General features: G+C 39.2%; 1 protein-coding gene, 4 non-coding genes and 2 pseudogenes across 5 annotated transcripts; 1 reads left to right on the top strand and 6 right to left on the bottom strand.

Moving 5' to 3' along the window:
- Positions 1 to 500: 500 nt before the first annotated feature.
- On the bottom strand, positions 501 to 614 carry LOC145682448 (U5 spliceosomal RNA). Its single transcript, XR_014130912.1, has one exon. It is a non-coding gene; the product is annotated as a U5 spliceosomal RNA (small nuclear RNA).
- A 5,751-nt stretch (positions 615 to 6,365) lies between these two features.
- On the bottom strand, positions 6,366 to 6,479 carry LOC145682449 (U5 spliceosomal RNA). The gene has a single exon (XR_014130913.1). It is a non-coding gene; the product is annotated as a U5 spliceosomal RNA (small nuclear RNA).
- A 5,280-nt stretch (positions 6,480 to 11,759) lies between these two features.
- Positions 11,760 to 14,600, bottom strand: LOC145681806 (uncharacterized). The gene is made up of 2 exons (XM_081753416.1): positions 13,238 to 14,600; positions 11,760 to 12,664 (listed from the first exon to the last, which is right to left on the bottom strand). The coding sequence occupies exons 1-2, from the start codon at positions 14,598 to 14,600 to the stop codon at positions 11,760 to 11,762; spliced, it is 2,268 nt and encodes a 755-aa protein (XP_081609542.1).
- A 2,544-nt stretch (positions 14,601 to 17,144) lies between these two features.
- LOC145682450 (U5 spliceosomal RNA) lies at positions 17,145 to 17,258 on the bottom strand. Its single transcript, XR_014130914.1, has one exon. It is a non-coding gene; the product is annotated as a U5 spliceosomal RNA (small nuclear RNA).
- Positions 17,259 to 20,017: 2,759 nt separating this feature from the next.
- On the bottom strand, positions 20,018 to 20,131 carry LOC145682431 (U5 spliceosomal RNA). Its single transcript, XR_014130896.1, has one exon. It is a non-coding gene; the product is annotated as a U5 spliceosomal RNA (small nuclear RNA).
- A 3,426-nt stretch (positions 20,132 to 23,557) lies between these two features.
- On the top strand, positions 23,558 to 28,490 carry LOC145681807 (NADH-ubiquinone oxidoreductase chain 2 pseudogene; annotated as a pseudogene).
- A 2,623-nt stretch (positions 28,491 to 31,113) lies between these two features.
- Positions 31,114 to 32,464, bottom strand: LOC145681808 (NADH-ubiquinone oxidoreductase chain 4 pseudogene; annotated as a pseudogene).
- Positions 32,465 to 59,562: the final 27,098 nt, after the last annotated feature.

Below are 59,562 nucleotides of genomic sequence, written 5' to 3' on the forward strand. Positions count from 1 at the left end.
AAAATCATTTCGTTATTTCAGAGTTCCCACATTGTCATCTTTGAGAGAGAACAAAGTGAGCTAATATATTCCTCGTAGAAATTGTACACAATGAAGAAATATGCTAAAGAGGAAACTTAAAACAAATACATCCCACAGATCTATTAGCATAAAACAAATGGGTTTTTAGGACATTTCAACAGACATTTTAAGATTGACCACTATATAACAAGAAACAATCCTGTAGACAAACTTGGTACTTCAAACTGAAGAACAGATCCTTTCCGCACTCAACTGAAGTCTCAATATTCTTGTCTCGGAAGCGCTAGAAGTATACAAGCATGACCCTCACTCTACAAAAACATTCCTCAACATTAGTTTCACAGTTTGCAGTTCATGACGTATTAGCGACAAATCTTACTTAACACAAATATAAGAACTATATTAAAGAATTCGAAAATATTCATCTTCGAATTGTTTCTAAAATCTTACACTTTTAATAATTTTGGATTTCACCATTAGGCCCGTAGTTAACAGGCTCGAAAAATACATTAATATCTCTTTATTGTTCCCCTCCACGGAAATCTTTAGTAAAAGGCGAAAGATTTATACGAACTGAAGGGAAACTAGAGTGAAACACCATTTTTATTTTTTTTTATTTTTTTTTTTAAGTTAGCTAGCTATGGTGTAGCTAGCACCCATTGCGAGGGCTACACACTCTATTAGGGAAAGAGATTTAACATATTTGTGTCGGAAAAAGAAATATTTTCAGTTGGGCAAAGAGACATTTATGAACTGTATTAAACCGCCATAAGTTTTATTTAATTATTTAGTTATTTTATTATACGTGAGGTCGTCCTGTTAGTGACAAGCGGGTTTACTGTGCATGATATGAAGGTGAGATATGGGCCGGTACGTGTGATGTGCTGAGGATACTGATGATGTTATAGTCCGGATGATTTGGAGGTACGGTATATTTATATAATGCGAAAAGCAGTGAGAGAGGTGTAGACGTGTGGTGATGGCTGTGAGTGTAGGGAGCGTCGCTGTAAACGGTTTCAAAAAAATAAAGCGTGTTCGTTGTCATACCGTTGAGTTATATATTTAATACGAAGAGCTTCAATATGATAAAGTAGGTGAGGAAATGTGATGCGGTCGTACAATTCACGGGTTGGACTTGGTAATTTAATGCGGTAGGCTAGGCGGAGAGCATGTCGTTCCATTATTAACTGCTTTTCGTAATGTTTTGCGCTTGCTGATATCCAGGAGGTAAAACCATATGTAAGTACGGGACGGAGGAAGACCTTGTAGGTGTTGATAAGCGTAGAAGAATGGAGACCCCACGTTGTACCTATGAGACGTTTAAGTAAATTTAATCTATTTTTGGCTTTGCTTACAACGGTAGCGAGGTGTGGACGCCATGTAAGATGATGATCAAATGTTATACCCAAGTATTTCACTGTCTTTGAGTGCTGTATGGCAGCATCATTGACGGTAAGGGCAAGACGAGCTGGGTTTCGATGAACTCGTGATCGACGTTTTGGTGGAATAAAGACTATGGCCTGAGTTTTGGTAGCGTTTATTGTTAAGCGCCACGTCCGACACCAATCGCTAAAGCGACGGATAGCTTCATTCATCGCAGTGTTTATTTGAGAGATAGTCTTTGTTAACGCCAGGAAAGCCGTGTCATCGGCGTACTGAAATGTATGAATATTTTGCGGTAAGGACGGCATGTCAGCGACATAAAGCAGATACAGCAGTGGGGACAAGGCAGAGCCTTGCGGAACGCCGCTATGAAGAAAAACAGGATAAGAGACACTGTCATTGATGTAAATGTAAGCCAGGCGGTTTGAGAGAAAATTAAAAATGAAGCGGATGTACGTGATTGGAAGACGGAAAGACAGAAGCTTGAATAAAAGTCCCAGGTGCCATACTTTATCAAATGCCTTTTCGAGATCGAATAAAACTAAACAGGCAGGCTTGGAAGAATTGTAATGATTAGTGATCATGTTGGTGAGGCGAAGTAACTGATCGTTAATACTATATCCTGGTCGGAAACCAGCTTGATGTAAAGGTAGCAAATTTTTCGCTGTTAAGTGAGTGTGAAGTCTTTTGACAAGGATGTGTTCCAATATTTTACTGAAAGTCGGAGTTAATTGTATGGGCCTGTAAGATGATACGGAATTTAGTGGTTTGTGTGGCTTAGCAAACATGAGTGTTTTGGAAGTCTTCCACTGAGGGGGAAGATAACCTGTGCGGAGAATAAACGTAAATATAGTTGCTAAAAGGTGTAGTAAGGCGAGAGGCGCTTCTTTGACATGACGATAAGTAATTGAGTCCAGACCAGGGGCAGTATTGCGCTTGCGAGCCGTGACGGAGTTGATATCTGTTACAGTGATAGGCGTAGTAAGAGGATGTGCGGGTAAAACATGAGACGTGCTGGGTTGAAGTTCTGGTGAATTTATGTTAAAGGTATGTGTGGGATGCCTGCGAGGAATGGCTGCTTCAGACGGAGTGAAAATAGATTGTAGATAGGTTGCGAAGGCGTCTGCTTTTTCTTTATCTGTGTGAAGAGGATTTTCATTCTCTAGAAGAGGATAGGTAGTGTGGGTCTTGCGACCAGTGAGCATGTTGAAACGGTTCCAGTATCTGGATGGGTGTGCATCGTCTGCCAAATTATTGCAAGCTTTTATCCATTGACGGAGTTTATATGCTTTAATATAATTGTGAACTGTGCGTTGAAATTGACGATGTAAGTGCAATGACTCTAGATTTCCTGTACGTTTGTAATCTTTGTAGAGCGCTCGTGAACGTCTGATAAGTGGTAAATAATGGGGTGGGAGCGTTGGGCGATAACTATGGGATGTACTAGTCGGAATAAAACGGCTGGTAGCGTCATGGAGTGCTGTAGTTATTCTATCCAAAGAATTATGAAGATCTTCCTCCGTTTCTGATAAAGTTGAGTTTGCAAAAATGCTACTGAGGTAATTTCGATATCCTGGCCAGTCGGCTTTGTCGAAGCGCAATGTGGTACGAGTGACAGGAGGTAAGTGGGGTGCTGGACGGTGTGAAGAAGTGAGTGATAATTTAACGGGAACATGATCACTACCAAGCGGGTCGAGTACTGTGAGAGTACACCGTGCAGAGATACTGGCTGAAGTAATGACAACGTCTGGAGTGGTATCCGAGATCGGTCGGGTAGAATGAGGCAGGGTATGGAATGTGCCGGATGTTTCGGTTGCAATGAAATCTAGAAATTCTTCCTTTTGGCGGGCTGTTCGACTGTGAAAATTTATGTCTGCCATAATGATGTAGGTGCGGAAAGTGTCTGAGATATACTGAAAAAAATTTAGAGGTATGGCATGACCAGGGCGGATGTAAATGGTAGCCAAAGTGACATATATATCTTTGTAGTATAGAGTGGTAATGATGTATTCCGGGATGTTTGGTATTGACAGTAAATGTTGGCGATAGGCGATTGATGGAGAAAACCCAAGGGCGACTCCGCCATTTGCACGGCACATGGGTATGGTTGTGTCATGTCTGAGCAGTGTGTATCGTGAAAATTTGCAGCTTTGTTTAGGCTTCAGATGAGTTTCGTTAAGGAGAAATGCATTGACTTGTTGTTCTAGTAGCAGTTGTTCAAACAGTGGTTTATGTGATTGAAGAGACCGGATATTAAGAAACAGAAATATTAAAGCAATAATGATCGATATACAGTAAGTGAGGTTTTTAAGAGCTAGGTGGAACCGCAGTAACATGGAAATAAGCATACGGACCTGAATATGTAGCATTTAATGTGACGTTTAGAGTTGCCTGAGCTGCAAGTTGGATTTGTTGGAGTACATATTGTCTTTGAAATGGATGAATGTTTTGCAGAGCTACGGTGAAAAATGCAAGAAGTTGTTCGATTGTGATAGGTTGATATACTGAAGTGATAGGCGGAGATTCAGATTTAGTTTCGGGCGTTCTGATAGGCACCACAAGTTCAGGTTTAGTCTCGTCCACTGGTGGCCTGGCTTTGCATTTGTAACTGAACGTAGGGTGTTGTTCAGGACATGTGGTACATTTAGGCGGTTGGTGGGTATTTGGACAGACCTTAGTGAAGTGAGACCCGGAGCAAAAGCCACACGTTGGTTGATTTGGACATTTTGATGTTGGATGCGAATTATATTTTTGACACTTTTCGCATCGGAGCGGGAGAGGTTGTGGAGTGCGAGATGCCTCGACCCGGTGTCGACGTTTGAAGATAAATGCCCCTGAAGTTAGAAGTTCATCGATAGTTTCTTGGTGCGAAGTAAGAACACGCATCATATATGTCGGGCCCATATTATTCTTAATGCGGATGCATTTCGTAATGACATGGCCTTCCTGTTTGAGCTCGTCGGCAACTTCTTCGTCTGTGATCGACGGGTCCACACCACGTATAACTACAGACAAGGTAGGCGATTTTCGTGGTGGTGGTGGCTGTTTGGCTCTTTTGTCGGCTAATCGTGCCATAGTGGCTGTTTTGCCAAAGACTTCATAGCTGCAGCGGTTCAGAATTTTATAGGCCAGATTCTCATCTGTGGATTTTATGATGATGCCATTGCGAGTAGGTATTAGTTCAGAAATTGACGTACGAGGTACGTACTTACAGAATTGCTGGAGCAGAATTTTGAGATTGGCGAATTTAGGATCAAACTGTTGAAGGATAAAGTTGTATAACGGTGGACGTTGCGGTGCTTGTAATGGGGGAAATTGCCGGTCGTCTCCTAGATCTATCTGAAGTTCAGATTCAGAATCGCTAATTGTGTGTGCTTTCTTTGATGGCTGGGACAGAGGTTGTCGTGAAAGAGCTGGTGAACGTGAGCGAGATCGAGATCCAGATGGAGATCGACTAGTGCCTTGAGCACGTTTGTGGCTTTCCCTGCGTTGTCTGTCAAGAGCAGCAGCGTCAGCCGGACCTGGGATGATCTGTGGTAATCCGCAATGCTGATATGAGGGTTGTGTAGGAGAATCCATGGTACTGTGTTACGAAAACTGAAAACGAAGTCGTTTGCCGATACATATGCCAAGGTCGTCAACTGTTTACAGGTATCTCTGCCTCCAAAGAGGAGGGTATCAAAAAATATAGAAGCCAAAAACAATAGCAAGGGTCGTCAACTATTAGGATCAATTTAGTATTTTTGCCTCCGTGGAGGCTTATAATCAATTCAACGGTTGTTTCCTTGGACCTCGAGGAGGCAAGTAATCCAACCGTATACAGAAGATCGCGAGTAAAATCAAACAATGGGGATAGAAACACCAGAGGACTAGTTTATTTTTCTCCGCCAGCAACGGATACCCTATTTTTTTACCTGGTTAGAGATTCCAGGTGGCCAGTTCCGTGAAACACCAAACGGTATATACAGCCTTATCTACCAAAGGAACACCTCTACACTGCGAGTATTTCAATTTATACTTTCCCACCGATATAGAATAGTTTCTTTTAAGCATCCTCTTTACTTTATCAAACATCAAAAGGTTATACAATTGGTTATGTTTAAAGGTATCAACCTCGACACATACATAAAATAACAATCACATCTGAACTTCCTACACTAGCACCATCGCTCCATCTACTGGCTACCAATTCAACTACTTTACTTGAACAAATACACAATGACATCTTTGATAACTTTATAATACTTCCCAATCGAATACAATCTACATGTTTTTCACTACATCATCAAACTCAATTCTAAACATTGAATTGTCATCGACTATTTTATCGTGAATACACAGAGTTGTCTCCGATTATGTCTGAGGAAGGCAGCACATCTATTTTCTTGAATAGTGAATAATATGTCCTGGTTTATGATGTCGGTATACATTTTAATGTAAAATACACATATAGAAGACCAAAAAATCATTTCGTTATTTCAGAGTTCCCACATTGTCATCTTTGAGAGAGAACAAAGTGAGCTAATATATTCCTCGTAGAAATTGTACACAATGAAGAAATATGCTAAAGAGGAAACTTAAAACAAATACATCCCACAGATCTATTAGCATAAAACAAATGGGTTTTTAGGACATTTCAACATACCTTTTAAGATTGACCACTACATAAGAAGAAACAATCCTGTAGACAAACTTGGTACTTCAAACTGAAGAACAGATCCTTTCCGCACTCAACTGAAGTCTCAATATTCTTGTCTCGGAAGCGCTAGAAGTATACAAGCATGACCCTTACTCTACAAAAACATTCCTCAACATTAGTTTCACAGTTTGCAGTTCATGACGTATTAGCGACAAATCTTACTTAACACAAATATAAGAACTATATTAAAGAATTCGAAAATATTCATCTTCGAATTGTTTCTAAAATCTTACACTTTTAATAATTTTGGATTTCACTATTAGGCCCGTAGTTAACAGGCTCGAAAAATACATTAATATCTCTTTATTGTTCCCCTCCACGGAAATCTTTAGTAAAAGGCGAAAGATTTATACGAACTGAAGGGAAACTAGAGTGAAACACCAACCTTTTTTTTTTTTAATGCTAGCCCGCAGGCTAGCTACCCTGTAGAGGGCTACACCCTCTTTAAGGGAAGGGTTGCATAGGAAGTATATGGATGTGGAATGACGGGCGTTGGGCTATGAGACTTTCTTTATTTAACAATTACTACAGATCAGGTCATTATGGTCTTTGCGACCATAATCATCAGTGAGGCAAAGGGTACACAAGACATAGGAAAATACATACCATGCATACATTATAGATTACAGAACAAGTTGATTAAAAATATTTTATTTGCAGAGATGATCATGAGGGATGAAATGAGTGCAGATGACGCCACAACACATAGGAAATGTTAGCAGAACAAATGCGGGTTATCTTCTGCCTAGGGGCGACGCTAGGCCAATGAGGACGAGGGAGGCCCTGTTAGATACAGAGGGTAATCACTGTGCTTGATGCGAGGGAAAAATATGAGGAAGATGGACATGCAAGCGATGATCCTGTAATAGTTCTAGGTCGGGATGGTTTGGCGGCAAGGTATAACAGTATAATGTAAACAGCAAATTTAGAGGGAGATGGTAATATCGAGGGCGAGCAGATGAATTGGCAAGGTAGTGCATAGTGGCGAGTAGAAGTGGTTGCTGCTGCATATATCGGACAGTGATGAACTTGAGGCGAAGAGATTCGAGGTGGTAAAGTAATGCAGGGAAAGTAATGAGTGAATATAGGTATCTAGTCGGACTGGGAAGAGAAATGCGGTAGGCAATGCGGAAGGCATGACGTTCAAATGTTGCAAGTTTGTAGTAGTACGAGGTAGGAGCTGAGAGCCAAGCGGTGAAACCGTATGTAAGGACAGGGCGGAGAAATGCTTTATATGTGTTGAGAACCATGGTTGAGGTGGGGCCCCAGGTAGTGCCAGTGAGACGTTTAAGGAGATTCAGACGGTTATATACTTTGGTTTTGATGTAATTAAGATGAGGAAGCCAGGTGAGATGATGGTCAAAAACAATACCAAGGTAAGTAACAGTTTTTGATGGATGGATCGCTGTATCTTGAATTTTTAGAGAAAGAAGTGATGGATTTCTGTGGGTCTTGGAGCGTTTGCGTGGCGGCAGAAATACTATGGCCTGTGTTTTCGAAGCATTTATGGTGAGGTGCCATTTATGACACCAGTGCGAAAAACGATTCATGGATTCTTGTAAGATGAGGTTGATATGATTGATGGTGCGACCAAGGGCAAGGAAGGCTGTATCATCTGCATACTGGAAAGTATACACGTCGTCTGGAAGAGAAGGAAAATCTGAAACAAACAGTAAATACAGCAAAGGGGACAGAGCTGAGCCTTGTGGTACACCAGAATTTAGGAAGATAGGATGTGATAGATGGTTGTTGATATTAACATAGGTGATACGGCATGCCAAGAAGTGAAAAATGAAGCGAATGTAAGACATGGGTAATTTGAGCTTGATGAGTTTGAAAATAAGTGCAAGGTGCCAGACTTTATCGAATGCTTTTTCTAGGTCGAACAGAACAAGGCAGGATGGACGAACGGAATTATAGTGATTTGTAATGAGAGTGGTTAGACGTTGAAGCTGATCGTTAATGGAATAAGATGGGCGGAATCCGGCTTGAAAAGAAGGAATGAGATTACGTGCGTGGAGGTATGGATGAAGTCTGTTGACAAGGATGCGCTCAAGAATTTTGCTGAAAGTGGAAGTAAGTTGTATAGGTCGGTAGGAAGAGACTGCGCTAGGAGGTTTGTTTGGCTTCGGAAACATGAGGGTTTTGGACAGCTTCCATTCAGCGGGGAAAAAGCCAGTTCTGAGAATAAAAGTGTAAATAGAGGCTAGAAGAAGAAGTAGAGAAATAGGACTTTCTTTGATATGACGATATGTGATGGAATCAAAACCAGGAGCAGAGTTTCGTTTATGCTGCACGACTGTTGTGATGTCTGTAACAGTGATTGGAGCTGTGAGTTCATGCTGCGGCAAAATATGATTAAGATTTGGTTGAAGGATAGGATGTGCGGTGTTGACATGATCGACTGGATGAGCAAAAATGTGGTCATGACGGGATGGTGTGAAGATGTCTTGTAGATAGTCAGCAAAGGCGTTTGCTTTATCTTGATCAGATGGTGCGTGACTGTTGTCGATGATGAGAGGGTATGGGGTTTTGCTGTACTTGCCACAGAGTGCGTTGAGACGTTTCCAATAACGTGAAGGGTGTGCATTGTCAGTAAGGTTATTACAGGCTTTGATCCATTGACGGCGTTTGTATGCTTGAATGTAGTTTTTGACTGAACGTTGCAGTTGATGGTGAAGTTGAAGAGCTTCGGGGTTTCGTGTTCTTATGTATTTTCGATAAGCTTGCCGGGAACGTTTGATGTGAGTGAGGTAATGCGGGGGTAATTTAGGGTGATAAGGGGTGGAGCTGGTGGTGGGAATGAACAGTTCTGATGCATGGGTGATTTCTGAAGTGATCGTTTCAATATGTGTGTAAAGCTCATCTGATGAAGTGGGAGGGTGCAAATGAGCTACGGCAGTGGTAAGATAGCTGCGATAATGATCCCAATCAGCTTTGTCGAAACGTGGAGTTCGAATTGGCGGAGGTGCATCGTGAGGTCGAGCATTGCCCATATGATATGAGAGCTTGATCGGGGCATGATCACTACCGAGTAGGTCCAGGACTGTAAGGGTGATCTTAGCAGCAAGTGTATTTGAAGTGATAGCAATGTCAGGTGTGGTATTTGATACAGGTCTAGTAGGAGTCGGAGGAATGTGGAGAATGCCAGTGGTGTGGGTGGTTATATGATCGGAGAATTGTATGCGTTCAACAGGAGTGCGACTATGATAGTTGATGTCAGCGAGGATGATATAATTTTTATAGGTGTGAGACATGTGACTAAAAAATGCGAGTGGAATAGGATGACCTGGGCGAACGTAAATAGTAGCGAAGGTGATCATGATAGACTTGAAATATAAGGTAGTAATTATATGTTCTGGGAGGTGAGGTATGGAACAAATGTGATTGCGATGAGGTATGTGATTTCGAAAACCTATTGCTACGCCTCCATTTGACCGTAATGCTGGTGCTGTGTTGTCGTGACGTACAAGCGTATAACGAGGAATGTTACAGGAGGTGGTTTTCGTAAGAAATGTCTCGTTCAACAAGAAGGCTGAGACGTTTTCTTCAAGTAAAAGTGCTTCAAATAGAGTTTTATTCTTGGGTAGCGAGCGGATATTAAGGAAGAGAAAGACTAAATCCATGATGTACAGAGTTAAACGGCTGTTTCTTGTGGAGATGTATGGAAATGGACGTAGTTGTTCGTATATGTGGCGTAGAAGTTAACGTTGAAAACAGATTTAGCGGCCTTTGTGAGTTGCTGTAGAATGTGATTGCGCTGAAAGGGATGGATGTTCTGTAAAGCGAGAGTTAAAAATTGAAGGAGTTGTTGAATGGTAACTGCATCGGTAGTTTGTTGGCTGGGAGGAGGTGAAGAGTCTGGGATACGGAGTGGAACTACTAAATGTGGGCGTTGTTGGTCAGGCTGTGGTTTATTCTTACATTTATAGCTGTAGGCCGGGTGTTGGTCGTGGCAGGTTGGACATTCGGGTGGTCGTTCGAGATTCCGACAAGTGCGTGTTTGATGAGGGCCTGCACAATAACCACAAACTGGTGGATTCTTGCAACTATCTGTGCTATGATCACTGTAAGTTTGGCAATTTTCGCAACGCACAGGAAGAGGAGCAGGCGATCGAGAGGGTTCGACCCTGTGCCGACGATAATAGATGTAAGCGCCAGTAGTGAGCAATGAATCTATGGTATTTTGTGAGGCAGTGAGTACACGTACCATATATGTGGGACCAGCATTGTTACGTATACGCATGACTTTATGGATGGTGTGACCTGCGAGTTGGAGTTCTTCTTGAATCTCACTGTCAGAATAGGATGGGTCGACCCCGCGGATGACGACAGAGAGGAAAGGTGGACGTCTAGGTGGCGGTGATTGCTTCTGACGTGCAGAAGAAAGAGTGGTAATGGTAGCATTCTTGCCAAAGATTTCGAACGAAGCCTTATTCCTAACTGTGATGGCAAACTGTGGATCTGAGGATTTTAGGATATAACCATTTCTAGTTTTGATTACTTCTGTGAGTGGTATACTTGGAAGATATTTCCGAAGTTGTAGGGTAATGAACTTTTCGTTACTGTATTTAGTGTCGAAATGCTGAAGTAGGAAGGAGTGAAGAGTAGGTTTAGTAGGTTGGCTTAAGTTCGATTGTTGAAATTGAGGAATAACAGAAGTGCTAATGTTTCCGGTTTCCATGTCAGAAGGTTCTGAAGTATTGTCTCGGTGCGGTTTCTTGGCCTGATGGTGAGGTTGTTTTATAGTTTCGGAGTAGAGTTGCTGCTGCCTTGGAGACCTGGATCTAGTGGACACATTTGAAGCAGTGGATGCAGTTGAACTGCCCGACTGCGATCGTTGTCTAGTGCCCTTATCCTTTCTTTTGACCACCTTCGTGGTCGAAGCAGACGGAGTGACGAAAACAGGGGGTAAGCCAGAGTGGCGTCCTTCCCCTAAGGATCCAGGAGGAGCATCTGAATCTCCCATCGCAAGAAACCGGTGTGTGCTGGAATGTCGTAATGCAGTACAATGAATATATGAGAGATGAAGTGGAGCTGATGAAGATAATGAAGGTGGGACAACCCGTTTGGATAGTTGTCCAGGGGGGGACAGGTCCCCTGACTCGATCTGTAAAACCAGCTGCCCTTGGCTTGATGAGTCTGACAGACGGTTTTCGAGAAAGAGGCAGTGAGAGAAGCCCAGGATATGGAAAAGGAAGGTTATAGCAAAACTCGTCACCATGCAAGTGGTGGCGCTTCAGAGCAGAACTCTGGAAAAGTCTGAAACACCAAACTTTTTTTTTTTTTTTTTTTTTTTTTACAATGCTAGCATGCTGAAGGCATGCCAGCCCCTTACAAGGGTTACGCCCTTTTCTCGGGAAGAGAAGGAATATTAATATGGAAAGGAGGCAGCAGGGATGGTCTAAGTGATATAATAATTTCTATTAACTTTATTGATCATAAATTATATACTATTAAAGTACCATAGTAGGCATTATGGCCTTTAGCCATAATCATTAGGATGGGTGATGAGATGGAGATGAGAGTGAGGTGCACTGAACGCCACAACACAGTAAAGGGAAGGGTTAGTTAGACGAATGCATGTTATCTTCCGATCCTGGGGCTGCTCAGGATCATGATGAGAGACACAATGAGCCCTGTTAGAAGAGATGGATTACTGTGCGTATGATGGGAAGATGTAGTGCGAATCTGAATGAATGGCAAAGGCAGCTGCGATGTCTTGATCTGGATGATTTGGTGGGAGTGAATAGCGGTATAAAGTAAAGAGGAGGGAGAGTGGCGGGTGCCGAACAGGATGTTGTGGAGCATAATCGATATCACTATGTAGAATATCAAGGAAAAGAGGATGTTTCTGAGCCAGTCTATTGGTGATGTAGGAAAGTCGAAGCTTTTCAATGTGGTACAGGATGTGAGGAAAGGAGATGCGATCATACAGATCTTGTGTAGGGCTGGGTAGCTTTATACGATAAGCAATACGCAGGGCGTGTCGTTCTAGGATCTTGAGCTTGTTGTAAAAGGTTGAGTGTGCAGCGACCCAAGCTGTGAACCCATAGGTGAGGACGGGTCGTAGGAACACCTTATATGTTGTGAGAATGGTATCTGCTCGTAGGCCCCAGGTTGTGCCAGAAAGTCGGCGAAGAAGATTTAGTCTATTGTAGGCTTTGGTGATAATCTGAGCTAAGTGAGGACGCCATGTGAGGTGAGTGTCGAATGTAACGCCGAGGTACTTAACGTGTTTGGTAGGTTTGATGGGAGTATCAAGAACAGTAAGGTTCAAGCGTGTTGGGTTTCTATGGACGCGGGACCGTCTCTTAGGGTCAAGAAAAACTATTCCTTGAGTCTTCTCAGAATTTAAACGTAATCGCCATTTCGAGCACCAACTAACAAACATATCAATGGCAGATTGGAGTGCTATGTTCAATTGATGGATCGTTTTGCCTAGAGCAAGAAAAGCCGTGTCGTCTGCAAACTGGAAGAGATGTACATTTGAAGGAAGTGGAGGAAGATCGGCAACGAAGAGCAGATACAAAAGTGGAGATAATGCTGAGCCCTGTGGAACTCCGGAATGAATAAAGACAGGGTGTGATAAGGAGTTGTTTACAGATATGTATGTTATGCGACATGATAGAAAGTTGAAAATGAATCGGATGTAGCAAATTGGTAGTTTACAGGACAGAAGCTTAAAGAAAAGCGCAAGATGCCATACCTTATCGAAAGCTTTCTCAAGGTCGAATAGAAGTAAACATGATGGCTGTGAGCGGTTAAAATGATTCGTAATGAGATTGGTAAGGCGTAAGAGTTGGTCATGAACACCAATGCGAGGACGGAAACCAGCTTGATGGAGTGGAATGATGCGATGGCGAGAGAAATGTGGATGAAGTCTGTTAACAAGAATGCGTTCGAGAATTTTGCAGAAAACAGTGGTTAATTGGATTGGACGGTAAGATGATACTGAGGTAGCTGGCTTGTTAGGTTTTAGAAACATTAAAGTCTTAGAGGTTTTCCAATTGACGGGAATGAAACCGGTACGTAAAATGAAAGTGAAAATATGGGCTAACAGGAGCAGTAAACAGAAAGGACTCTCTTTAATGTGACGGTAGGTGATAAGGTCCATGCCTGGAGCAGTGTTACGTTTGCGAGCTGTGACTTCACGAATTTCAGGAACTGTGATAGGTGTGGTAAGTTCGTGATGAGCTGGAAAGGTATGCTCTGTACTGGGTTGAAGATGACGAGATTCAACATTAAACGTATATGCAGGATGGCGTCGTTCAGATCTTTCAGGAGGAAATGGCGTGAAGATGGTTTGTAGGTGATTCGCAAAGGCATCAGCTTTGGCACTATCTGACGTGAGTGGATGATCACCGTCAATGAGAGGATAAGGTGTTCGAGTGAGTTTGCCAGTCAATGCATTAAATCTCTTCCAGTATTTGGTAGGATGTGAAGTTGCGTCCAGTGTATTGCACGTTTTGACCCAGTTTCTAAGTTTATAGGCTATAACGTAGTTACGAACCGTACGTTGGAGTTGTCGGTGATGGCGTAGAGCCTCTTCGTTCTTTGTACGTACGTAATCTCGGTAAAATTGTCGAGAACGTTTGATCATGTGAAGGTATTGAGGTGGTAATCGAGGACGCCATGGATGTACTTGCGAGGTAGGTATATTCTCGGCAGATGCTGTATGGATAGAAGAGGTGATAGTATCCAGCGCCGAGTATAGTTCATCCTCAGTATTTGGTGGCTCGAGATGTTCAAGCTTAGAAGTGAGATGAAGTCTGTAGTTATCCCAATTAGCCTTGTCAAATCTAGGGACCTCCCTCGGTGGAATGTTTACAGAACAGTGGTGACGAAAAGAACGTTTGATAGTTAACTTGACTGGAAGGTGGTCGCTGCCAAGAGGGTCTAAGACTTCGATATGGCATTTGCCGCCAAGGGTAGTTGAGGTGATGACAACATCCGGTGTGGTATCTGAGAGAGGGCGTGTTGATTTTGGAAGTTTATGCAGAATGCAAGGTATGCGTGTTGTAACGAAGTCCTGGAATTGAGCCTTCTGGCAAGCGGGTCTACTATGGATGTTAATATCGGCCATGATAATGAAGTGGCGAAAATTGTTTGCGATATACTGAAGAAAAGAGTATGGTATTGCATGGCCGGGGCGAACGTAGATGGTCGCCAAGGTTATGTATAAAGCTTTGAAATAGACGGTTGTGATAAGATATTCTGGAAGGTTGGAAATAGGAGCTTGGAAAGTACGATAAGGTAACTGAGAAGCAAATCCAATGAGTACGCCGCCATTGGCGCGCAGGGCTGGTGTTTGATTGTCGGCTCGAAAGATCTGGTATCCTGAGAACTTACAAGACATGCGAGGTGTGAGATGCGTTTCGTTTAGTAGAAACGCTGATGCATGTTCTTCCAGAAGAAGTTGTTCGAAGAGAGGTTTATGTTGATTGAGGGAACTGATGTTGAGAAAGATAATAACGATATCCATAAAGAAATTCATAATCTCAAACAGATGTTTCCAAGCGGGTGGTGTGAAAGTGAACTCGTTGGCCTGTATAGGTGGCATTGAAGGTAACGTGGAATATGCAGCGGGCAGCATACTGTACTTGTTGTAGTACATGCGGCCGTAGAAAAGGATGCACGTTTTGTAGCGTTAATGTGATGAACTGAAGAAGTTGAGATACTGTAACTGGCTGCGAATCAGGTGGTATATTGGAGGAAGGAGTGGGTTCGGTCATTGGTTCACTTTGAGTGCGAAGTGGTGCCACTAAGTGAGGTTTATCCGGTGAAGGTGCGGGTCGAGCTTGACACTTAAAACTGTAAGTCGGGTGTTGTTCAGGACAAGCTGAGCACTGCGGTGGGCGCTGCAGGTTCGGACAGGTACGTGTGGAATGGAGTCCAGCACAGTATCCGCATTTCAAGTTATTCCTGCAGTTGGCGCTGGTGTGCGTGTTATATTCTTGACAACGCTCGCAGCGGATTGGTACTGGTCGTGCAGTGCGTGAGGGCTCGACACGATGCCGTTTGCGATATATATAAGCTCCGTTATCAAGAAGCTGGTTGATGGTGTCCTGCGATTGAGATAACACTCGGACCATGTAAGTGGGACCTCGGTCGTTTCTAATGCGGATGCACTTGGAAACTTTGTGCCCTTCCTCTGTGAGTTCGTGTAGAATCTCATCGTCCGTAAACTCAAGATTTACACCTCGTATGACCACGGAAAAAGCAGGCGTGCGAGGTGGCGGAGGCGGCTGTTTGATTCTCCGGTCAGTCAATTTAGAGAGTTGTGCATTCTTGCCAAAAATTTCATAACTGAACTTGTTACGAATAGTGGTAGCAAGATTCTGATCAGGAGATTTGATGATCATCCCATTTCTGGTGGCAACAATTTGAGAAATCTGAGCTCGCCGATAATATTTAGTGAGTTGAAGATATATTTGCTTTTCGTTCTGATATTTTGCGTCGAAATTTGTAAGTAAGAACGAATATATTGGTTGCTTTGTGCTGTCAGATAGCGATGGGAACTCCGTGTCGTCGATTCTAAGTCGCTCACTATCAGAGTCTGAGATGCTATCCCGGCGATGACGTTTCGGAGATGGTGCGTGATGGTGACCTATAACTGGAGATCGTGATCTTTCCGGGCTATTGTCGGTACGGTGTGAATCTCGGTGCCTACGTCTGATATCCGAATCTGCAGAGGACACGGTAGGACCAGCTATTACCGTAGGAAGTCCGACATGTTGTCCTCCAGTCGCCATATCGGGTCAACCAGTGCTGGGCCCCAGGCCCACTGGCCGAAATGAGAGATGAGCAACAATGAGATGTGAGATGAGAAAGAAAATAAGATGAGTGTAATGAGTTTCAAAAGACAAGAACCCTTCGAAAGCGATAACTTTCGTCTATCCTGTAAGTGCCGTATATGTGTTATGCTCTCAGGTACGTATTTCAATACCTGGTCCTCGCTGACACACTAACAAACACAAGACAGGCTAGGTTTCTTGATGAGGTAAGTATGAAACACCAAACGGTATATACAGCCTTATCTACCAAAGGAACACCTCTGCACTGCGAGTATTTCAATTTATACTTTCCCACCGATATAGAATAGTTTCTTTTAAGCATCCTCTTTACTTTATCAAACATCAAAAGGTTATACAATTGGTTATGTTTAAAGGTATCAACCTCGACACATACATAAAATAACAATCACATCTGAACTTCCTACACTAGCACCATCGCTCCATCTACTGGCTACCAATTCAACTACTTTACTTGAACAAATACACAATGACATCTTTGATAACTTTATAATACTTCCCAATCGAATACAATCTACATGTTTATCACTACATCATCAAAATCAATTAAATTTTCAATTCTAAATATTGAATTGTCATCGACTATTTTATCGTGAATACACAAAGTTGTTTCCGATCATGCCTCTGGGGAAGGCGGCACATCTATTTTCTTGAATAGTGAATAATATGTCCTGGTTTATGATGTCGGTATACATTTTAATGTAAAATACACATATAGAAGACCAAAAAATCATTTCGTTATTTCAGAGTTCCCACATTGTCATCTTTGAGAGAGAACAAAGTGAGCTAATATATTCCTCGTAGAAATTGTACACAATGAAGAAATATGCTAAAGAGGAAACTTAAAACAAATACATCCCACAGATCTATTAGCATAAAACAAATGGGTTTTTAGGACATTTCAACATACCTTTTAAGATTGACCACTACATAAGAAGAAACAATCCTGTAGACAAACTTGGTACTTTAAACTGAAGAACAGATCCTTTCCGCACTCAACTGAAGTCTCAATATTCTTGTCTCGGAAGCGCTAGAAGTATACAAGCATGACCCTCACTCTACAAAAACATTTCTCAACATTAGTTTCACAGTTTGCAGTTCATGACGTATTAGCGACAAATCTTACTTAACACAAATATAAGAACTATATTAAAGAATTCGAAAATATTCATCTTCGAATTGTTTCTAAAATCTTACACTTTTAATAATTTTGGATTTCACCATTAGGCCCGTAGTTAACAGGCTCGAAAAATACATTAATATCTCTTTATTGTTCCCCTCCACGGAAATCTTTAGTAAAAGGCGAAAGATTTATACGAACTGAAGGGAAACTAGAGTGAAACACCTCAGACTTCAGACTTATTCATGGCAGGCTTGATTGCCTCTGTTTGAAGTTACGGGCCGAAGCCCTTGCCTTCCTTCTTCTAGTGTGATTGGCTTATGGTTTGTTTCCTCTTCTTACGTCTCTATTGTGAGGAGCCGCAACTGTCGCGCCCTCCTTGTTTCATCTCTGTTCTCCGTTCATTGTGGTGGTTGTGGCATTCTGTAGCAGTTGCGTCGTGGGTCTGCGGTGCCGATGCGTCTGACATGCTGGTGTGGTGATGCTGTTATCTTACGCCAGAAGGTGGCAGATCGTCTTCTTCTTTCTGCGTCCAGAAATGTGAGCTCGAGGTCTTCGTGGATCTGCTCGAACCTCGTGTCCATTGAATGGCCCGTGATGGCCCTGGCTGCTCTGTTTTGTATGACTTGCATCTTACGTAGTCTGGTTGTTGAGGAGTGTTGCCACGCAGGGTGTGCGTACAGTAGGATGGGTCGGATGCTCATCTCATAGACATGGCGACGTGTCTTATGAGAGAGGGACGGGGAGAGGAGGATGGGAAGGAGAGCCATGAATCGTTGGAACGCTTTCTTCGTGACTGCATTGATGTGCTCTTCGAAAGTGAGCTTCCGGTCGAGCTGGACCCCCAGGTATTTTGCTTGGTCTTCTTCGGGTAGTTGGCCTCCTGCAAGGTGGAACTGCGCAGGGGTTCTGTTTCTTCTCTTTGTGAAGTTTACCACAGCTGTTTTCCTGGCGTTGACCTGGATCTTCCAAGTTTGGGTCCATCTGTCAATGAGGTGCAGGTGGCGTCTCAGATAGGTTGTTGCGTATCTTTCGTTGCCATGGCTCGCGAAGATAGCGGTGTCATCCGCAAAGGTTGCAAGGGTGGTATTTGGGGTTGTTGGGATGTCGCTCGTGTACATAGCGTATAGGATTGGGGAGATGCAGGAGCCTTGTGGGACCCCTGCGTGGATGGTTCGTGGGTGTGTACGTTGGCCTGCGTGGGAGACGAAGAACGTTCTATTGTAGAGGTAAGATGCGATGATCCTGATCTGGTAGTGCGGAAAGTCCTGTAGGTGTAGTTTGTGGATCAGCCCTTCATGCCACACCTTGTCGAATGCCTTCTCTATGTCCAGGAAGACGCCCAAGGTGTGACCTCTTTCGTTAAATCTCGCCGTAATGAGTTCCACTACTCGGACGAGCTGTAGTTCTGCGCTGTGTCCGGCTCGGAAACCGAATTGATGTTCTGGAAGGAGCTCTCGGTCGTCGATGAACTCTTGCATTCTTCTTTTGAAGATCCTCTCGAACACCTTGCTTGTGTGCGAGAGGAGGCTGATCGGTCTGTAGTTGACGGGGTTCTTCCGGGCTGTTCCTTGTTTCGGGATCATCACCATCCTGGCTTCTTTCCACGCTTGCGGGAAGTGTCCTGTTAGCATGATAGCGTTGAAAATTTTACAGAGCAGAACCAGGGCCTTGCGTGGGATGTTGCGCAGGGCTTCTGGGGTGATTTTGTCCTGACCTGGCGCTCTATGTAGGCTGATGTGTTTGAGGACTTGCTGGATCTCTCTGGGGGTGGTGAGTGCATTAGCTGGCGTTGGGTGTTCGAAGTTACTTTCTTCGATGGTCCGTCGTACTGCTTCTCGGGTGGTCGCTGGAACAGGGGTGTTGTTGGGTTGCAGGATGTTCGAAAGGGTGTCTGCAAACAGCTCGGCCTGCTCTGCTGGTTCATGGAGAAGACCCTGGGGGCCTTCGAGTGGATAGGTCTTCGGTCCTCAGCGGTATATACAGCCTTATCTACCAAAGGAACACCTCTACACTGCGAGTATTTCAATTTATACTTTCCCACCGATATAGAATAGTTTCTTTTAAGCATCCTCTTTACTTTATTAAACATCAAAAGGTTATACAATTGGTTATGTTTAAAGGTATCAACCTCGACACATACATAAAATAACAATCACGTCTGAACTTCCTACACTAGCACCATCGCTCCATCTACTGGCTACCAATTCAACTACTTTACTTGAACAAATACACAATGACATCTTTGATAACTTTATAATACTTCCCAATCAAATACAATCTACATGTTTTTCACTACATCGTCAAATTCAATTCTAAACATTGAATTGTCATCGACTATTTTATCGTGAATACACAGAGTTGTCTCCGATTATGTCTGAGGAAGGCAGCACATCTATTTTCTTGAATAGTGAATAATATGTCCTGGTTTATGATGTCGGTATAAGTTTTAAAGTAAAATACACATATAGAAGACCAAAAAATCATTTCGTTATTTCAGAGTTCCCACATTGTCATCTTTGAGAGAGAACAAAGTGAGCTAATATATTCCTCGTAGAAATTGTACACAATGAAGAAATATGCTAAAGAGGAAACTTAAAACAAATACATCCCACAGATCTATTAGCATAAAACAAATGGGTTTTTAGGACATTTCAACAGACATTTTAAGATTGACCACTACATAAGAAGAAACAATCCTGTAGACAAACTTGGTACTTCAAACTGAAGAACAGATCCTTTCCGCATTCAACTGAAGTTTCAGTATTCTTGTCTGGGAACCGTTAGAAGTATACAAGCATGACCCTCACTCTACAAAAACATTTCTCAACATTAGTTTCACAGTTTGCAGTTCATGACGTATTAGCGACAAATCTTACTTAACACAAATATAAGAACTATATTAAAGAATTCGAAAATATTCATCTTCGAATTGTTTCTAAAATCTTACACTTTTAATAATTTTGGATTTCACTATTCGGCCCGTAGTTAATAGGCTCGAAAAATACATTAATATCTCTTTATTGTTCCCCTCCACGGAAATCTTTAGTAAAAGGCGAAAGATTTATACGAACTGAAGGGAAACTAGGGTGAAACACCAATTTTTTTTTTTTTTTTTTTTAACTGTTAAACCGCAGACGATAACGTCGTCTCTTCGGGAGGGATAAATATGGTAAACATTGGTTATGATTGATACATATATATGGTCTATGAGATTCGGCTACAACAATAATAAAGAAAGTCACTTTATTCATACAGAGGTGAATTATTATTGTTGTTGTGAACCATGTGATACAAAACAAACAGATATGGATGGGGAAGGTTGAGATGTAAGTGCTGAAGACAGACAGTGGTCAATGTATGGTTAGACATAAGGAGTATTGAAATAATGAAAGATATGCTTATTGGAAGGGCTGAGCGAATGATGAGATGAAGTGCATGGACGCCACAGTACACAGGGAAGTGTTAGTATTCACAAATGAGCTTATCTTCTGTGTTGGGGCTACTCAACACTGATGGCAGACATGGGGGAAGCCCTTGTTAGAAGGAAACTCACTGTGCAAACGATGGGTATATGTGCGGATTGAATTCTGATGGATGATAGGTAGCGAAGAAATGATGGTCAGGGTGTTCCGGATGCTTCTGGCCATAGATGGAGAGTAGATGTCGCAGTGGAGGATAGTAACACTTAGGCGAGGTGGAAAAGTTACTATCAAGATATATAGTGTCCATAAGCGTATGGTGCTGAGTTCTCCATTTCTTGTCTACGTAGCGGGAGCGAAGATCTTCCAGATGGCGTGTGATGTGCGGAAATGTGATTCTTTCGTATAAGAGACGTGTGGGACTAGGCAAGCTTATTCGAAATGCGAGTCTCAAAGCGTGGCGTTCTATAATACGTAGGCGCTCGTAGAAATCGTCATTCGCACTAACCCAGGCGGTGTGACCATGAGTGAGACATGGGCGAAGGAAGACCTTGTAAGTGTTTAGGACGGTATCCGTGTGCAGGCCCCAGGTAGTACCAACCAGGCGTTTTAATAGATTTAAACGGTTTTGTGCTTTCTCCTTAATAGATAGAAGGTGAGGTTTCCAAGATAATTTGGCATCAAAGACTACCCCCAGGTATTTAACAGTAGAGCTGGGATTGATGGGTACACCTTCTACGTTAATAGCGAGTAAGGATGGATTGCGGCGTACTCGACTGCGTCTCTTGTTTGGAAGTATCACTAGGGCTTGTGTTTTGGTACAATTCAATTTTAACTTCCATCGATTGCACCAGTTGCTAAAAGCATCTATAGCTTTTTGCAGAGAAATGTTGATTTGGTGCATAGTTTTGCAACAAGCCAGCAGTGCAGTATCATCTGCAAATGTGAAAGTGTAGATAGGCTCAGGCATCACGGGCAGGTCACTAACATACAATATATATAATAATGGTGATAAGGCTGAACCTTGTGGGACACCAGTACAAGGAAAAATTGGAAAAGATAAACTATTATTAATGGAGATATATGCGAGACGATTCGTAAGAAAGTGGTACACCATACGTATATATGCGGCCGGAAGATCGAAGAAGTGTAACTTATATATAAGACCATTGTGCCACACGCGATCAAATGCCTTTTCAAGATCGAAGAGAAGAAGGCATGAGGGTGCAGTTCTATTATAATGGTTCGTGATGATGGTGCTAAGACGTAACAAGTTATCGAGGAGGCTATGTTCAGGTCGGAAACCTGCTTGGTGTTTAGGCAACAGATCATGAACTAACAGATGGCTATGGAGTCTCCGGACTATGATGCGCTCAAAGATTTTCCCAAGTGTGGAAGTGAGCTGAATGGGCCGATAAGAAGCTGGATCTGTTTTATCTTTTTTAGGTTTCAAAAACATAAGTACTTTAGATACTTTCCAATCAGATGGATAGTAGCCAGTTCTGAGGACAAAATTGTACAGCGTTGCCAAGATATGAAGTAAAATAGCAGGACCTTCTTTAATATGGCGGTAGGTAATGCCATCAAACCCTGGTGCCGTGTTTTTCTTGTGACGTATCACGTCTGTAATATCCATTGGCGTTATTGGGGCCGTTAAAGGATGCTGATCATCCAGAGTATGGTCCATGTTAATTCCAAGGTACCCATTATGAGGGTTTGTATATCTGGCAATGCGCCTGTAAAGAGTTGATCCATCTCGGAAAGAGGGTTCTGGCGTGAAGGTGTTTTGAAGAACTTGGGCAAAGGCATCAGCTTTCGCAGAGTCCGTGGTAAGTGCAGAATTCTTGTCGAGTAGAGGGTAGTGAGGAGTGCTGGTTTTCCCAATTAGCCGGTTGAAATGTTTCCAATATTTAGTTGGATGGCTCTCCTCAGCTAAAGCATTAACTGTCTTTATCCAGTTGCGCTTTTTAAATGCTCGGATGTAATTTTGAACCATGCGAAGATACTGACGATGAAGTCGCAGTGTGGCTTCATTACGGCTGTGTAGGTAATCCTTGTACGCTGTTCGAGCTAGAGAGATGAGAGAGAGATAGTGAGGTGGTAGTTTAGGCCGGTAAAGATTACCTGTGGTTTCTGGAATGTGATTTGCACCGCTGGTTTGAATGCTTTGCGTAATGCGATCTAAAGTCATGTCGAACGTAGAAATGTCAGATGGAAGTTGAATATCTGCTAGTGCGTCGTGGATATCCTGCCGGTACTTTATCCAATTGGCACGGTCAAAATTTGGCCGAGAACGGAGAGTTTCTTGAGGTGGTTTCGATCCATTAGGAGAAACTATGTCGACCTTTACAGGATCATGATCGCTACCAATAGAATCAAGAACACTGACATCAAGATATGGGACTATACTAGATGAGGCAATTACCACATCGGGAGTTGTATTAGAGGATGGGCGAGTTGCTCTAGGCAGTGGGCAAATTTCGCCGTTCGTGTGAGAAGTAATGAAATCAGAAAATAACCGTTTTTCAGTAGCATTTCTGCTATGGTAGTTAATGTCAGCCATGACAATATAGGAGCGAAAATTAGTATCCAGGTACGTGAAAAACGAAGTAGGTATGCGAACATGCGGTCGAACGTATATGGTTGCTACAGTGATAGGCCTTGATTTAAAATAAATGGTGACAATATTATGCTCCGGTAGAGGTTCAGGGAATTTGTGATTAATGGTTTTGATAGGTAACTTATGTTTAGTGCCAATAGCTGTTCCGCCATTTGCTCTCTGCCCCGGTGGTCCATCGTGGCGTGTGAATTGATAACCAGGAAAATAAACGGATTGTTTTGGAGTTAGGAAAGTTTCATTTAAGAGAAAACTATGGACCTTATGTTCATGTAATAAAGCAGTAAGTAGGTCTTTCCTGGTACAGAGTGACTGGATATTGAGGTAAAGAAACGTTATAATAAAGCCTGTATCCATGATTATGACAGTTAAACTTGGGTTGTAAGAGGATGAATTTGAAAATGCACTGTCTGTCCAGAATAGGTTGCTTTGACATCTAGGTTATAGAGTATTTTAGTTGCATATACAACTTGATGGATTATGTGGGTCCGCAAGAAAGGATGGATGTTCTGGAGAGCAAGACTAAAGAAGCGGATCATGTCTTCGACTGTAACAGGTTCTCGAAGAGAATTGTGCGGAGGCACTGGCGTATCTGGTGTACGTAAAGGCACTACTAGTTCGGGTTTAGTAGGCTCTGCTTGAGGTTTGGCCTTACATTTGTAGCTATAGGTAGGATGCGCATCATGGCAAGTGTTGCAATTTGGTGGCGCTGCTCCGTTAGGGCAGTCTTTAGTAAGATGGTTTTGACCACAGTAACCACATTTAGAGGTGTTTGGACAGTTATGTGTCAGGTGCTGGTTATAAACCTGGCACTTTTCACACCGAATCGGAAGAGGTGGGGGTGTACGAGACGGTTCTACTTTATGACGGCGTTTAAATATGTAGGCACCATATTGTAATAAATGGTCAATAGCTTGCTGTTCGTTTGTCAGAACTCTAACTAGATAGGTCGGGCCAGTATTGTTGCGTATACGGATACATTTTTGAATGTTCACGCCTTCAGCAGTAAGTTCTTCTTCCACTTCCGAGTCAGTTATCTCGGGATCGACACCCTTGATGACGACGGATAACAACGGTGGTTTCCTTGGTGGTGGACCTTGCGTCTGGCGTTTCGGTTGTAGAAACACCAAACGGTATATACAGAGTTATCTACCAAAGGAACACCTCTACACTGCGAGTATTTCAATTTATACTTTCCCACCGATATAGAATAGTTTCTTTTAAGCATCCTCTTTACTTTATCAAACATCAAAAGGTTATACAATTGGTTATGTTTAAAGGTATCAACCTCGACACATACATAAAATAACAATCACATCTGAACTTCCTACACTAGCACCATCGCTCCATCTACTGGCTACCAATTCAACTACTTTACTTGAACTAATACATTACTAGAATGCTCACTACAATACATGATGCTCACTAATCCTAAGACTCTTTTATTTTCTACAACACTTGTGTTAGGAACTCTTATTTCCCTAACTTCTTCATCATGATTTGGTACTTGAATTGGTCTTGAAATTAATCTCCTATCATTCATCCACCTGATTTCAAAGACCAACAATCAACGTCACACCGAATCTGCCTTAAAATACTTTTTAGTACAAGCCATTGCAAGATCCTTACCCACCCAACCAGGTACATTCTAGGAACGTGCCATTTAAGTTCCATATGTACCGTTTACGTACCTGGTACTTGAAAAATGTACATTTCATATGCATAGCACGTGTCGCTAGGTACGTGCCTTTCGAGGAATTTCTGACACTTGAAAGGTACTTTTACATGCTTCACTGGAATGTGAGGAATGTGAATGGCACATACCCCATGTACCATGGCATGGTTGTGCGTAAGTTGCTTCGTATTGCGACTAGGGTTGCTAATTTAGCCACTTTGTGACGAGATCTGGCCATTTTGAGAACGTCGTTAGTCACATAATTTCCAAAGAGCCAATAGTGGCTTTTTAGCCATATGCTTTTCACTTCTATAGCCACTTTCTGAGTTTAGCCACATTGTAATATATTGTGTGTGTCATTTTGCAATTTTCTGACGTTTGATGCGTTCTCTAGGTTGTAACATTCTAAACCCCACTGGCAGAATTGTCCTCATAAAATTAGCATTGATGGTTATATTGTGACGTTACACAGCAGAGAATTAGTTCAAAACCTGTACGTTAAAACTAGACGTTAAATAAAATTTTCGGGAAGACGTAATTTTAAGTATAAACTAACTCCTTAAAGAAATTCAGCCTGATAATATAGACATCCTTCAGGAAATGGTTATCCTTCCTTTTCCATTATTATTTGGCTATGAAACAAATGCCGGAGACATATACAACCGCTATATACAACAGTGTGGTGTTGGAATGTGTAATGATTAGGATGTGATGTTTTATTTTATTTTTTTGAAAGTTCAACACTTCCAATGTACCCGTAAAAATGTACTAAAGAAATAGTGCCCATGTTTTTTAAATATTCAATTAGAACTGGACAATCTACATGAAATTTGCAATCGATCAGTGAAAACGTCATCTTTCTAGAGCCTGTAGTTTCTGAGATCTCATTGTCGAGAAACATATATGTGTATTTTAAAAGAGCTCCAAAGATGGCAGCACAATTCATTTGCATGTATTTCGGAGAAGGCTTACTAAAGGCAAAGGCCTTTGAACAATAATTTAAAAGCATAAACTTTGTGAAAAATATTTATTTCAGTAATTTATTTAAACTACACTCTTTTAAAAATATTTGTCTTTGTTATAAACGTGAAATCACAAATAACCGTAAATCAAAGTTTTGAATGCTAAGATTATAGGTTAGAGCTCGGTAGCGCTTATCTATAAATTAATACGGCACCGTTTTCCACTCACATATATCCGTCTGATTTACAACTTTTTAGTGGGTCGCCTTTCCTATGTTTCTATTAACAACTGCCTATCACACCCTATTTTTCTGCTATCCGGAGTTCCTCAAGGATCGGCTTTATCGCCACTTCTGTACATTCTCTACGTTGCTGATATGCGTCCACTACCAGATAAAGTCCATCTTTTTCAGTACGCCGATGACACTGCATTCCTTGCTTTGGGATCGACTATCCAATCAATAAACAAATCTTTGCAAACAGCTATTAACGATTTCCTCCGCTGGTGTGATAGATGGCAACTTACAATTAATGCCACGAAAACTCAGGCGATTGTATTCATTCCCTCTAAGAAAACCTCACGAGTCCGTCGAAATCCCAACCGCCTCACACTTCATGTCAACCATACACCTATACAGGCACGCTCAACAGTGACCTATCTGGGCATTACATTCGATAGACATCTAACATGGAAACCACATCTTCAAACAGTCACCGCCAAGGCTTACAATAGACTAAATCTTCTAAAGAGGTTAACCGGAACAACATGGGGCTTGAAACCTACTACAGTATTAAATACCTACAAAGCTTTCCTACGACCGACTCTAACATACGGTCACACTGCTTGGATAGCTGCTGCACGCTCTTTCTACGAAAAGCTCTTAATCTTAGAAAGACATGCACTACGTATTGCATTTCGTATTAAGTTACCTAGCCCAACAGCAGAATTATACAACCGCATTGAGTTTCCATCTCTACAGTTTCATCTTGAAAAGTTACGTCTCACCTACATACACAATCGTTATGAAGCACACCATCCTCTACTTCTGACTACTATGCATCATATGGCACTCCACCCAACAGCATTTCGATATTTCCATCCACCGCTCTCACTCCTGTATACTCTGTACTGCTACACACTACCTCCTGATGCACTAGACCTAGAGTTACTTGCTGAATATCAAGTTCATGACCATCTGCCGCTCATCTTTCCATCCTATGCTGCACAATAAATCCATCCACAACTAACATGGGCTCCCTCTGTCTTCTTCAATGCCTAGAGTAGCCCCTAGGCGAGAAGATAACTTCATCCGTCAACTAACTTTTCCCCGTATTGTGATGTGACCATGCACCTCGCCTCATCTACCATCTTCATCTCCACAGCATATAACCTATATAATGACAACTACGTTGCATCTTATACATCATGTAATTGCTCTGCCACCCTTTCCCTGCCTGATGTTAAGGCCCGCACAGGTCCTTAAGTCTTGATCGCTATAACAAGCTTTAATAAAGAACTCTGAGACCATCTCAAAATCAGGCACATCTACTGTTACCCATACTTCAGTTCCCTAAGAGAGGGCATAACCCTCTAACAGGGTTCTAGCCGGAACGGCTAGTCACTTACAAAAAAAAAAATCGCTCGTAAATGTTACTGTAGTATTTTAATAGATAGTTAAATTGCCACACAGATGCCGGAGGAGGGCATATATTTTCAGAGTTAGTTGCTTGGCTTTTTTTAAAAGTACAAGCTTCTAAATTCGAACGTAAAAATGAAGCGTTAAGGTTTTAGTATTTAAGTACTCGCACCCCCAGTTGCATAGCACTGCCCTAAGGAACATTACTGACATGCCTAGTACATTCCTGGCACATGCCAAGTAAATGTGTCAAGTACATACACGGTACGTGATATACACATAATAGATACATTCCTCGGTATGTGTCATGCACGTACTTTTGGGCGGAAGTAACCTTATTCCTTACATGTGTATTTCACATGATTGCTCTATTCACGTACCTATCATGTACATTCCAATGTACCTCGAGGAACATTCTTTACACATGATCAGTATGTACTTGTGTTGGGTGGGTACTTCTAATAGCAATTATTCTACTTTACATAGGACTGCAAACTGCATATTATTTAATTACTATTTCCTTACTTTTTAAAATAGGTGCAGCTCCTCTTCACTTCTGAATACCTGAAGTGATAGAGGCCATACTTTGAATAGACTGCATTATCCTAATAACATGACAAAAATTAGCACCCCTTGGCCTACTTTCTTATAGTTTAAAACCTACAAATCTAATCTACCTAACCTTAATTTTATCTTTAGTAGTAGGCTCAATCGGGGGCTTAAATCAAACATCACTACGCAAAATTATGGCATTCTCTTCTATTAATCACACTGGTTGAATACTCATAGCCCTACTATTAAGTGATATGGCATGGTCCCTCTATTTTCTATTTTATGCCTTGCTTTCAGCAATGGCAGTTACTCTCTTCGCAATAAACAAAATATTTCATATCAATCAAACTTTTTCCAATAAAATTGTTGCTACAACAAAATTAGCTATTTTTACTAGTCTCTTATCTTTAGGGGGCTTGCCGCCATTCTTAGGATTTTTACCTAAGTGAATCATTATCATAAAGACTGCCGAACAAATATCATTTATTATTCTCACCCTAATAGTGATAACAGCGCTTATTACCCTTTTCTATTATATACGAATTGCTTATGCTGCATTTATTATTAATCATCATAACCAAGCATGAACATCCTTAATGAAAAAAGGCCAAGAAACCTCAATCAGATCAATATTCATTATTATTTCACTAAGAGGCATAATTATTTTACCCCTAACTGTTAACATTCTTTAAACAAAGACTTTAAGTTTAAAAAACTAATGGCCTTCAAAGCTATAAATAAAAGGCAATCTTTTAGGTCTTAGTATATTAACTACTACTTCGGAATTGCAGTCCGATATCATAAATATTGACTATAAAACCTAATAGGAGGTCTTATTAACCATATCTAGATTTACAATCTATCGCCTATACTTCGGCCACCCTATTTAATTTCATTTGCAACGATGATTATTTTCTACAAACCATAAAGACATTGGTACAATATACTTAATCTTTGGGGCTTGAGCAGGGATGGTAGGAACATCATTAAGTCTCCTCATTCGAGCAGAACTTGGTCGACCGGGTAGCTTAATTGGTGATGACCAAATTTATAATGTGATTGTTACTGCCCATGCTTTCATTATAATTTTCTTCATAGTTATACCAATTATAATTGGAGGCTTTGGTAATTGATTAGTGCCCTTAATACTAGGAGCTCCTGATATAGCATTCCCTCGTCTAAACAACATAAGATTCTGATTACTACCCCCTTCACTCACTCTACTATTAACAGGAAGAATTGTAGAAAGTGGTGCGGGAACCGGGTGAACTGTATATCCTCCTCTATCCAGAGCCATTGCTCACGCTGGGGCCTCTGTTGATCTTTCTATTTTCTCCCTTCACCTAGCTGGTGTATCCTCAATTCTTGGGGCAGTAAATTTCATTACAACTGTAATTAATATACGAACTCCTGGAATAACATTAGAACGAATGCCATTATTTGTTTGATCTGTAGTAATTACTGCTGTACTACTTCTTCTATCCCTCCCTGTATTAGCAGGTGCTATTACAATACTTTTAACTGACCGAAATTTCAATACCTCCTTCTTTGATCCCTCAGGAGGAGGAGATCCAATTCTATATCAACATTTATTCTGATTCTTTGGTCACCCTGAAGTTTACATTTTAATTCTTCCCGGATTTGGTATAATTTCACATATTGTAACTCAAGAAAGTGGTAAAAAGGAAACTTTCGGTGTTTTAGGAATAATTTATGCAATACTAGCAATTGGATTTTTAGGATTCATTGTCTGAGCCCATCACATATTCACTGTTGGTATAGACGTTGATACCCGCGCCTATTTTACTGCAGCCACAATAATTATTGCTGTTCCCACAGGAATTAAGGTATTCAGATGAATCGCCACACTTCACGGGGCACAAATAACTTATTCACCCTCAATCCTGTGAACTTTAGGCTTCATTTTTTTATTTACCGTAGGAGGTCTTACAGGAGTTGTACTAGCAAATTCATCTTTAGATATTGTTCTTCATAACACTTATTAAGTAGTAGCACATTTTCATTATGTACTATCCATAGGTGCTGTATTTGCTATCATAGCAGGACTTATTCATTGATTCCCTTTATTTAGAGGAACAACAATAAATCCTACATGACTAAAAATCCAATTCTTAGTGATATTTATAGGAGTAAATATCACATTCTTCCCTCAACATGAATAATCGCTCCCGCACATAAAAAAAGTAATGCCTTAAATAAAGCATGTGTCAGTAAGTGGAAAAAAGCTAATACAGGGAATCCTATAGACAAAATTATCATCATAAGACCAAGTTGACTTAAAGTAGATAAAGCAATAATCTTCTTTAAATCATATTCATAATTAGCACCAATACCGGCCATAAATATTGTTAATCCTGATAATAAAAGTAACACATCTCCCGCATACACATTCAATAAAACATCTCTAAAACGAATTAGTAAATAAACCCCAGCGGTTACAAGTGTAGAAGAATGAACTAATGCTGATACTGGTGTAGGAGCAGCCATTGCCGCTGGCAGCCACGCAGAAAAAGGAATCTGTGCACTTTTTGTTATAGCCGCCAAAATAATCAAACTGGAAATAACTACTATTTCATTATTACTTAAGACTCTATGTAAGTAAAAGACATAATTTCAGCTTCCATAATTCAATATTCAAGCAATAGCTAATAAAATTGCTACATCTCCAATACGATTAGAAAGAGCAGTTAATATGCCGGCATTATAAGACCGTACATTTTCATAATAAATAACTAAACAATATGATACTAACCCTAGCCCGTCCCATCCAAGGAGGATTCTAATTAAGTTAGGAGAAACAATTAATAAGACTATTGAAAGAACAAATATTAGTACAAGTATAATAAATCGATTAAGATATCGTTCAGATCCTATGTATTGGCCACTGTAATAAATCACTATTCTAGAAATATAAAGTACAAATCTTATAAATATAAATGATATTCAATCAAATAAAAAAGTTATAATAATTTTGTTTCTATTAAAAGAAATAACTTCTCACTCAACAAATACTCTATATCTATTAATTAAAAAATTCAAGCCTATTATAAATAAAAAATACTTATTCTATTTAAAAAGACAAATCTAGTTACACAAATTGAAAAAGGTCAAACCATGGCTTAAGGGTTAATAAACCTTCCTTAGTTCCACAAACTAAAATTTTATCCTAAACTACTTAAGCAACTACAGTCATAAAAATCTTGGCCCTGCAAAAAAGATCAATAAATTTAAGGGAAATCAATGTAACATCAATAATAAGTACTCTCGTACACTACCTCCTCAACAAGAATATAAATTTGAATAAGGTATTCCATGTTGAGTATATGAATATAGGTATAATCTATAGGCAGCTCTAAAAAAAGAAAGTAAAGCTAACCCTAACATGCTCAATCAAGATCAGCCAACAATTCTATTCAATAGACTAATTTCTCCTAATAAATTTAACGTAGGTGGGGCAGCTATATTAGCAATTCTTAATAAAAACCACCATAGTCCCAAACTCGGCATAAAAGACAGTATTCCTCGATTAATTAACAGTCTTCGACTTCCTAATCGTTCATAGGAAATATTTGCAAGACAAAATAATCCCGAAGAACATAGACCGTGGGCAATTATCAATGTAAGAGCACCTCTAAATCCTCATAATCCTATTGTCAATAGGCCCATCAATACTAAGCCTATATGGGCGACAGAAGAATAAGCAATTAAGGACTTTACATCAACTTGTCGTAAACACACTAATCTGACTGATCAAATACCCACAACTCTAATACCAAATCAAATTAAATTCATATTCACAGCTACATTTTCTATAAAATATATAATACGTAATAATCCATAACCTCCTAATTTTAATAAAACTCCCGCCAAAATTATTGAGCCACTTACAGGCGCCTCAACATGTGCCTTAGGTAATCAAAGATGAACTAAAAATATAGGCATTTTAATTAAAAAAGCAACAACTAAAGCAAAATATCACATATAATATGTAACTCCTAAATCTATTACACTTCTTATATTAATCATCAATAATCTACCCTTAACATATTCCAAATAAAAAATGCCAATCAAAAGTGGTAGTGAAGCAAATAGTGTATAAAACAACAAGTATATACCTGCCTGCACCCGCTCAGGTTGATAACCTCAACCCAAAATTAAAAATAATGTAGGAATTAATGACCCTTCAAAAAAAAAAAAAAAAATAAAATATAAACAATCTAGAAGAAGAAAATCTCAAGTAGAGTAATACAAGTAATCATAAAACTAAACTAATAAAACTCGTACTATAAAATGAACTTCTCAACACACCTTCTCTAGCCATAATTATAAGAATAACAATTCAAATACTTAATAAAATCAAGGAATAGCTCAAGCCATCTCTCCACAGGTAGTAGCCCACCTCCCAAGGGACTAATCCTATACTATTTCTTAATATAAATAAAAAACAAACCCCAATAAGACAAAACTGAACAACTCATCATAATTTAAAATTAAAACCCAAAGGTATTAAAAACAGTATAAACATTAAATATTTTAGCATCGTAATACAACTAAAGAATTCAAATAATCACCTCCATGAGTTCGGACAATTGATACTAAAATCGACAAACCTAAACTACCTTCACAAACACTAAAAGTTAAAAATAATAAACAAAAATAGTTTTCAACATACAAACTACCTAAAGAATAAGATAGAAGTAAAAAACTTATCAACACAATAAATTCAAGTCTTAATAAAACCATTAATAAGTGCTTACGCTGAATAACAAAACAAGCTATCCCCAAAATAACTAGAAAACAAGAAAACAAAATAAATAATATTTTCATAAGCTTTTATAGTTTAACTAAAACGTTGGTCTTGTAAACCATTAATGAATAGAATTCTAAAAGCATCAAGAGAAAGTACAAACCTATCTTTAGTCCCCAAAACTAATATTTTAATAAACTACCTCTTGAAATTAAAATAACCTGAATATTACTTATAATCTTAGTAGTCTTAAGATTTATTCTAATTCAAATATCTCACCCCTTATCAATAGGCCTAATACTTGTTGTCAACACCATTACTACTTGTTTAACTATCTCAACCATAAGAGAATCTCCCTGATTTTCCTATATTCTATTCTTAGTCTTTCTAGGAGGTATATTAGTTTTATTCATTTATGTTACAAGACTGGCCTCAAATGAAATATTTACCTTAACACCTAACCTTTTCCTACTAACTTTCATAGTTCCATTCCTATTAATTCTTATAATAATTATCGACCCTCTTCTACTTCCAAACATAATTTCACTACCAGATCCCCAACTTTATACAACTAATTATCAAGAAATTCCAGGTATAAAATTTTACATAACATCGATCTTAATAAATACTATCATATTAGCAACATATCTATTCATCACATTAATTGCAGTAGTAAAAATCACTTCATTATATCAAGGACCTCTTCGGCCCTCTAAGTCATATGTCAACACCAATTCGCTTACACCACCCCCTCTTTAAAATTGCTAATAACGCCTTAGTTGATCTTCCAGCACCTATTAATATTTCATACTGATGAGATTTTGGTTCTCTCCTCGGACTATGTTTAATTATTCAAATTGCTACAGGCCTATTTCTAGCAATACATTATGTATCAAGTATTGAATTAGCCTTCAACAGAGTAATTCACATTTGCCGAGATGTAAACTTTGGTTGACTTTTACGCACTTTGCACGCTAATGGAGCGTCATTTTTCTTCATTTGTCTTTATTTACATGTTGGTCGAGGTATATACTACGGCTCTTACCTATATCTCCATACCTGAAGAGTAGGAGTTGCTATTCTACTCCTAGTAATAGCGACTGCCTTTGTGGGCTATGTCCTACCTTGAGGTCAAATATCCTTCTGAGGTGCTACAGTCATTACAAATTTATTATCAGCTATTCCTTATTTAGGAACAATATTAGTACAATGAATTTGAGGAGGATTTGCTGTGGATAATGCTACTTTAAACCGATTCTTTGCCTTCCATTTTCTCTTACCTTTCATTGTAGCTGCTATATCAATGGTGCACCTTCTTTTTCTTCACCAAACAGGATCCAACAACCCCCTTGGTCTTAACAGAAATCAAGACAAAATCCCTTTTCACCCTTATTTCTCGACTAAGGATACTATTGGGTTTCTGACAATAATAATAGCCTTAATATTACTTACCCTTTGAAATCCATATATACTAGGAGATCCTGAAAACTTCACTCCTGCTAACCCTCTTGTTACCCCAGTACACATTCAACCAGAATGATACTTCCTATTTGCTTACGCCATTCTTCGTTCTATTCCTAATAAGCTTGGAGGAGTTATTGCTTTAGTTATATCTATCCTCATTTTAATAATTATACCATTTTTTCACACTAGAAAAATACGAGGCCTACAATTCTATCCTATTAACCAAATTATATTCTGGATTATAGTTAGTACAGTAATCCTTTTAACTTGAATCGGAGCTCGGCCAGTCGAAGATCCTTACATCCTAACCGGCCAAATTCTTACAGTTATCTACTTCGCCTACTTCCTGTTTGTGCCTTATCTTTCCTCCTTATGAGATTACTTATTAAATAAAATCTAGTTCTTTGGCTGAGAATAAGCATATGTTTTGAAAACATACAACAGAGCAAAGCTCTAAGAACTTATTCTCAATTTAATACACTTAAATTAAAAGAGAAATAAAAAGAAGCTTCATACCCCCTAAAAATAAAAGATAATTAAGAGATAAAGGTAAAAAACATTTTCAAGCAAGATATATTAATTTATCATACCGAAATCGCGGCAGCGTCCCCCGCACCCAGATAAACCCAAAAGAAATAAATACTACCTTACAAAAAAACAAAACAGAAAAAATATCATGTCCTAAAAACAAAATACTAAATAAAGCTCTTATAAACAAAATACTAGCATATTCAGCCATAAAAATAAGAGCAAACCCTCCTGCTCTATACTCAATATTAAACCCAGAAACAAGTTCTGATTCTCCTTCCGCAAAATCAAAGGGAGTGCGGTTAGTTTCCGCCAAACAAGAAGCAAATCAAACCAATGCTAAAGGAAACGTAATTCACAAAAACCACAACTCTTCCTGATAGTAGCCAAAATTTATCAGCCCATATCTTTCAGCTAAAAACACAAAAGACAACAAAATCAATGCTAAACTAACCTCATAAGAAATAGTCTGTGCCACTGCTCGGAGACCTCCCAACAAAGAGTATGAAGAATTAGAAGATCAACCAGCAATTATTACAGTATACACTCCCATACTTGTACAACACAAAAAAAAAAAAACAACAAACCCAAAGAAAAAGTCAATAGAACACTTAAATAGGGAATTCTTAATCAGACTAATAAAGATAAAAATAAACTAAAAACAGGAGCTAAATAATAAGGATAATAATTAGACATAGTAGGAAAATCTTGCTCCTTAGTAAACAACTTAATTGCATCTGCAAAAGGCTGAGGTAAACCACAAATACCTACCTTGTTAGGTCCCCGACGAATCTGAATATATCCTAAAACCTTTCGCTCTAATAAAGTTAAAAACGCAACTCCAATTAAAACACAAATGATCAAAATCAAATAAGAGACCACACCTATAACATAATCATAATACATTATTACCTGGACTCAACTAATCCATTATTAGATCCTAAATCTAATGCAATTATCTGCCAAAGTAATTGCCTATTATTTTCATTCCTTAACAATAAATGTTATTAGTACTTGGTCCTTTCGTACTAAAGTACTATTTCCAGATAAAGGATAGAAACCGATCTGGCTCACGCCGATCTGAACTCAGATCATGTAAGATTTTAAAGGTCGAACAGACCTATATACCAAGCTTCTACACCTAGATAAAACCTTAATCCAACATCGAGGTCGCAATCCCACACAGCAATGAAATATTTTCAAAACGTTTTTAAAACGTGCCATCATTTTCCTTCAGAAAATGTATCCTACTTCCCTTAAGGAAATATATTCCATATGATGTTGGAAACATTTTCCAAATAATACTGAAAATATTCTCGCAATAAACTCAAAAACGTTGTAGAAATATTTTATACGCCGTTAGAAAAGTTTTCCAAAAAATGTTTTCTGTACGATTTCCAAACATTATTGAAAATGTATTTAAAACGTTTTATACAATGTTAACGGAATGTTTTTAAAAATATTTCGCATGGAATATTTGAAAATTATTTACCAATAACACAGAAAATAATTTGTCAAGAATGAAGAATTTTTTTAAAAATATTTTTACAATGTATTGGGTACATTAGTCGAAATATTTTATAAAGATTTTAAAATCATTTTTAACAAAGATTAGTATTCTGTAAAATAATTTTAAAATATTTTCATACATGACGAAAAATGTTTTCTGTACATAAAAAAAGTATTTAGACAATATTTTCCTGTTTATGACAAAATATTTTCTTTATATGACAGAAAATATGTAGAGAATATTTTCTCTACATGACAGAAAACATGTAGAGAATATTTTCTCTACATGACAGAAAATATGTAGAGAATATTTTCTCTACATGACAGAAAACATGTAGAGAATATTTTCTCTACATGACAGAAAACATGTAGAGAATATTTTCTCTACATGACAGAAAACATGTAGAGAATATTTTCTCTACATGACAGAAAACATGTAGAGAATATTTTCTCTACATGACAGAAAACATGTAGAGAATATTTTCTCTACATGACAGAAAACATGTAGAGAATATTTTCTCTACATGACAGAAAACATGTAGAGAATATTTTCTCTACATGACAAAATATTCAAAGAAAATTTTCTCTACATGACAGAAAATATTCAAAGAATATTTTCTCTACATGACAAGATATTCAAAGAATATAAGGTAGACATATCAAAAACGTTTTCAAATTAGTTTTCTTGCTGTTTTGTAACAGTAGAAAATGTTTAGAAAATATGAAACTAGTTTCAGGTATGAATTTATGGTAAGAAAGAAAATATTTACGATTCATTTTTCAATTAGCAATTGATATGCTTTTGATTTGATATATGTAGTTTCAGAACGTACTTAAAATATTTTCTAACATTTTCTGGTTTTCGCAGAGAAATATATAAAATTCTTTCAGAAATTTTTTTTGTCATTATCACGATAACACCTACAGTTTGAAATACATTTCTTCAAAACTGAAGGAAATGCATACTGAGCAGTTTTCCAACTCTTGTGAGTTAAAATATCTGGATTTCATTTTTATAAATTGATGGCGTGGCAGAAGTTTATGTATTTTGGAACCGGTTTAAAACACACGGAAACTTCTAGCATCACAAATTTGTAAAAATAAATGCTAGTATTTTAACTTATAGGTAGGAAAATTTCTTCAGTAGGCATCTACTTCCGTTTTGAGGAAAAACATATTTCAAACATGTAGGTTTGTTATTATGATGACGATCAAATATTACCAAGGGAATTAAAATATACAGTATTTAAAATATTTCTCAGTTAAAAAAATCTTAGCGGATATTTAATGTGTTCTGAGGCTACTTACAATAACCAATCAAAAACATATCAAATACTGTTTGAAAAATGAATCAAAGATTTTCGTTGCATAAATTCACATCTGAAATTAATTTAACATAATCCTATCTTTTTACATTATAAAACACTTCAAAATTAAGTAAACTGGTACCTAACGCTAACTAATTTACATCTGATAAAAACTTGTAAGGCATGCTCAAATGAAAAGGACATTTTCACTGTACCAGCATTGTACTGAATCACAGAGGGTACATATGATCGCAGGTAGATGGTGCGGTGTGCCAGTTTGCAGTTGTACCGAGCAGCTTAGACCTTGTTTATTCAGTAGAAGAAAGTTGTTTTGCCGCATGGAGGAGTGCAGCAAATTCCTCCTGATCAGAGCAAGGAGCTGTAATCCAATTTCTTCGTGCAGAAAAAGTGCATCTTCCCATGTGATTTCCACCTCTTCGGCTCCTTAAAACAGTCACCTGTGAGAAACTGGCTTCGTAACCCCAGTGTTTGTACACTGAAACAATTCATTCACTTATGCACTGGGATCAATATTAATGGAAATTATGTATAGGTATCATGTTCAACGTTAACTATACTTCGCATATTGCACACACACACACAGACACTGTAAATAAGGCTCTAGTTGGAGCCTTTTCTTTTGGGCAATTCTTATACATTAGTGAAAAAAAGTACCTTCTAGAAACTCAAAATTAAAAAATAAATATCAACTTTTTATACTTTAGTTTTTTAAATATATAGTTTTTTTTTATTTTAGTGAATTTTGGTTCCTATTTCCGTTGCAAATATACAAAACAGGACTATTTTCATATTACCAAATAAGTAAAATTATAATTTACAGTATTATTTTTCGATATTGACATTAAAAATACTTTTTTATTGTTAGTAATGTTGAAGATTTTATTAAAGTAGTAAAATGCATGATATTACAAACTGACGCGAACAAATGAACGAAATAAAGAACTGAGGAAATAATTCAGAAATGAATTCAAAATATATGGACTGTCCACTTTTTTTTTATCGAGTACTAATAAAATAATTATTGACGAAGTAGAATGTATTGTTTTGCTTTCTTGTGAACTGGATAAATGGGTGTTCATTAGAAAAAAATATATTATGTTGCCTTTTTAGGGAATTTATAATAATTAGAAAGACATCGGTAATTATAGTAACAAGATCTTGGATGGAAGCCACCATTTTATAATACACTCCTGTGATAATTTTGATCAGTTTGTAATCACGTTACCTATTCCACCCAATCAGAAAATCCGGACGGGTTAAAAATATTACGAACTCAGGCCATAATAACAAAAACAAAAAGTTTAATTAAGTTCCGAAACAACAATTACAATTAAGCTAAAAAAAACTTGAATTTAATGCGAAAATTTACCTTGTTTCCCTACAACCAATTCATCATATGAACTGCAATGATTATCCTCGTTTCCTACGAATTCCTAATTTTAGGATATTCGAAAACAATAATAATAAAAAAAAAAGTAAATTATAATAAATAGCAGTACCATTTCGGTTAGTATTCGCAACGAAATTTAAATCTAAATTTGTATATTTCTACTGACAATTGTAATTTTTGATCAGAAGCCCTCAGTTCCTGCAAGGACAATCCTGTTATAAAGCCATCTCGCTAAATTATGAGAGAAAATATTTAATTAATCTTACATTAGTGTGTTATGGTCTAATATTCATTCAATAAGCAGACAACGAATATTTCAATTTGAAAATAACCTTTATTCAGATGACTAGAACAATAAAAAACGAAAAAAAGGTATAACCATCACCTCATATTTATTTTGTGAACAACAAAACTATCAGTTTGACAAACAAAAATATATTTTGATACGTAGTTAAGATTATGATATAGTTATTGATATGACTATGAAATATTCTTTCATACTCGTACGTAATAGTTGTAACAGTGAGAAAAAAAACTATCAAAAACACTTGTGTACCTTTACAATTATTTTCCTTATAAACCTTTCGACAATAATGTTGTATGATTAGAACATGACAGCATTAGCCAGGATAATTCTTAATAGCCCTGGTATTTAAAATTTTGTTTCAAACAATATACATGCAACAGCGCTACATTTTGCAGTACGCTTAACGTGTTTCTAAGGCTTGTTTCCTTGTAATCATTTCAAGTAGAGAAAACACATTTACTTCCACTATTTTTTTCAGCATCATAACTCTTCACAAATATATATTTTTGGTAATGAACTGTACCGACAAACTGTAAGAGCTGATTCCTCACATCAAAATAGGAAAAGTTCATATGGACCTATGGAGAAAAGAGTGTAGTTTCAGAGCTAGGGTTGTCCAAAATCGCGAAAAAGGTAAATTTCAAGAGACCCTATTTCGAATTCCAGAAACTGTGGATGGTGGTCCTTATTGGCGTAAAGGAAACCACACATACACAACCCAAAAGTGCATATTTTGTCAATTTTCAATAGGTATACAGGGTATTTCCTACAGGGTGTAATTCTCAGATATGCTCTCTATAGTTTCCAGATATACCCTGATTTCAAGGAGGGTACAAAGTAGGCAAGAGGTAAGCCTTAACAACAATGGACATCCAATGCTCCGGAGGGAAGTCGGAAGTGTTAGGAACCGGCAGCCCAATGTTTTCTTGTGTTCGGATTAACGTGTGATGCGATGTATTTCGCCACGGTATATTTCACGTTTTCTTCATTTTTAAGCGTGAAAGAAAACCTTGCAGCATTCGTTTGACCGAGTACGAGAGACCGTGTTGCTGAAGATCATTAACAGTTCCGATATCGCGCCAAAGGATTTCATGTTTGCTGCTATCAAGACTTATCGTTTGCCTACTTTGGACGAATCAAAGAGCATATCTCAAATTTAGACTGATGACATGTCTGGGAATTTCACCCTGTATGGAATACTCTGTACACCCATTGAACATTAATGAAAGATGCATTTTTGGATTCCGTATGCGTGACTTCCTTTACGCTAATAAGGATCACCGTCCACAGTTTCTCGAATTCGAAATAACGCCTTTTGAAATTTGGCTTTTTCGCAATTCTGGACAGCCCTAGCTTTGAAAATAAGCACTTTTACCCACAGATCCATATGAACTTTTTCTCTTATTTTGATGTAAGGAATCACCTCCTACAGTTTGTCGGTATAGTTAACATCCCGTATATTATTAAAAATCTCAATTTCCGTACCACTCACCTTAAATATTATTTCTCTGATACTTATTTCCCAATTTCTATTTTTTATTGTATCTACACTTCCCTGCTTTTGCATCAATCTGCAGTCTATTAGATTTCGAAGAGCATGCTTGTATCCCTGGTTCTGCATATGAGGCTCCCTGAGCAATCTGTGTGTGATCCTTTTACTTCCACGCACGACTTGATGGTAACTGTTTTCATCGCATTTCGAACGTCTTACAAAACAAATTCTGACGAAAGATTCTTCGTGAGAATTGAAATGCACCGGAATTGAGATAAGAAATATCATGCTATCAATTAAGATATTATATTAACAGATTTGACTTCATTTTTAGCAGGTTTAGAATTTTATTCACAAGTGGAAGTTTATCTCGGTAATATTTCAGGTGTCAAAAAATTCAAGGGACAAACTTGGGGAAGTCATACCTCACATTAAAAAAAAAAAAAAAAAAGTCAAAAGTCCATAGTTTCAGAGCTATAGGCTGCCGAAAACGTGAAAAAACGAACTTTTAAGGGCAAATAGCTCCACTATTATGAGACCGAACGTAGTCGGATCATCACTTATAAAACCGTATGCGCCCTATTCAAATATCCAAATATTTGCGGTACTTGCGCAACGAATTGTATAGAGGAAGTTGGAGTACGAGGAGATACTTTTAAGTACTAATTAAGCATTAATGGCAATAGTCATATGGATGACATTTAAAAATCATTTCATTTTACTATTAGTAATCGAAAATCACTAATTTCATTTTTCCCTTTCATGCAGCAACAAATATTTTTCGGAAGTTATGCAACCACACACAACATACGCTAAAAATATTTTTCAGAAGTTATGCAACCACACAACATATTTTAACTTAAAAGAGAAGTCATGAAATACCTCAAGTTCCTCTGTACAATTCGTTGCGCCTTTACCGCATGATTCTGAAACATGGATATTTGAATAGAGTGCATACTAGTTTCTAAGTGATGTCTTGACCCGACTAAGATTGGTCCTATAGTAGTGCGGCTATGAACCCTTAAACTTTTCATATTTCCGCATCCTATAGCACCGAAACTATGGACTTTTGACCACGAATTCATATAAATATTTTCCCTTATTTTGATGTGAGGAATCACTTCTCGAAGTTCGTCGGTTGAATTTTTGATACCCGATATACAGGGTAGCCCTAAAGTAGGTATACAACCCCGCATTGATCAAGTTTAACATTCTAGCTTGTGGGTTTATTTGCTTCGACTGTTCCGAGATTAAGGTATAAGCAAAAGGCTTTAAGAACAAATAATAAACTAAGCAATAACATTAAGAAATGATATAAAATTCAATGAGCTGATCAGTACGGTACTGTATACCTACTTTTGAGCCACCCTGTATGTACGTTTACTTTCACAATTTACTTTCCATCTCTTGTAACTAATACAATAGTTACATTATTAACAGTTTGGTAACATTTAAGACATCACGACATATCAACCTAACACAACATACAACCAACACCGAAATAATCTACAACTACAATAATGAAAATAGAAAACAAAGCTGAGACTTTGGAATAAAGACGCATTCAGTCTTGAGTACAAGGTACACTCATGTCCAAAATTATTGTCGCATGTCTATAAATATGTTGTAGGAATATAATTTGATAACGAATTCTCCCGGTACTTCTTATAATGTTAGTATGTATTTAATCGGTAAAGACCTGTATGCAGCAAATTTCATGTCAAAAGAGCAGTAAATAACAATAAAACGAAAATAAAACTTCCTTGTCCATTTAGTAACATTTTGTTTTATTCTCTCTAATTTTCGTATTTATAATTCTTTTCCTATGAAATTTACCACAAATATACATTTCCCGATTATACGCATAGTATCAGTATTAAAACTACACTGCAAAATCATTATCAAATTATATTCTTACAAGAAGATAGTTACAGATATGCGACAACCATTTTGGACATGAGTGTACAAGAAATGTTACAATGTTACAAGGTACAAGCAATGTTGGGGAAAACGGCCCGCAACAAACTAGAACATGATTTACTATTTCGCCGACCCCAATGTTGCGCTTTCTTCAGACACGCCTGTTTGAGAGACATCATGTTGCGGGACAATGCCCTCATCGCCGGATGGACTACTTGTTTTTGTCCTAAGAAAAAAAGAGATTACGAAATTAGGCTTAATACTGACAAAAACATTTCTTCAAACACAGAAGGGTAATAAGGAATTAGGCTAGCGTACATTTACATCTCAAATACTTATTTGAAGTTATTTTTAATACTCCCGATTATCCACAGAATTGGCCGGCATAGTAACCACAGATAATCAACAAAACACACCAAAAAGGACGGACATAAATAATCTTTACAGTGATATTCACTTACAGCAGTGGTCCTTCACATGCAATTATGACTTAATGAATTTTCTTTCCATATGCGTGCTTCCACTTCCCTACATTTCCTTTATTTATGGTGTTACATGTTTCGGTGTAACGTTCTGTTATAGGCGTTATTGCATATCTTATTCTACCGTTGTAATTTTCATTTAATACCGTAGATAATCGGCCCGCGAATAATAGGGAGTTCACTGTATTTTCTACCAGGTGTGTAAAAAAAGTTGTGAGGTGATTCTAAAGTCACAAATTGGTAACACTGCGCGTATGACTTACCACAGTACGTACGCGTCATGTGTCAGTGTTAACATTTTGGTGTAGAGGTGAAATGAAGGTTCAACGTTGTGACCTAAGTTGTACACCGTCATGAAAATGTGAGAAAGAAGTTACGAGCAACAGTATTTTATCAAGTTTTGTGTCGAACTTTGATACAACGTAACCGAAACTGTACAAAAGGCAAAACAAACCTACGGCGATGCCGCTTGGTCGCGATCGCAGATGTTGAGAGGTTCCAGGCACTTTTTTGATGGTGGGGAACAGTGGGAACTAAGGTCCTGTCTAAAATGCATGCAACGTACACGCATGATGTAAATGTGAAACACTCTAAAATCTTTTTGCGTAATAGCAGACGAGCTTAACTTCAACCACAAAATGACGGTATCATACTTTTACCAACGAACTGGAGATGAGAAAAATCTGAGCTGTTGTACCGAAAAAAATCTCACGCCATTAAAAAAAGCGTAATGAAAATCCAGATTTTTAAAAGAATATCATTACAAGTGACGGAACTTACCAAGTTTCCTGTACCGGCACGATCACAAAACCAAATGAGTAGAGTGGCAGTCTCCTAGATCAATATGGCAGAAAAAAGCTAGAATGAGCAAGTCATGAATGAAACTCTTGCTCATTTTCTTTTTATTCCAGTAGAGGCTTTCCTGCCCTTAAAGATTTCGTGTCTCCAAGGCAAACGTTCACAAGCTGGCGACAAGAATTACGGGAAGAGTTCCTTGACTTTTCCCAGTTTTCCAGAATATGTAATCTAATTACCTACTCAGTCTTTCCCATATTGGTGGAAAAACGACAAAAAAGAAAGAAAACGATGATACATATATTTTTCCGTGATCAACTAGAATAATGAATAATAAAAAAACGTATTTTATTATGAAGTTACAAGACTTGCGCAATAAAAATTCCTACACAACGCAATAAATCATTTAGTCTGAAATTTATTCAGTAACCTGATTTACATTATGAAGTCTCGTCACCTATGAAATATGAAATGAAAAACCTTGAATCTTCTTTCGACTCAAGATGTGTAAGTAAATCTAAAAATACATCCGTATATAAAAATGGATGCTTAACTTTGCTTTAAATATCATAGCTAATCAGCTTAGCGACCCAGAACTAATGGATTCGACACTAATCTCGATTAATTTAGACATTTTTCACCCCGTCTCAACTGTTATACCAATAAAGACTGAAAATGAACTTAAAATTTATCCAGAAAGTCCCTATATTTTAACGACCCAGAAACCTATTTATTCGACACTTATATTGACCTTGAATTTGGACTTAAGCGTCACTATTAATTTCAGCAACACCGAAAACTAAGGATACGACACTGATACGGTTTAATTTCGATTATTTTTATTTTACCACCTTCCACCCGCCTTTGCACTAAGGACTTCTGTACTAAACTTTTTTAGGAGCTAAAATATATTAAAAAGAAACTACAAGTACACAAATAAAAACAGAAAGCTAAAATAAGACGATCTTTTAAAAACTCAAAGATACTGGAAACTTCCTGTGATTCAATTATCAGTTTACTAAGAAACGATTTTACAGTGTTCTGAGTATTAATATATATTAAACAGCGAAATTAGCCTAAAAATGTCACAAACAAACGAACAAAAAAAGATAGAACAAGGGAGCTTTGCTAAAAAAAATATGTGTATTTTAATTTCTTTCTGGCAGAATATGCAAGGAGAGAAAGTGTTCTTCAAAAAGATTGAGATATATCTGTTGCCCAATAAGTAATTAATCATTATATCGCTTGTTGTATACACGACTCCAAAAGTGCATTACCACCTGCAATTCTCGTTTTCCTGCAATAGCAGGCAACCCAAAAAGCTCAGCGGTTGGGTTGGTTGCAAATTCGAAAGGCGTTGGACCAAACCTCAATTTTGTCACAAATATATCAGTGTGCCAAACTGCAAATAAGAGAATAAAACAAATTATTAAGAATGACAATTTTATTATTGTGACGGAGTTGGATGACATCAAAAGTTACAAAATGACTTACTTAAGCAGTTCAAACAGGATGAATGGTAAGAAACAGATATAAGAAGAAAGCATTCCTCTCTTTCCCCCCACCCCACCCAAAAAAGAAACTCATAAAAAGAAAAGTTATATAATATAAAGGTTTCATATAAAAGCCTCACAGCACAAAAAGAAATAGCTAAACGAAAGGAAAAAGAGACAAACACAGAATAGAGGACACCAGTGGCGTAACAGACTTGCGGCCCTCCCATGCAAGATAAACAGATGGGACCCTAGTTGTAAACCCCATTGTTATAATAATAATAATAATAATAATAATAATAATAATAATAATAATAATAATAATAATAATAATAATAATAATAATAATAATAATAATAATAATAATACTATTATTATTATTATCATTATTAAAAAGTCGATTCCTTTACAAAATCTTACTCTGCCTAAGAGCATGAATGCATATAGCGATCATGTGTGCACGTTTTGTCAATGAGCGGCCCCAAAGCCCAAAAGGGGTGGAAATCTCCAAGAGAGAGAAATAAAAAACTTTCTTATGGTAAGTGCTTTTGCAAGTGATTTTTTTTGTGTCTTTTTTCAGGGAACAGAAAAGTTCTGGCGCCTAAGAAATTATACTATATAATATTGCAAATTTGCAAGTGGACTTATATACATTGCAATTAATGGTAATAAAGATATTATGATTAGAAAACAATATTGTAAAAAGTAAGTTTAATTTCTTCATCCATCGCAAGTCTTAGAGGCCCCTTATACCTCGCCGCCTCCCGAATATCGATATCGAAAATTTACAATGATATATTCATGTCCATATATTTGCGATATCGAATGTTGATATATGATAATATAGATATCGACGATAGCGATATATCGACATATCACATGCCCAGGTCTGAGAAGTGCTGCTTAAAATATACTGGAGTCAACAATCAAATTCTAAATAAGTTCTCCATTTCTGTATTCAATGTAGAGGGGGAAGGATGTGAACCCGAATAGAAATTTTAAGAAAAAAAGTTAAGATAAAAGTAGGTTTTTCGTTTCCCCTTGAATACAAAACTATTAACAGAAAACTATTACTGTAATTTACCTTTTACTTCTGTTTCTGATTTTATAACAAATCAGTACACATACTTTACATAGTATACCAATACACTATATAACTTTTCACAACCAAGCAAGCAGAAAGATGAATTCCTGTGATATTAAAGTGGAATGATCTACAAAATAGTCATAATTCATTGGCCACATTTCTATCAGTGCATTGGTACTGACTAAGAGCTACAAGACTAACAGAACTAGAAATTAGAGATTTCATTCCTTTTTTTCTCAGACTAAAAGACTTCTGCATTTTCCTGAGACTTTCATTGTCTTCATATAAGTCCCGTATCATGGGCTAATTCTGGCTACCGCGGTTTGGAGGTAATCGGTAAACGAAAGAGTAAAGTTTGTCGACTCTAAACCCTCGACAGTTTGTGAAAAGATATTTCACCGCTATTAAAAGATGATCATTGGGCAGCGGTCTTTACCTTTGAAAGATACTGCTTATCAAAATGTTTCCTAGTAACTTCAAATTTTCTTGTTTTTGTTGTGGGGCGCGGTCACTTAATGGTAGAGCGCTTCCTCTGGTGCGTGGGGTCCTTATTCTTTCGATCCACGGCAAAATGAGTTGTGTGGTGGACAAGATCGTATCCGTGGGTTTTCTCAAGGTACTCCCGCTTCTTCCTCAGTTTTAATTCCATCAATTTCTCTATTATCATTGACTTGCTTTAATCATGGGGCACGGTGGCTCAGTAATAGAGCGCTTCCTCTGGTTCATGGGGTCCTTATTGTTTCGATTCCCGGCCAAGGAAGTTTGTGGTGGACAAAATCGTATCCGTGGGTTTTCTCGGGGTACTCCCACCTCTTCCCACTTTTCATTCCACCAATTCTTCTATTATCATTGATTTAATTTAATCATTGATCACGGTGGCTCAGTGGTAGAGCGCTTCCTCTGATGCGTGGGGTCCTTATTGTTTCGATCCCAGGCCAAGTAAGTTGTGTGGTGGACAAGATCGTATCCGTGGGTTTTCCCAGAGTACTCCCGCTTTTTCCCACGTTTAATTAAACCAATTCTTCTATTATCATCGACTTGCTCTAATCATTGGGCGCGATAGCCCAGTGTTAGAGCACTTCCTCTTATGCGTGGGGTCCTTATTGTTTCGATCCCCGGCCAAGTAAGTTGTGTTGTGGACAAGATCGTATCCGTGGGTTTACCCAGAGTACTTTCGTTTTTTCCCACGTTTAATTCCACCAATTCTTCTATTATCATTGACCTGCTCTAATCATTGGGCGCAGTAGCTCAGGGTGAGAGCGCTTCCTCTTGTGCGTGGGGCCCTTATTGTTTCGATCCCCAGCCAAGTAAGTTGCGTGGTGGAGAAGATCATATCCGTGGGTTTTCCCAGAGTACTTTCGTTTTTTCCCACGTTAAATTCCACCAATTCTTCTATTAACATTGACTTGCTCTAATCATTGGGCGCTTTAGCTCAGTGGTAGAGCGCTTCATCTCGTGCGTGGGGTCCTTATTGTTTCGATCCCCGGCCAAGTAAGTTGTGTGGTGGACAAGATCATATCCGTGGGTTATCCCAGAGTACTCCCGCTTTTTCCCACGTTAAATTCCACCAATTCTTCTATTATGATTGACTTTCTCTAATCATTGGGCGCGGTAGCTCAGTGGTAGAGCGCTTCCTGTGGCGCGTGGGGTCCTTATTGTTTCGATCCCCAGTCAAATAAGTTTGTGGTGAAGAACATTGTATCCAGAGGTTATCCCAGAGTATTCCCGCTTCTTCCCACTTTTTATTCTGCCAATTCTTCCATTATCATTGAATTGCCTTAAACATTGGGAGCGCTGGCTCAGTGGTAGAGCGCCTCCTCTGGTGCGTGGGGTCCTTATTGTTTCGATCCCCGGCCAAGTAAGTTGTGTGTTGGACAAGATCATACCCGTGGGTTTTCCCAGAGAACTCCCACTATTTCCCACATTTAATTCCACCAATTCTTCTATTATCATTGACTTGCTCTAATCATTGGGCGCGGTAGCTCAGGTTTAGAGCGCTTCCTCTTCTGCATGGGCCCTTATTGTTTTGATCCCCGGCCAAGTAAGTTGTGTTGTGGACAAGATCGTATCCGTGGGTTTTCCCAGAGTACTCCCGCTTTTTCCCACGTTTAATTCCACCAATTCTTCTATTATCATTGACTTGCTCTAATCATTGGGCGCGGTAGCTCAGGGTGAGAGTCATACTTCTTGCGAGTGGGGCCCATATTGTTTCGATCCCCGGCCAAGTAAGTTGTGTTGTGGACAAGATCGTATCCGTGGGTTATCCCAGAGTATTCCCGCTTTTTCCCACGTTAAATTCCACCAATTCTTCTATTATCATTGACTTGCCCTAATCATTGGGCGCGGTAGGTCAGTGTTAGAGCGCTTCCTCTTGTGCGTGGTGCCCTTATTGTTTCGATCCCCGGCCAAGAAAGTTGCGTGGTGGACAAGATCGTATCCGTGGGTTTTCCCAGAGTACTCCCGCTTTTTCCCACGTTTAATTCCACCAATTCTTCTATTATCATTGACTTGCTCTAATCATTGGGCGCGATAGCCCAGTGGTAGAGCGCTTCCTCTTATGCGTGGTGCCCTTATTGTTTCGATCCCCGGCCAAGAAAGTTGCGTGGTGGACAAGATCGTATCCGTGGGTTTTCCCAGAGTACTCCCGCTTTTTCCCACGTTTAATTCCACCAATTGTTCTATTATCATTGACTTGCTCTAATCATTGGGCGCGATAGCCCAGTGTTAGAGCGCTTCCTCTTATGCGTGGGGCCCTTATTGTTTCGATCCCCGGCCAAGTAAGTTTGTGGTGGACAAGATCATACCCGTGGGTTTTCCTAGAGAACTCCCACTATTTCCCATGTTTAATTCCACCAATTCTTCTATTATCATTGACTTGCTCTAATCATTGGGCGCGGTAGCTCAGGGTGAGAGTCATACTTCTTGCGAGTGGTGCCCTTATTGTTTCGATCCCCGGCCAAGAAAGTTGCGTGGTGGACAAGATCGTATCCGTGGGTTTTCCCAGAGTACTCCCGCTTTTTCCCACGTTTAATTCCACCAATTGTTCTATTATCATTGACTTGCTCTAATCATTGGGCGCGATAGCCCAGTGGTAGAGCGCTTCCTCTTATGCGTGGGGCCCTTATTGTTTCGATCCCCGGCCAAGTAAGTTGTGTTGTGGACAAGATCGTATCCGTGGGTTTACCCAGAGTACTTTCGTTTTTTCCCACGTTTAATTCCACCAATTCTTCTATTATCATTGACTTGCTCTAATCATTGGGCGCGATAGCCCAGTGTTAGAGCGCTTCCTCTTATGCGTGGGGCCCTTATTGTTTCGATCCCCGGCCAAGTAAGTTTGTGGTGGACAAGATCGTGTCTGTGCGTTTTCCCAGAGTACTCCCGCTTTTTCCCACGTTTAATTCCACCAATTCTTCTATTATGATTGACTTGCTCTAATCATTGGGCGCGGTAGCTCAGTGGTAGAGCGCTTCCTCTGGTCCGTGGGGTCCTTTTTGTTTCGATCCCCAGTCAAGTAAGTTTGTGGTGAAGAACATTGTATCCAGAGGTTATCCCAGAGTATTTCCGCTTCTTCCCACTTTTTATTTTGCCAATTCTTCTATTATCATTGAATTGCCTTAATCATTGGGAGCGCTGGCTCAGTGGTAGAGCGCCTCCTCTGGTGCGTGGGGTAATTATTGTTTAGATCCCCGGCCAAGTAAGTTGTGTGGTGGACAAAATCATACCCGTGGGTTTTCCCAGAGAACTCCCACTATTTCCCATGTTTAATTCCACCAATTCTTCTATTATCATTGACTTGCTCTAATCGTTGGGCGCGATAGCCCAGTGTTAGAGCGCTTCCTCTTATGCGTGGGGCCCTTATTGTTTCGATCCCCGGCCAAGTAAGTTTGTGGTGGACAAGATCGTGTCTGTGCGTTTTCCCAGAGTACTCTCACTATTTCCCACATTTAATTCCACCAATTCTTCTATTATCATTGACTTGCTCTAATCATTGGGCGCGGTAGCTCAGGGTTAGAGCGCTTCCTCTTCTGCGTGGGCCCTTATTGTTTCGATCCCCGGCCAAGTAAGTTGTGTGGTGGACAAGATCGTATCCGTGGGTTATCCCAGAGTACTCCCGCTTTTTCCCACGTTTAATTTCACCAATTCTTCTATTATGATTGACTTGCTCTAATCACTGGGCGCGGTAGCTCAGTGGTAGAGCGCTTCCTCTGGTGCGTTGGGTCCTTATTGTTTCGATCCCCAGTCAAGTAAGTTTGTGGTGAAGAACACTGTATCCAGAGGTTATCCCAGAGTATTCCCGCTTCTTCCCACTTTTTATTTTGCCAATTCTTCTATTATCATTGAATTGCCTTAATCATTGGGAGCGCTGGCTCAGTGGTAGAGCGCCTCCTCTGGTGCGTGGGGTAATTATTGTTTAGATCCCCGGCCAAGTAAGTTGTGTGGTGGACAAGATCATACCCGTGGGTTTTCCCAGAGAACTCCCACTATTTCCCATGTTTAATTCCACCAATTCTTCTATTATCATTGACTTGCTCTAATCGTTGGGCGCGATAGCCCAGTGTTAGAGCGCTTCCTCTTATGCGTGGGGCCCTTATTGTTTCGATCCCCGGCCAAGTAAGTTGTGTTGTGGACAAGATCGTATCCCTGGGTTTACCCAGAGTACTTTCGTTTTTTCCCACGTTTAATTCCACCAATTCTTCTATTATCATTGACTTGCTCTAATCATTGGGCGCGATAGCCCAGTGTTAGAGCGCTTCCTCTTATGCGTGGGGCCCTTATTGTTTCGATCCCCGGCCAAGTAAGTTTGTGGTGGACAAGATCGTGTCTGTGCGTTTTCCCAGAGTACTCCCGCTTTTTCCCACGTTTAATTCCACCAATTCTTCTATTATGATTGACTTGCTCTAATCATTGGGCGCGGTAGCTCAGTGGTAGAGCGCTTCCTCTGGTCCGTGGGGTCCTTTTTGTTTCGATCCCCAGTCAAGTAAGTTTGTGGTGAAGAACATTGTATCCAGAGGTTATCCCAGAGTATTTCCGCTTCTTCCCACTTTTTATTTTGCCAATTCTTCTATTATCATTGAATTGCCTTAATCATTGGGAGCGCTGGCTCAGTGGTAGAGCGCCTCCTCTGGTGCGTGGGGTAATTATTGTTTAGATCCCCGGCCAAGTAAGTTGTGTGGTGGACAAAATCATACCCGTGGGTTTTCCCAGAGAACTCCCACTATTTCCCATGTTTAATTCCACCAATTCTTCTATTATCATTGACTTGCTCTAATCGTTGGGCGCGATAGCCCAGTGTTAGAGCGCTTCCTCTTATGCGTGGGGCCCTTATTGTTTCGATCCCCGGCCAAGTAAGTTTGTGGTGGACAAGATCGTGTCTGTGCGTTTTCCCAGAGTACTCTCACTATTTCCCACATTTAATTCCACCAATTCTTCTATTATCATTGACTTGCTCTAATCATTGGGCGCGGTAGCTCAGGGTGAGAGCGCTTCCTCTTCTGCGTGGGGCTCTTATTGTTTCGATCCCCGGCCAAGTAAGTTGTGTGGTGGACAAGATCGTATCCGTGGGTTATCCCAGAGTACTCCCGCTTTTTCCCACGTTTAATTTCACCAATTCTTCTATTATGATTGACTTGCTCTAATCACTGGGCGCGGTAGCTCAGTGGTAGAGCGCTTCCTCTGGTGCGTTGGGTCCTTATTGTTTCGATCCCCGCCCAAGTAAGTTGTGTGGTGGACAAGATCGTATCCGTGGGTTTTCCCAGAGTACTCCCGCTTTTTCCCACGTTTAATTCCACCAATTCTTCTATTATCATTGACTTGCTCTAATCATTGGGCGCGGTAGTTCAGGGTTAGAGCGCTTCCTCTTGTGCTTGGGGCCCTTATTGTTTCGATCCCCGGCCAAGTAAGTTGTGTGGTGGACAAGATCGTATCCGTGGGTTTTCGCAGAGTACTCCCGCTTTTTTCCACTTTTAATTCCACCAATTCTTCTATTATGATTGACTTGCTCTAATCTTTGGTCGCGGTAGCTCAGGGTTAGAGCGCTTCCTCTTGTGCGTGGGGCCCTTATTGTTTCGATCCCCGGCCAAGTAAGTTGTGTGTTGGACAAGATGATACCCGTGGGTTTTCCCAGAGTACTCCCGCTTTTTCCCACGTTTAATTCCACCAATTCTTCTATTATCATTGAATTGCCTTAATCATTGGGAGCGCTGGCTCAGTGGTAGAGCGCTTCCTCAGATGCGTGGGGCCCTTATTGTTTCCATCCCCAGCCAAGTAAGTTTGTGGTGGACAAGATCGTATCCGTGGGCTTTCTCAGAGTACTCCCGCCTCTTCCTAGTTTTCATTCCATTAATTCTTCTATTAACACTGACTTGCTTTAATCATTGGGATCGTTGCTTCAGTGGTAGGGTGCTTCTTCTGGTGCATGGGGTCCTTATTGTTTCAATCCCCGGCAAATTAGTTGTGTGGTGGACTCGATCGTATCCGTGGGTTATCTCAGGGTACTCCCGCTTCTTCCCGTTTTCATTCCACTAATACCTCTATAATCGTTGACTTGCTTTAATCATGGGGAGCGGTGGCTCTGTAGTAGAGCGCTTCCTTTGGTGTGTGGGGCCCTTATTGTTTCGATCCTCGGCCAAGTAAGTTGTGTGGTGGACAAGATCGTATCCGTGGGTTTTCCCAGAGTACTCCCGCTTTTTCCCACGTTTAATTCCACCAATTGTTCTATTATCATTGACTTGCTCTAATCATTGGGCGCGATAGCCCAGTGTTAGAGTGCTTCCTCTTATGCGTGGGGCCCTTATTGTTTCGATCCCCGGCCAAGTAAGTTGTGTTGTGGACAAGATCGTATCCGTGGGTTTATCCAGAGTACTTTCGTTTTTTCCCACGTTTAATTCCACCAATTCTTCTATTATCATTGACTTGCTCTAATCATTGGGCGCGGTAGCTCAGGGTGAGAGCGCTTTTTCTTGTGCGTGGGGCTCTTATTGTTTTGATTCCAGCCAAGTAGGTTGCGTGGTGGACAAGATCATATCCGTGGGTTTTCCCAGAGTACTTTCGTTTTCTCCCACGTTTAATTCCACCAATTCTTCTATTATCTCTGAGTTGCTTTAATCATTGGGCGCGGTGGCTCAGTGGTAGAGCGCTTCCTCTGGTACGTGGGGTCCTTATTGTTTCGATCTCCAGCCAAGTAAGTTTGTGGTGGACAAGACCGTATCCGTGGGTTTTCCCAGAGTACTCTGGCTTTTTCCCACTTTTCATTTCACGAGTTCTTGTATTATCATTGATGTGCTTTAATCATTCGGAGTGCTGGTTCATTGTTACGGCGCTTCCTCTTGTGCGTGGGGCCCTTATTGTTTCGATCGACAGCCAAGTAAGTTTGTGGTAGACAAGATCGTATCCGTGGGTTTTCCCAGAGTACTCCCGCCTCTTCCCACTTTTTATTCCACCAATTCTTCTATTATCATTGACTTGCTTTAATCATTGGGCGCGGTAGCTTAGTGGTAGAGCCCTTCCTCTGGTGCATGGGGTCCTTACTGTTTCGTCCCCCGTCGTATTAAGTTTGTGGTGGACAAGATCGTATCCGTGGGTTTTCTCAGGGTACTCCCGCTTCCTCCCACATTTTTCACCAATTCTTCTATTATTATCATTGACTTGCTTTAATCATTGGAGAGGTCTTGGTTCCTTAAGCATTGCGGTGATGTCAGAAATCAGATCCGGGTCCCAAATATTTGGGTTGTGATGTAAACTGACGTAAACCTCAGTTTTTGGTTACGCGAGATAAAACCATTAATACAGCTATAAATATTGTTCTATCTTGCGCAACCAGGTATTGAGATTGAGCCAATTCGGGACCTCATTTCTGGAGCTTTGATTCCAGGAACCGATTTCGGACGTTACCCTGTGCTCAAACGACTAGGACCTTTCTAATGTTACCATCCGCGTCCAACAACCCCATGTTTAAAAGAGGAATAGGAAGGACTCGCGTCTAAAACTTCGGGACCCCGTTTCTTGGGGTTCAATGCTAGGGATCGACTTCTGACATCACAATTGTGCTCAACGGATCAAAACCTTTCAAATGCCACCAACTCCGTCCAACAACTTCATGTTTAATAGGTGAATAGAAGGGACCCTAGCACATAACGTCAGGACCCTATTTCTTGACCTTCGTGGCCTGGGCCTGATTTCTGACATTACTACTGCACTCAGGGGACGCGGACCTTTCCAACGCTACCACTCGCGTCCACCAACTCCATGTGTAACATGGCCCCCCTGACGTAGGAGAATCGACTGCATGCTTTTCTCATAATTATTCTCCAAATGGATTTGTATACAAAGTAGTTTTGTCAATTTTAACAGCATGTCTAAAATAAGCCTCTTGAGAGCGGCTCTTATTTATTAAAGAATACATAACGATCGCTTTTGGTTGTTGTAATGGTCTGTCCAAGTAGCTTGGTAAAAAAAAAAAAAATCAGCGTAGCATAACAACAAAGAGATGTTTCTCTTATATGTTAAAAGCACGAAAAGGAAAACTCAAAGCTTCGTAAGGTAAGTGTCGGGGAGGCCGAATTCTACTTCGCCCCGGGCAACAAAATTTCTAGCTATGGCTCTGAGCTCCAACACTTATCGGTCTTTCAGAGTCTCATCCCTTACCTACAACAACGTAGTTTGATTAACCTGTTATACCAAAACGTTTGGAAAGAACCTGTGAGTGTGACTTATTGATAGCTATGCAATATATTGACAGAATGCCAATCTTCACTTTAGCAACGAAGCTCCCTTAGGCGAAATATCACGTGGCTCTCTACTTTTGTCTGTGCCTTGTAAATCGTAACATTGTGTTTAAAGGCAAACAGAAACAAGGTCAGTTGTTTAGTAGCACAACTGATAAGACGTTTGTGTCTTTTACACAAATAATTTTTAAGATTCCTGTTTGAAGCCTTTTTGCATTATACAGTAGAAAACAACATATCCAGATTCAGAGAAGCACACATAAATTTTAAAGGGTGAAAAAATATCTTCATTATTCAGATGCTTTTATTATTATTATTATTATTATTATTATTATTATTATTATTATTATTATTATTATTATTATTATTATTATTTACCAGAGTTAGTAGAACAGCTTCTCTTTGTTGATAAAAATCGTAATTTGGCATTTATTAAAAGTAATATGACTGGGTCTAGAGACAGAAGAGATGGGATCTTATTGCCAGATATAAAGATGAGAACTTTGTTCAACAATGACTACGTATTAAATAAACAAATGTATTGATTGCACCTTTTTAAAAGAAAAATTAATATAATTACAAAAAATGCATTTATTGAAAAACTCTGGGGTAGTAAATGCATACTCTTAAATCGGCTTGAGAGCGTTTGGGTCCAAATTCAAGTAAAGCTAAGGTGTGGGAGAGCCGAGTTCGATTCCCAGTGGGACGTCATGTGATTCGGATCCCACGTTAATCTGTAGGTCCACGTCTCATATAGCCTCGCTGCTAAAAGGGACGTTAAACTCAAAATCAACTCAAGTAAAGTTAAAAGAATGATAAAGTTTTCAACTGTTTGCCGTATGAAATTCTACATTAAATGAAACTACATATCTGATAATGAAAGCATCGTCAGAAATACAGTATCCAATAGAGCAAACATTTCGTGGAGGATTTCTCTCATGATAAATAAACCTATTGCAAGTTGTTGAAAAAGGTGCGTAATGCAGAAATGCTATTTTATCGCGTGTGAACTTGAGGCTTCTGGAAGCGCAAGTTGTGAGCACACATATTCGCATCCTTGATTATCATAAAATAAAATACCAATTCATATTTCATAACATTCACAGACGGCACGATCAAGCACTGAATCTATTGAAAACTTACTACGTAATAATTAATGAGTGATTACACTTTTTCTTTTAAAGCTCATGGTATAGGATATCATAATATAAATTGTTACCCATGTAGTGTGTACTAATGTTTAGAAAGATGGATTTCTTTAAAAAGAAAAGATTGAAAGGATTACGGTGGTCTCGAACTGCCGCGTAGAAGACATGTAATTTATTAACCCGTCTCGCAATTCACTTTTTTTCTAAAGTTAACTGTTGCACCGAACGTGCCTCATTAACTTGCTTATCTACTTATTAGTACGTTTCTAATTACTTTTATTCGCTTTTTACTTATTTAACTTGATTTTCCAGTAACCTAGAACGACTGGGACACGCACACAAAACATCGAGAACAGTTAAATTTCGAAAGCTCTCCCACACGGAATCGAACCCGGGACCCCGTTTACCAAAGGCTCACGTGCTAACCACTAGACCAGTGGGGAGGACACCCACTCGGCCACATAGTTAGAGTATGCTCTTTACACTTTTTCATCCTATCTAAAGTATACGCTAATCTTCAATTTACATTGCCGATTTGGGTTTTTAACGAGAATTGTTATATTGCAACTTAATTTGGATGTAGAGGGCCGCGGTAGCTCAGTGGTAGAGCGTTGACCTCTGGTTCGATCCCAACTTGCGCCAAGTAAACTTTGTGGTGGATAAACACCGTGTGCGTGGGTTTTCTCGGGGATACTCCCGTTTCCTCCACATTCTTCATTCCACCATTTTCTTCATTTCTCATCATCACTGTCTCCTTTAGCCTAGCCGGCATAAACGTGAGACGTAAAACTTAAAGATTTCAGTTCATTTAATTTGGATGTAAAATCCTGAGTTAATTAGCATATAAGGACTTTGCACTACTATGTTGGTAGGAGATGAAAGTTGTTATTGATTTCTATTTTTCGCTTATTTAATCTTCATTTCCCATTTCTTTTGCATAAAATTTTAAAGAAATATTAGATACTAACTTCTTTCTCCCAAGAACACTCAAAGAAAAAATTATACGTAACGAAACAAAGTTATTGGGGAAAAATATGTTACAGTATAAGAGCAATTTTTTCTTTTTAACACAGTTGTACCTGGAAGATCTAAAATAGTCCCCATCAGCATCGACGATATTCTGCCAACGTTCTGGAGGGCCATGGATTCCTTCGCGTTAGAACTTGTTGGGCCGTGAAGCAAAGAATGTATCAAGTGCATTTTGTACCTGTATTAAAGATTTGAGCTGGCTTCCTCTACGGTGGTTGTCAAAGGAACAGTCCTACTAGGTTAATTATAATGTATTTCGGATGAGTACGTTTAATGAACACTACCGAATTTGCAACCGAACCATGGGGAAAGAAAGGGTGTGTATTAAACTTTTGGCATGATATGTGTCTCGGAACTCTACAGTGTCACTGGAAATTATTTAATTTGACCACCAAGTTTACTATTCATTTTCAAAGTGACTTAATGAATCTTTCAAGCATTCTCTATATATTCCAATATTTCTGAAAACATATTAAAAAAAAGAAACGCTATTTTCATATTACTGATGGACTTCTGGAAAGGGAACTTTATAATGCTAAGTTCTTTTACTACGTCGAATATTTTTATCTGTGATCCCTTTTCTTTCTCTTCTTCTGTCTCTTTTTCTCTCTGTCTCACTTCTGTACCTCTAACAGATATCTATTCGTTTCAATTCTTTATTGAGAAGTGTTTAAGTTTCTCCCTACATTAATTATGAATCTCGTTTCGTCTCATTTTTATTCTTTCACTTTATTGATACTAATACATGTATATTTTGAAATTAGCATTGTGCTCATGTTGTTGTTGATTTTAATACGGGAGAAAGGAAACGAGAAGAGAGAGGAGTGGTCTTTTTACCAGACACGATTATGGGATAAGAAGGGGTATATTGGATGGTCTAGCTGCACGGTGTTAGCTGTCACACTATTTTTTTTTCATGTGTATAAGTTCAATAATTCATCATGAATAGAATCAAACCATGAGTGTTTTTGTAATGAACAAAAAACAACATGAAATGTGAAATCTCTTTTAACAAACTGTTGAGATTTCAGAGTCGCCAAACTTTACACTTTTGGGTACCGATTACCTTGAATCACTCAGTAGCCACAATTATTCCGAGATAGGGAGCTTATATTTAAAAGAATGACATTCTCAGCAAAATGCAGAAGTCTTTTAGTCTGAGAGAAAAGAAGGAATGAAATCTTTCATTTCTAGTTCTATTAGTCTTGTAGCTCTGAGTTTGTGGCAAAAGTACTGATAGAAATAAGGACAATGAATTATGAATATTTTGTAGAACATTCCACTCTAATATCACAGGAGTTTCATCTTCCGGTTTGCTTAGTTCTGAAAAAATATAGAGTATATTGCTGTACTATGTAAACAGGCACGTAGCCAGGATTTCGTAATAGGGGGGGGGGGGTCCGTGACAAAATACTGTGGTTAGCAGACCACGGGCTCGATCATACTAAACTATTTTACTGGCAACATATGTTGGTCCGTTTAGTCTGTATTTGGTAATAGGGGCGGCGTGACATGAAGTACTGTGGTTATACACCAGGGGCACAATCCATCTAAACTATTTTACTGGCAACATACCCATATTGGTTTGTTAGGACACTAAAATGAGGATATGTCGGTAAGTATTTTAATAACAAACTATAAAGAAATCTCAAGTAAAAAAATATGTAAAACGTTTTGTAAAAGATATCATCTTCCGAGGTCATTCGAACTCAGTTCTTGTCTTCTTTCTTTTTCTTTTCCTCATCTTCATTTAATGTCGTCAAGGATGACAATGAAATCTCTTTCGACAGTAAACACATCCTATAAAATGGATTAGTGTTGCCGAGAAACTGAAAATTTCTTCAACAAGTGTAACTGGAATCTATGTTGCCATGCTCATATTATTGGCGATTGGGAGCATTTTTTAAGTTCTACCTGAGAGTGTCTGTTTGAACCAGTTTATCGATCGTCATTTGTAGTCCATAGGATTAGCGTGGAACTAGATGGAATTCGAAATGCTCTATTACAATAATATACATTTTTAACTTGAATCCCCCCGTTTCCTCCACACATAGCTCCTCATAAGAAAGAGTAGCCAAACGCTTGCTGTGGCTTTTTATTTTAAATGCTGGTTCTTCTTTTTCTTTTTGTTTCATCCTTCCTTAATATTTTTTCGTTTCTGGTCTGAAGAAGGGGGGGTCCGGACCCACCCCTTGG

The sequence above is a fragment of the Thermobia domestica genome, chromosome 3, assembly GCF_964235325.1.
Source record: "Thermobia domestica chromosome 3, izTheDome1.hap1.1, whole genome shotgun sequence".
NCBI classification, from domain to species: domain Eukaryota; kingdom Metazoa; phylum Arthropoda; class Insecta; order Zygentoma; family Lepismatidae; genus Thermobia; species Thermobia domestica.

What these genes read in the sequence shown, in the direction of transcription:
- LOC145681806 (XM_081753416.1), bottom strand. Translation starts at nt 14,600, where the DNA reads ATGAATTTCTTTATGGATATCGTTATTATCTTTCTCAACATCAGTTCC. An exon ending in TGAAGTCACAGCTCGCAAAC is followed by an intron (nt 12,665 to 13,237) that starts GTAACACTGCTC and finishes TTCATTCCGGAG; the next exon opens with TTCCACAGGGCTCAGCATTA.